The sequence below is a fragment of the Manis javanica genome, chromosome 4 (assembly GCF_040802235.1).
Source record: "Manis javanica isolate MJ-LG chromosome 4, MJ_LKY, whole genome shotgun sequence".
Classification (NCBI taxonomy): Eukaryota; Metazoa; Chordata; class Mammalia; order Pholidota; family Manidae; genus Manis; species Manis javanica.
Genome location: NC_133159.1, coordinates 55171732 through 55226930, shown reverse-complemented (window position 1 = coordinate 55226930; position 55199 = coordinate 55171732). Strand labels below are relative to the sequence as shown.

The following is a 55199-nucleotide window of genomic DNA, read 5'->3' as shown; positions in this document are numbered from 1 at the left end:
AAATGTTGGGATGTGGATATACTTTAAAGATAGGGTTGATGGGACTCACTGAGGTAGATGTGGGCTATGAAAGAAAGAGGAATCAAAGATGAATCTAAGGTTTTTGGACTAAACATCTTGAAGAATAGTGCTTCCATCAATTCAGTTGGGGAAGACTGTGAGAGAAGTTTTGGAAGGTGTTTTTCTGGCTTAGGAGTAAGTAGGGGGAAAATATTCTAAAATATTTATGTACCATTGAATTTTAATCACAGAGACTAGAATTTACAGCTTATATTCTGAGTATATTCCAATAGCAATCACCTGTGGTAAACAGCTGCCTTCACATTAGGGTTTGAACATGAATGGTAGGGGGAAGGCAATAGGCAGAGTAGGAAAAGAATATTTCAATTAGTAACCTGGGTTACCATGTCTCTTAAAGAACATATAGAAATGGGTATTAACTGAGTCGGTGGGTAGGAAAGATTTCAATAAAGGTTGTCTATTTGAGACTTGAAGAAGTTAGCCAGGGGAGTGAGGAGGGCTTTGTGGGGATAGAGGCTTAATCTGTAAGTCAGGTGATAAGCAGGTGCAAAGATCCAGCAACGAAAGGATATGTTTGAGGAATTAAAGTCAAGTTTTAGTATAGATCAGGGAGAGCCAAAAGGAGAATGTTGTGAAATAAGGCAAGTGATAGGTTTAATCCTAATAATTAGATCTGCATTTTTACAAAATCACTGCAGCTGCTGTGTAGAGAATAAATTGGAGGGGCACAGATGCTAGTTGTCTAAACTGAAGATTAGTTAGGATGCACTGCAGTAGTCTTGATAAGGGATGATGATGTTCATGGTGCGTTCAAACTTGGGAGGTATTTATGTGCAGATGAAAAGAGAGACGCCCTAAGAATGACCACTAGGTTTCTAAGATGAGCACCTTGGTCAATGGTGGTTCCCTTTACTAAAATGGGGGTGCCAGTTATTAAGTTATTATCTCTCAGCTCCAAACATTGGACTAGGTTTAGACCGCCCTCTCTATTTTGCTTTGTGAAGCTGGTGCTTATATTTCGCAAACCACATTCTTGCTTTGCCAGCAGGCTCTATGTTAGGCTCTTTCATAGGTGGTACTAGCAGAAGACTGAAAAGCTGAAGGAAGAAGAAGGAAATGTCCCTTCCTGTCTGCTTCCTGTTAGCATTACCCCAGCAATGATCCTTCACCCCAGAAACAGCAACCCCTTCTCGTAGCAGTAGCTGAATGCACTTTGCAGTTTTCCTGCATTTGCGGAACCAGTCTAATTGTGCCCCCCAAAGCCAATAGCACTAGCTAGATGATGCTTCCTTTTCAAAGATCTGGATCCTAGGCTCATGGGGAGCATCGTCTAAACTCAAAGATCCCAGTATCAGTTGAGCAGCATCTCTTCCTCAGAAGTCTGAGTTTTAGCTATTTGGGTCCCCCTCCTCTAACTTTCTAGGTTTTAATAATTTCACTCTCTTCCCTTTATTCCCTCTGCCCTTCCTCCAGTTGCTTTCTCCACGACACCTTTGAAGGCTTTTTTTAAAGCCTCTCATTTACCTTGTTAATACATCTTTATATTAAACTCCCTCTAATCAAATAACCAGTGTGGTTTCTTTCTTCTAAATGGAAACTGATACAGAAATTGTTGCTAGTAGTCGTCCCAGAAAACAGACCCTAAAAGATAGGATTTGGAGATTGGCTTGATCTTTGTCCTTGGGCTTGAATGTATTGCTGAGCTCCTTGCTAATAGGAAGTGAATGCTGATAATCAATGTCAGGTAGAAGCATCATGATTAATTAAACCATCACCTGTGGTTGATTGTGGTGAAGTGCCAACTAAAGTGCCTTGGAGCATGTGCCACCTGCATTTGCCTCTCATAACACTGTTGCAATGACTGGTGACTGTGATATGAAGTGAGTCTTCTGAGGGCTCTAAAACACAGAAAGTTCCAACCTGAGTGCTTACACTCTCTGCTCAAGTCTCATTAGAGAGGCACAGAGATGCTATGGCAGCCCTAAAAGAATCTCTCAGTTCTTGCAGCCACAGGACTGATATTGCTAAAAATGAACATTTAATTGTCCAGTTTAAAGAATCTACAACATCAGTTGCATTTAGACCTTGCCAGGTCTCTCATAAAGAAGTTAGGAAAATGACAGGGGAGGAAAGGGCCCCTAAAACCTGGAGTGGGGACACATCTGGTTGGACTTGGATCAGGTTGAGAATGCTGAATTCTCAAGCCACTTTGAGCCTCTTATGACAGTGGAAGAAGCTTATCTTCCTGTGTCTCAGGATATTAGCCTTTCCTTGCCTGAAATCTATACATTATCACAAACTAGGGTCAGATATCAGCATGGTCCAGGAGAACAAGTACAAAGCCTGCACAGGAGGAAGAAGCTTATAAATTTAAAAAAAATGCAAGATTATAATTTTACATCAATATAAACCAGGGGAATATATATAGGAATGGATTTTAAGAAAGATAGGACATAACACTGGCATGGGCCAAATGTATTGGCATGAGTACACTTACCAGAGGTTCTTGATTTAATGTGTTAGCTCATGCAGGTGGGAATATTCTGCTTAATTTGTTGGTTGCTTGAGACTTGGGCTCAATAGTGACCTCTGTTTAATAAGACTAGACAAGAACTTCTCCCACCATAATGTAGATGAAGGAATCCCAAAATAATAAATCTTAATTGAAGCTGTGGAATAAGATGAGATTATTTAGCAAGCATATACAGACTGAAAAGAGAAGACCAAGACCAAGCCTGGAAGAATGTGAAACTTTAAAGACCTAGTAGAATAGGAGGAACCAGCAAAGCAAAATGAGAGGAGCATCCAAAGAACAAGGAGGAGTTTCAGAGAGTGTAGCATTCCAGAAGTCAAGGAAAGAAAGTGTAGCTAAAGGAGAGGAGACAATTAGCAGTGGTCTACGGAGAAGACTGAGAGTATCTGCTGGATTTACTTCCACAGAGGTCACTGGTGACTCTTTAGGGTAGTGGAAGGGGTAAAACTAGTTTAGTGTGGGTTGAAGAGTGATTTGGGTTGTTAGAGGGAGGGCAGAGGTATGGTCAACAGGCGGGTAGTGAGACAGGAGGTTTAAAGCAGATGATTAGGATGGATTTGTATAAAGTTGAGTTGTAAACATATTAAGTTTGAAATGCCTTTGTCTTTTCAATGCTTAATTTGATGTCTGGTATGGTATTTATGAATGGGTCATGATTAACTATGACTTTAATAGCATATTGTTCTTTTATTCCAGTTATTCTTCTTAATAGGGTTAATAAATACTAAATGTGGTAATTAAAGAAGGAGATGCCATCACTAGAACTTCTTCTTAAAGCAAGTATGTTCCCCTATCCCAAATGAGGCAGGATTATCTAGTGGAAGAGTACAAACTAAGTGCTGAACATACTGGGTGGGGCCTTGTCTACATAGCCACTTAGAGTTGTGGGACTCAGAGCATGCCTAAGACTCCATTTAAGACATTGTTTTCCTGTTTATAAGTTGTTTTACCATACCCACTTTCTAGAGTGGTAAGGATAAAATGAGATAATGAATTATAATAGTTAACACATTGCCAGATGTATCATCAGTGGTCAATAAAGTCATTCCTTCCAGCCCAACATAGAGAAGTATGAGGCACTGCAGAGAAACTCTATGCTCCTTTCAAGCTTTATTTTCTCAGAATTTTAAAAGCAATATTCAAATAGGAAAGACTCATGACCTTTGCCCCTTGGCTATAAAATAATCAGTGGTACAGCACAGCAGGTCAGCAGGGTGATCTAGGCAGACAGTGAAATAAGAAATTAGTGAATGGAGGTGGACACCAAAAAAGGACTACATAAATTTCAATATAAGAAAATCTAGTGTGTCAGGAGAAAGGGAAAAGTATATGGAAAAGAAATTAGATGAGTCATGTTAATAAATAGTATACAGAATCAAATTTCCCTCATGGGGAAATACTGGAGATAAAGCAATATTTTGAAGAATAGACATGGTTTAATCACAAAGGTTTTTCTGCTAGTAATTCTACCTAGAAAAATATAAAACTTATTAACCTACAATGTTGACATTTCTAAATAGAGTAGACTCGTATATCAATGAGAACATTTAAACCCAGTCTTTCCAGTCTTGTGCTTTTTTAGATATGGTCAAATTTATCAAATAATGAATTCCCCATATATAACTGTGATTAATATTACTGCGGTTAGGAAACAGTTCTGAGTATCTAAAATACTTAAAAGTACCAAGGTCTAAATACCTATAATAAAAATGCTACCAGTGCGTGAACACCTATCTTATCTTTATGGGCACCTAATGAGAATGCTTGACTCCTTTATATACTGACTTCTCAGCACTTTACTGAAGGTCCAGAAATCATTCCTGGTACTGAGAAAATCCAACATAGTCCTTGGTCTGTCTATGGTAGGACATAAGAAATACTTGCTAATAAAAACATAATCATGCGGAGAAAAACAACAGTAGTTGCTTGGATCAGTACTTTCAGGAGATTGTCATTTCATTTTTTGTGATTGCGATTGATTTATTGCAGCAATGTGCACCAGACATTTTATACTTCCTCTGGACTCTTTCAGTGGTCTCCATTGTTACCATCTGACTTTATAAAAAAGAGTTTGGTTTTTATATGGTGTTAGTGGGAATATGAAATTGGTAAAATATCTTTGGAGATCAATTTATTAATTCTACTAATTTAAAAAAAGTAGCCTTTAATTAAGCAAACCCACTCCTAGAAACTTTTACCTTTGTAAAGTTGAATGGACAAGGTTAATCAAAGCTGCACAGAAAAACTTGCAAAGGCCTAAATGTCCACAGGAAAGGTTACATCAATTATGATGCATCTAGGTAAGGGAATTTTGTGCAGCCATTAAAAAGAATGAGGTAGAATTTCTATACTGCCATAGAAAGGCCTTTAATAAATATTAAGTGAAAAAAGAAAGGTTGCATAATTACAAAAATTATTATTATAAATACTTGTAATATGTGTACTATGTATGATCTTTATCTTTATTAACTCGTTTAATTCTCACCACAACCCTCTGAGATACTGCTGTTATCCACACTTTATAGATGAGGAAACTGAAGCACAGTAATGTCAACTAACTTTCCCAAGGTCATGAAATTAGTGTCAGAGGCAGTGTCTGGCTTGAGAATTGGTGTTCTTACTTGGTTCTATTCCATGTATGTTAAAAATGTATAAAAATATGTGTGTAAATATTTGTATATGTGTGTATATATGCATATGTACATATTATGTATTCATATATGCACAGAAAATGGCATTAGGCATAGCTTTCAGACTCCTAGCAGTTACTTTCTTTGAAAAGTGGGTTAGGGGTGGGAGAAGAAGAGGAGAACACACATTTTATGATACAAGTTTTTTTTTACTTGTTTGCTTACATTATGAGGGATATTATTTTTATAATAATTTTTTCATATAGTATTTTTCACTAAATTTTCACTAACTTTCTAGTGATTTTCTTCTATTGCTAGCAATTAAGGAAGAAATTTGTCCATTTTCCGCATTGTTAAAACCACTCACTGATTTATTCATCAAAAACATCTAAACTGTGCTAGGTATCCCTGCTTGTCCGTCTTTGAGAGCTCACTGTTTAGTGAACAGACTGACATGTAAACATGTAATTCCAGAGCCTCTGTAAAGGGATGTGCAAAGAATGGGGTTGGGGGTGGGGCACAAAGAAGAGATGTCAATTCTATGAAGGGCAGAGAGAGGCAGTGTGAAGGAAGGTTCCCAGAGAGGAGGTAATGTTTGCCTAAATACTAAAGGAAAAGTAGGAGTTCTTCAGGAGACAGGAGAAGGGAGGGAGAGAAGAGTATCCCAGATGGAGGGAATAATAAGGGTAAAGACGCAGAAGCAGGAGCCCACATTGCTCTTCAGGGCACTGGGCATAGTTTGGTTTTGCAGCAGCTCTGAGAAGGAAATGTGAGAAGTGCCTCTGGATATATATGGCAGGAGACACATCACTGAAGTCCTTTTGGGCCATGTTAAGAACTTCATCCTGGGTGCTAGTTTTTCCTAAGGGACAAAGAATACTGGTATTCCCAGAATAACTCAAAAGATACAGATCAAAAGATACACATGTAATGGAATATTATCCAGTCTTCAAAAGGAAGGAAATTCTGATATGCTACATATGGTTGAACCTTGAAAGCATTATGCTAAGTAAAATAAGTCAGACACAAAAGGACAAATACTGTACGAGTTCACTTATATAAGGTACCTAGAATAGTCAAATTCATAGAGACAAAATAGGGGTTATTAGAATTAGGGGCAGGGAGGAAAGGGCAGTTATTGTGTAGTGGTTGCCTAATTTCAGTTTGAGATGATGAAAAAGTTCTGGAGATAGGTAGGTGGTGATATAATGCACTTAGTGCTATTGAATTGTACACTCAAAGTGTTAAAAGGATAAATTTTATATTTTACCACAATAAAAAATATGTTAAAATGGTTTTGTTATTGTATATTTTACCACAATTTCAAAATAGAGAAAAAAGAAATTTAAAAATATAGACAAAATATTTATGGAATAATTCAGTTCTTTTTCCTGACATTAAAATCAGACATCATTTCTTTGCTAACACTGGTACTAGTGACTCGTATGTTATATAGTAATGAAGACTAGCAGGTTCAGAGTGATCAACTGGTCTGGTCCAGGAACACACAGCTGGTGAGGGGGCATTTCTAGGAATCCTAGAACTGGGACTGGGCTCCCAACTCCTTGGCTTTTTACCAGTCCCCAAGCTGCTTGATTATGCTGCAACTTCTTTTGGATATGTAAATATTTTTCTAAAAAAAAAATTCTCTGCAAAGAAAGAATTGTTGGGTGTTCTCTGGGTTCAGAAAATGTTAAGCCTGAGGCAATGAAGGGTGAAATGTAATCTGAGTGTTTACTTTTGATGCACACCTGATACTCTTGAAGGGCTCTGGCCCTCCGCGAGAGAGACCAAAGAAAGATTCAAAATGAGTCTCGACGCGCCCCCCGTTAACGGGTGGAGGAGGGTCTGTACTTGGGGCCCGCAGTTACCTGGAGGTACGGCTACCAGCCTCCTCTACCTTAAACGCCCCGCCACCCGGACACGCAGCGCAGGCTCGCGCAGGCGCAAGGCGGCGGCCTCGGCCCGGGGCAGAGCGCTGCCCGCCTGGCGTTCCGGTGTGCCCGAGTGGTTGCCTCTCGACCGCCTCTCCCTCTCGCCCCGGACTCAGGGCCACCGCTGTCCCTTCCCCAGGCCCGCTCCCAGCCCAGCCCAGGCCAAGACGGGCGCGGCCCCTGCCCTCTGACCCGGCGTTGCACAATGCCCGAGCAAATTCCCTGGGGGTGTGAACCGCGGCGTTCCTGCCCCTGGGCGGGGACGGGCAGCAGCCTCGCAGGGAGCCCGGGCGGAGAGCGCGCAGCCCGAACAGTCCGCCGACCCCGGCTCCTCCAGCGCCCCCGGGAGCTGCCGCCGCAGGCCCCCTCGCCGCCGGTCCCCGCCGCCAGGCCCGCCCGCCGCCGCAGCCATGGCGGAAGTTCATAGACGTCAGCATGCCCGGGTTAAAGGAGAAGCCCCCGCGAAATCCTCCACACACAGACATGAGGAGGAGCTGGGGATGGCGTCGGCCGAAACGCTGACCGTGTTCCTGAAGCTGCTGGCGGCCGGCTTCTACGGCGTGAGCTCCTTCCTGATCGTGGTGGTCAACAAGAGCGTGCTCACCAATTACAGGTAGGGCCGGGGCGGCGGCGCGGAGGCCGCGGAGCAGCGGGCGGCGGCGGCGGGCGCCGGTCCCTGGACTTGAGCTGCCAAAGTTCAAGCTGAACAAAGTTGGGCGGGAGCTGGGGAGGGCGGGCGGCTGGTAGGCGGCCGGGCTGCAGAGCCGGCCGGGCGCTGGCATCTGGCTCCTGGCGCGGAGCTCCGAAACTCTTGGCGCCCCATCGGGCGGCGATCGGAAAGCGCCTGCAGGGGCCGGCGTGCAGCGCCCTGGAAACCCTAACCTTCGGAGCGATGGAGCAAAGTTGCTCCATGACTTTTAGCCCCCGTGCAGGCCAGGCGGGAAGCTGAACGAGGCATGCCCTCCCTTCTCCGCAGCCTGGGCCAGGGCTTCAGGGTGCTCGGAGTTCGCTGACAGCTCTTGGGGACGTGCGCATCCTCACGCCGGTTTAAGACGATTCTGACTGGGCTTCTGAGGCAGAGGCATTTTTGTTTTAAAGGTGGGAAACCGTTGAAGGAACCTGTGTCTTCACTTCCTTGAGAAATCCGTTGCAGGCAGCCGGCTTACATTGTAGAAGCAAACAAGACGAGACAAGTGACTGCCCAAGGCTACAAAATCATAGGTGTTGCCTGACAACCAGCAGGGATCTTTCTCACCGATTCTTATTTGGATAAGAGGCAGGCGTTGGTGTGTTTTGTATCAAAATGCATTTTAAGGCGCAGATGTGCAAATTGTTTACACAGAGCTCCGTTTGGGTTTCTGACCCTTTTTTTTCCTCTACTGTTTTTGTAGATTTCCCTCCTCACTATGTGTTGGACTTGGCCAGGTTAGTTGGAATCTTCAGCATTACGTGGTTTATGTCGTTAGAACTTCTCTGTGTGTCTTTATGTGTAGAACAGTGAATCTGTGTTCTCTGTTTACAGATGGTGGCCACAGTGGCAGTTCTCTGGGTAGGAAAGGCGCTCAGAGTAGTCAAGTTTCCTGATCTTGACAGAAATGTACCTCGAAAGGTAAAAATAAATAAATAAATAAAGTAAAATATTTTCTTTTCTGAAAAGAAGTCTATATGTTTCATCAGTGTCTTGCATATTTAAAAATTGCATTGTTGCAATCGTCCAGTCATGAAGGTAAAGAATAAATGAAGTAACATACATTCCATAATCTCTTTAAAGTTAAGACCAAAAAAGCCCTGGAAATCTTGTGTTCTGTTTTAACTAATGGACACTTGTTGGGAGTACAACTGTTTTGCATTTTCTACATCCATCTAATCTGGCCAGTGTGTGCTGCATTCATTATTCTTTGGGTTTGCTTTCTTATCATTCTATCTCTGCTTGACTCCACATGAAGATGAAATGCCTTTTTTTTTTCTGACATTAGAGCCATGGGCTAATGTATCACCATATTTTAAAGCAAATGATGTTTCTGTACCATATGGTTTGATCATACTCATATTTCTGTTTCTTTTTTTCCTTCGTTCTTCCCTTTCTTTTTTTTTTCTGTTGTAGTGCTGTTTTACCAGGATTAATGTTGTTTGGGTTCTTCTTGGGGGCCAAAATTATGTATGAGAACTAATTTATGTTTTAAGTGGAAAATACTTGACCATTTAAACAAAAACTGTTTGAAAGGATCTTGTTTTAGCTGTCTTTATTATTGAGTTTTGTTATCCCTTTTTTAATTCTAGACGTTTCCACTACCTCTGCTATATTTTGGGAACCAAATCACGGGACTGTTCAGCACAAAGAAACTTAAGTATGGATAACTTTACTTTACTCGTGAGGTTAATATAATGTATTCTGAGAATTGTACTTGAATGTCAGTTAACACTCTGTTATTGATTCTGGAAAAAATGAAGGGACCAGAAAGCTTCTACTACTAAATAATGAAGATTACATCAAAGGTTTTGGTTTAAGCTCTGCAAGTTTGAAAAAAGAGAGGATTTTTTTTTTGTTAGGGCTTTTTTTCCCTCTCACTTTGATGATAAAAGTTTTCAAATGTTATGAAATGCTGTGAATAGGAGGTTCTCGTTGTTTTCCAGACCTTTAGTTGTGAAGGATATATTCTAGGCTTCTGGGATTTCAATTCTTTAATACAATTTGTAAATATATTTTAGGCAAATTCTGTTTGCAAAATCAGAGAGTGTGTGTGAGAACTTTTGTAGTTTGTCATTAGTCAAGAGGTAGTTAAAATAATATCAGATGGAGCCCTAAGACAAATGTGATCGCTATTTTACCTATGGCCATATAACTGTAGAGATAGCATATTCACCTTTAGAAAGAAGTTATAGCTGCCTACTCCATGACAATAATGTCTTATTATCCTCTTACTTCCCAATTCTTGGCTTCTCCACTTAAGGAGTATAGTATATATTGGTTGTATGTGATATTAAAATTAAACATTTTGGAAACCATTTAACAAACATCCATGGCTTCACCACTTCCACATGAGCTATGCCCCTGGCATGCTGGATGGTTGTAAACCAGAATGAGAAGATCTCTGAGAATCAAATACAAAGCATTTTTCATTTCGTCTTTCTTCAGACCAAAGAAACCTGACTGAATGACCACAGTGATATTTTGGGGGATGGTTCCAAGGAAATCAAGTTTATCATGGGTGGAGCATGCTTTTCCATTTCATTACCCACTGGGAAAGACATGCAGACCTGCTGCAAAGTGCTCTTTGTCATTCACTGTCATCCATCTATCCATTCACTCACACTCTGCCTTTGATTGCCAGCTAAGTACGCATAAGGCACTAAGGAGTAAGATAAGATGTATTCAGAAATAATTATGATACAAGAGGCTTATGTTTGATTAGTGCAAGCAAAATACTCTGGGAATTTAGAGGAAGAAAATATTACTTCCACCAAAGGATTGTCAAAGAATATTTCATGGGATAAGATAATCAGAGATGTTTGGAGGCGTGTAAGTTGGGAGGGGAGATCAGTCTAGCAACAAAAGGAGAGAAAAAGGAGGTCTTTTTCTCTTAAAGACTAACATGGTTACCGTTCAGGGTGTTTACATAATAAGCAAGGTAAAATAAAAATGGCTGTATTAGTCTTTGATGATAGGTGTATAATCTGTACCATTATTGTTAGTTTAATGTTTCTCACTTGAGGTACTTTTATAAAAACAACCCTTTCAGACTTTGAAATAAGAATTATAGCTAGAGAGAAATAAGGATTTAATTTAGTCACAGATTAATCAGCATGGCATTTCCATAATCAAAAGAAGAATTAGCCTTATTTTAAAATACTAATTTGGAGATTCTTAGTTTAAAAAAATTTTACTTGATTATCTTTTGTTTTGCAGCTTGCCAATGTTTACAGTTCTGAGAAGGTTCTCCATCCTGTTTACAATGTTTGCTGAAGGAGTTTTGCTCAAGTGAGCTAAATTTCTAATATATCTAGTCTTTAACAAACTTCAGTCACCTTGAAAAGGTGCCCAGCATACGTGAGATATTAAAGTTATTAGTCTTGCTTCTACTTTATCTTTTTTAAACAGCTTTTCCCCTTTGCCATAGGAATTGGTAGTTTATGGGAGCCATAGTTGGGAAGGTTATGAACTGGATTTGAGAAACTGTCTGAACATAGATATACTTTCAAGAATTCCCTTGCCTACTGCTGCCACTGGGTGAAACTGAGTCAGAAACATCAGTATTGGTTTTAAATAGTGGTCATGTCTTGGCTTCTTTTGCTACAGATGTGTGTGACCTTTCCTACTTAAAGAGATTCTGAGTTTCAAAAATTCAAACTCAATAGTAATAATAACATGAAAAGAATAAAAAGTAACCCCAGTATACTTATTTACATAACAAAATAAGTTTTTGCTTCATCATAGGGGAATCCAATTCCTTGAAAACACTTAAATTGTGATTATAGTTTTTCTAAAGAAAACAGGGTTTTTTTGTCTATGTTATAAAGTGAGTGTGAGTAACTAAAGCCACATATATGTATTCTTTATTTTATTTTGTAGGAAGACTTTTTCTTGGGGTATTAAGATGACTGTATTTGCAATGATTATTGGAGCCTTTGTAGCTGCCAGGTAAGATGTGGGCCTACATAAAACCTATAAGCATTTAAAAATTACCAATAATTATTGATAATAAACAATCAGTTACCAAGTAAAGCTAATTTTTTATAGGCTAAACACAAATGGTGTTTTTGAAAAGCATCCAAAAGACTTCAGAAAGTTAAATCTTTATGGCTGTCTTAAAATGAAGGCTGGCCAAATCAGATTTTTGGAATTCTTAGAAGTTAAATTAGAATAATTTAGGATTTGTTATACTGTCTTCTTACTGAGCATGTGCCATGCAATATGTTTGGCATTTTACACATATTATTAATGCATTCTTTATAATAACTTGAGAGGTATAATTTCCTATTTTGTAGTTGAGGAAGCTGAAATCTAAGTTCAAAAACTTGATCAAGGCCACACAGCTAGTAAACAGCAGAGCTGGAGTTTGACTCTGTCCCTGGCTCCAGAGCCTATGTACTTTTATAAACCATGTGGCATTCTTTTACTGTGCATAGTGCTAAAGAAAACAGGATTTCAGAAAAGGCATATGATAATGAATTATTTGCCTTGTGAAGTAATAGATATTAGAACTGTCTTGTATGCTTCACTTAAAATATATCACAAATACTGTTCACCATGTAAGAACTTATTCACTATATAAGAATTTGTTCACCATGTAAGAACTTGTTCGTTATGCTTCAGAAGATTCGAGACTGTTGAGAATTAGGCTTGGGGTTGATTAATGATTGTGCATTGAGTCCCCTATACAGAATTTTATTGTTGTTAACAACCATTTGATCAATGAATATGAGAGATGCCCTCTCAAAAAAAAAAAAAGTATATCGCAAATGCCATAACCTAGATATTTTATTAAATTGTTAAAGCCTTTTCCATTGTCCTTAAATTTTAGTTTTAAAATGAATGGAGAAAATGTACACCTAAAGACTCAGAAAATTAAAATTGTGGCTAGAAGCTTTGTATAACATTTTACTCAGCCCAGGGTATGCATGCATGGGTTTGCTAATGCCACAAATTCCACCTGCCATATTTGCTGTCTTTGAGTTCCAGGAAGCTTCTTGAATTGGCTCATTTATCTTCATCATATCCTTGATTACTTTTCCCTCTAGACAGTATTGCCTCCTTGGAGAAAAATTCTACATGAGCCTCCTGCCTTTGTTTTTAGAGGTGCCCTGCTAGTGTTGCATTTCCTTGAAGCTGGTGGGATCAAATTGGACCAAACAGCAGGGGTTCTTTGGGGCTGACTCTGGCCTGCAAAAAGTTTCTGAGGAGGATTGCTGCCTGGACCAGCCTTGTCCAGTTAAGACCAATTACCTGGGAGAGAGATGGGGAGGAAAGGAATCTGAAGTTATAGGGTTGGGTGTCAAGCTGCTTGGAAGAGAGGGTATGCGTTAGGCTAGTTCTGCCTGAAGTTGGAGTGGTATAGAGCTCCTCACAGGTCTTTTCCATTTGGTAGTTTAGCTACATAGTATACATACATATACACACACATATATATTTATAAATATATATAGTATTTTTACAAAATGACAGAATGTGGGGCTACTGTTTTAGCTGGGGTGTTAAAGTTTGCTGGGTGGCATATGTATGCTGTATGCTAAAGGATGCTGAAGGCATGCTTTTCTTAGATGTTCATTAATTCTGTTCAATTTACTAAGTTCTTGTGCCTAGTGTTCTACTAAATACTAGAAAAATTCTGTTTCCCTAATTCCACTAGTTATACCTCCTAGGCTGATGAAGCAATTATTAAGTATTTGAGTTCCTGCTTTGTGTTCAGACAGTTGTAGCTTGATCTCAGAACTAACCACAATCCACCCTGCAGAAAACCCACTGGCCCAACCCCCGATGCAAGATAGTCCTACCTTTTGTGTGAACCTTTGGAATATGACATATTTACAACTTCATCCTTTTGGTTTCCTGATCTGTGAAATTGAACTCTGATGCCTTTTTCTTGTTTCAGATGTATTGTAAAGGTAAATTTGGTTGATTGTTGTTGTTTGACTTTGAATTTAGATCAATGTGCTATTAACTGACGTGATTGATTTTTGCTAATGATTTTGTTTTAAGTGTTAGTGCTTCTCATTTCTGAAGACTCCCTTATGGAGTATGAAATTGCAAAGTGTAACCAGGAATCAAGAAATACTAGCAGCACATGCCTAGTGTTCAGTTACCTAGATAAGAGTATGTTCCTTCAGATATTGTAGTTCAGACCTATTTAAAATTAAGTGAATGTTTTTTAAACAAAGTTGTTGCATATGTTTTGCAGCTCTGACTTGGCATTTGATCTGGAAGGATATGTTTTTATTCTGATAAATGATGTCCTGACAGCAGCAAATGGTGCATACGTAAAACAAAAATTAGATTCAAAAGTGAGTAGCCATCTAAAGCTTCCTTAAGAGATGTTTGCCAGTGTTGGGAATGGTTATGTCAATTCATTGGAGCAAAAAAGTGAGGAAAAAAGAAAAATGCTTAGGAAGGATGGGAAAGACGTAGGTAATCCTTGAAGGTAAAATGCCTGTACTTTGGTGCTCACATAAGGAGCTTTTATTTTTCAATTATTAATTAGCAAATGGATTTTATTGTTGGGTTTTCTGGAAGGGATTGGGTGAATTTGGACTTTGGGTTAAAGATGTAAGTAAGTGTCACAGTGTTCATAGCTGTTTTCTAAAGGACTGTGTGAGGGACCTAGACAAGAAGGAAGTATCTGGAAGCTCTTGAGCACATTTGAAAAGATGTGTGTGTTGGAAGGGGCTATGGAACAAGGGTGGACCTTGCATATTTGTGCTACAAATAATGGAAAACTTTATGGAGCATTAAGATCTCCCTCTCTTAGGGGCAACACCGAGTTCCCTGGCCTGAATCTCATGGACGTGAGCTTTGTGTTACCAGTCCTTTTTCTTCAACTTGCAGCACACACACAAAGGCTTTAAAGATATTTTTTTTGTCTACTGTATACTTTGAATATAGACATACCAAGTTTCACCTTTAGATCAAGTCAGACCATCAGAAATCTGCGTATTTGAGCCACATTGCTTTTACTACACAATGATACAAGGTAACAGTATTGTAGGAAGCCATATGGAACTCAGCTTTCTGTATCATAGAGTTGTTACTGAAGTTATCCTTTCTGTCATAATGTGTCCTATATGAGGACCCACATGAGATATTTAACATAGTTTTTCCTGAGCAGCTGGTGTATTTTTATCTTATATTGAATCTTGTAATCGACTGTGGCTTTATCTTATTTTCCTACTCATGTTTTCTCTTCAGTCAGATAACTTTGTTTAGTTTTTAGTCTATTGTATGTACAGTATTTCTGAAACTACTTTAGGCCTTTTGTGGGGTTCAGATCATAAATTCAAATGTCCTACGTGCTCGGTAGCAGTATTAGCATCAAGTTTGTATCATCTTGGTAGGGGACTTGGCCTTCTCCCGAAGGATCCATAGAATGAAGGCATGGGCATCCCAGTAGCTTTTTTTATTCTCAGAGCGTATTTATTTTGAATATCTTTGAAGAAATAGAAACAGTGTAAATCTACTTCCAACAGACTTCTTTAAATGTACCTTTTATGTCTCATTCTCCATTTATTTGCCTTGATGACTCTGTATGAGGGTTACATTTTAATATAAACTACTACTATTAAAATTTCATTGTTTTGAAAAAACTAGAGCAAAGGGAGAAGTTATTGATTTAGTTTTACTCTTTTTTTCCTTTAGTTTAGCCCATTTGCTGTTTTGGGAAATAGATATTAATAATAATGTTTTATTTATCCAGTAGCCTCAGCTGTCTAAAACAGTGCTGTCCAATAGAATGTTCTGTGCTGATAGAAATCTTCTATATCTCTGTTGTCCATTAATGGTAGCCACTAGCCACATGTGACTGTTGAGCACTTGACAAGTGACTGGCACAGCTGAGGATGAATTAATATTTTAATGTAATTGTAGTTAAATTGAAAGAGCTGCATATGGCTAGCGGCTACTATATGAGACAGTATGTCTAGAGTATATCCTAGAACCTAGAAAAAAGCAACGAGGGTTTCTGACAATTTTATCCCCAGGAAAGCCCTTTAATTCCTCACTCAGAAATGACTAATGACTTACTTCAAGTAGAACTTTTGAGCATATTGATCTTCTTTTCATATTTCATGGATTAGGAGCAACAAACTAGAAGATGGATTTCTATTTTGAGGCAGGGAGGCTTACCAGCCGTATAAAAGGTCAGTTAACAACAAGAGAAACTATAAACAGGGAAACTAGAAGTTAAATGAAGGTACTCAAAAATGATTCAAGGGCTATTAAACAGCATTAAGGGCAACATATGAGAACATAATACAACCATACATGTTTATGATGGTGCCCTAGATTAAGTGTTAGTCAATGTATTCTGTTAAAGAAGTCAAGGAAAAAGGTATCCAAAACAGTTAGAATATGAAAAGAACAACAGAAAACTTTCGCATTTAAGTTCTTGAGATTTGTCAGTTGTCTGGATGGAGTGCATGTGTGAGTGTGTGTGTGTGTGTGTGTGTGTGTCTGTCTGTCTGTCTGTGTGTGGGGGCAGTCTGCTTCCTGGATAGCACTCATGTCTGGCTGACAGGGCACTTTAGTTAAAGGTTGTTTTGTCCTGCTATGGCTTTTTTCTTGTTGCCTTAAAAATGAGGTACACCTGTTCATTGATGCTTGCAATGGCCATAAGCAATCAGTTATTTGGTTTACCTGAGAGGTGGTACAGCCACACTGAGATGCTTGTCATAAGTCAGGAGTTTATAATTTCAGGACTGCTTATAATCATGGTCTTTTTGTGCATAAGTCATATGACATAAAGACTTAGTGTTGCATTTCAGACTGAGTGCAACTATTGAATTTAAAACACTTTGAACTTCAAAGAAATCACACAAATAATACGTATTTATAAGATAAATAGTAGAAAACATAAGAGGAAGAAAATACTAAATCTCTCTTAATTCTGCAATAAAGTGAGAAGCACTGTTGGTTGTGTGTGGGTGTGTGGGTGTGTGTGTATGTGCACATGTACATGTAAACACTTAACTATGTAAAATTTTAAACAAAACAATGATATTTAATTTTTTCTAACCTGTGTTTTTCATTTAGTACTGTTCCATGAACACCTTTCCTTGTCAACATGTATTGTTAAACATTTTTTAGTGGCTGCATAATATTTCATTGTGTGGTTGTATCATACTCTAGTCAACCAGTTTTCTGTTGTTGGATATTTGTTTCCAGTTTTCCAAAGCTGCTTTTGAGAAGGAAGTTTGACTTTCACATTATTCAGTGGTCTTTCATTCATAGCAGTTAGGCAGATACTGGGCACCTCTCCTCACTACTCCTTCATCTCCCACCTGCATTTTCAGGTGACTCTGCTTCCTGCTGAATGTCCTAGAAGTGTGTGAATCCTAAGTAGACCCAGAGTTCTCACTGGCTCTCTGTGTTTGAAGATGGGATTAGTCCTTCATTGCCCCCCAAAGTTGAGGGAACAATAGTTATACCATATTTTGGGAGCTGTAGATATAGTAATCTTAATCTTCATTGTTCTTCAGATACACATTTTCAGAAATACTTGGCTGGGAAGTTACGTCTGTCTGAGTCCGTATGTCTGGGTCTGTCCCTCCATCTCTGTTAAATGGCACTCAGTAATGGTTCAGAAAAGCCCAAGACTAACTTGATGATTTTTTACTCAATTGGGGAAAAGGAAGGGCTTCAGGGATATGTTTCTATAAAGATGTGTATATGTGTTCAAAATAACCTCTTCGTACTTGCTGTGAGGAAGCCAGTGGATATCATTTTTATTTCTCTGATTTTAAGACTTCAAGGAATTTATTTCAAATAAATTAAAAATCTTATAAGTTTACTTTTTTTTTCTCTAGAAAGCTTAGGTTATTTCTTAATGTTTGCAAAATTTCTGACTTAACTAGTTTGCTGTGTATATAGTGGGGAGGGGTGCATGTGTGTGTATGTGTGTAATGGGGGTAGTACTCTGTATAGGGTAGTATATATCTGTGTGTTAGAACCAAATGAAACACCTAATTTTTTTTTTTTCTATCCTAGGAGCTGGGAAAATATGGCCTCCTCTATTACAATGCACTGTTCATGATTCTGCCCACCCTGACCATTGCATATTTTACAGGAGATGCGCAAAAGGTAGGATTTTCTATTTATGGTTTAATGGTTTATGTTTTGAATTGTATTACTATTTATGACCAGAAAATATCCCGTGGGGTTGTTCAAAAGTAATGTGCTTATTTAGTGACTAAAAACTGAGAATTTACTTTTTAGCTTGCTAGTCATGCTAACCATTTTTTCTTGGCATCAGTATTGGGTACTATCAAAATATTAAAATTGAGTAGGCTCAAAATGGCTCTGGCTGTCAACATAAAAATAGTTTGTGCCAACTAGTGTCCTTCTCTTATATACTTGAAGGATAGATGAAGAGAATTTTTACATTTCTACTAAACTAAGAAATAGGAATAATAGTAAACTATCCTTGAGAAACAAAAAAAATCCTGAAATAGAATTCTTCAAACTGAAGAAAATGCTAGGCATCTCTAGAAGCTCTCTGTTTTTATGTACTGCTGTCATTCTGGCTTAAATCCCAGGCTGGTTTTTTTTCTTTAGGAGGTATTTAGTGCTGTGTGGTGACTTAATCATATAAATAGCAACTAGTATAATAGTTTACTTATTTTCTACAAATACTTGGTTAAATAAACCCAGAATAGAGTAGCAAAATAAATCCAGACAAGAATTTTTCTCTAAAATAAAAAGCCTATATTCATAGGAGAAAAATTGATATCATTTTGTTAGAATTCAAAAGATTTTACAAACTAAATGGAAATCTAGAATTCTGCCAAGGATTTCTGTACCAAGAATTCCTTGTAATTATTCCCCTAAGTAGTAATTTCTTCAGAATAAATGTGTTGGTTATTTACTTTAATGACAGTGACAATTCCCACATATAGTGGGAACCGAAAAAAAGAAAAGGTTTTTGAAAGTAGTTAGACTGTTAAAAAATTGTTTTTAAATCAAAGATAGGAAATGACTGCTTATAAAGCTGGGGTTTTTTTTTTTCCATCAAGAACCCCTTCTTTTTAAAAACTGGCATAGATGATCCTAAGCATGTATAAATGTTTTAGTGACCTGTGATCTGGCTGCCAGCAGGCCTAAAAACGACTCCAAAGTAGGAAACAGCTATTGCTCTGACATCAAGAGTACCAAATAAGTATTTGTAGTTTAAAAAAAAAAAGGGAAAAGAAAGTAACATTTATTGAGTCCCTATAATGTGTTAGTTACTTTATGTAATGTAATGCAGTTCCTATAACAGTTCCAGAAAGACTGAATTTTCCCTAATTTTACCAATGTGCTAATAGAGATTCAGAGAGACTAAACAATTTGCCCAGTGTCATATTGTTGGTGAGCAGTAGAGTCAGGATTTAAACCCAAGCTTGTCTCTGAAGGCCCTGGTCGTTCCATAGTGTTCAGCCTACCTCTCGCAGAGTCTAGCAGAAGCACCCCTCACTCTTTAGCTTTGAAGCAAGAATGCAATATAAAGTAATCCAGGCCCTCTTAGCAGCACAGATAGTTCCAAATCTTGAGGCCAATCTGTACATAAGAAAGTTGGAAGATAATGTGGTTAGGTATTCTATAGACTTGGCAAAGATGGAATTTTCATTAACTTGAAACTGACTAGTAGCTTGTAGCTACTTGAAAAAAAATGGCCAAAGGAGATACTTCTTCATTCCAGGGTGATGAGAATTTAACCAAAAGTTTTCTGCCAGGTTGTAGCATAATTCATGCATATTTCAAAGTTCAGAAATACTCAATTTGAAATGCTTCAAAATAGTTAAGAATACTTATTCATAGGAAAAATTAACTTTGCTTTATGAGGTTTAGATTTTCATCTTGTTTTTTACTTTCATAAGCAGAGTGGAATTTGAATAATCCTTTTCTTTTTTCCACTGAAAGTGATGAGCAAAGGTCAAGAAAGGTTTATTTTGGAAGAAGAATGTTTTTTAAGAATGACAAAGTTCATTTAAATACTTTCAAGTTGAGATGATTAATTATGGGAGCTGAATTTACAAAATGGTAATCAAACTCTATTAATGTTTTTAGGTTTCATATAATTGTTTATTCCTCATCACTAATTGCTTAATATGATTATTATGAAACATTTATTGGGGATATAGATGGATGTACTGGCTGGCTGTCTATAGTCTTAAGCTCTTTTTTTTAATAGTCTCTCCTTAAAACATTCTCCTTTAGCATTCTCAAATAATTATTAAGTGCTATTTTGTGTCTCTGGTGATAAGAAAAAAAAGCTGAATTAGGTGATATTCTTGCCTTTGATGCCTAGAGTCATCTTGAGGAGCAGACCTATCAGTACCAAAGCAATAAACTCTTATAGGTTATGTAGGAGAAGTGTTTTCAGGGTACCATGGTGTGTAAAACGAAATTGGGTCAATTCTGTCTCCTTGTTGGGGATGGAAGGCCTCATAGAACTTTGCCAGCATATAGAATTAAAATACAAGTGATATGAATAATCACTGTTGTTTTGGTAGGTTATGAATTAAATTTGCAACTTAGGAAGTAGAATTCTAAGTTTGACTATGTCCTAAATTCCTTGTGTGCATATGAGACAAGTCACTGCAATTTCATTTTAAGTTCAATTCAGATTAGTATTTCTGAGCATCTTCCCTGTGGTAAGAAAGCTCTCTGCTAAGTTCTCTTGGGAATATGTGAGAAATATGATGCAGAGCTTGCCATATAAGGAAGGCATTTGGTATGCACAGAGATGGTATAAGATCTCACACTGAGGTGCATGCCTGTCAGTCAGTATTGTAAATATTCAGATTAGGAAGAAATCGGTGTGCATTGACTATCAAGACTGGCCTTTTGGAGGAGATGGGGCTTGGATTTCTTATCCACCAAATGCAACAAATAATGCTAATCTGTTCTAGGGGCTATTATTAGAGGTATAACTTAGAGGGATGGTTGAGTGGTTTGTTTTTATTAACCCTTGCAGAAATGATGGGTGGAAGCCATAGATGACTTAATGTGTCCGAGAGACCTCATAGTATTTCTACAAGAGGTTGCAGTATATTTCTTCTACTGGATGATTAGTTTCATAGTAATCAGTGGACTGTTTGTCTGAAGTCCTGGCAAAAAGGGTTCACATTACAGAGTGGGATACGTGGCAGGATTACCTTACCCTTCAGGTAAGGGTTTTCTAGTAAGTGTGTGTCTTTTAGACTTGTGCAGTTCCTCCAAAATATGTATGTGTATGTGTAAGTGGACAAACACTCATATATGTGCATGTACTTTTTATTTTATTTATTTTTAAGGTATCATTGATATAGTCTTATGCTCAGGTTTCACGTGAGCAACATTGTGGTTACTACATTCCCTCCTATTATCAAGTCCCTACTACATACCCCATTACAGTCACTGTCCATCATCATAGTAGGATACGTGCATGTACTTTTTAAAGCATGGACACTTGTGTGTGTGACAGTTTATCTTTAAATAAAGCTTTAGTTTCTGTATTAGTTATTTGAGCCTACTTGTAGCCTTCAGTCATACTTTACCTGTAAGGTATGATGCCTTATCTCTGACAAGATGTTTCCACATAAATCATTTCCCCTGATCCTGATTGTATACCTGTGAGGCAGGTTGTTAACTTGATTTATAGAGGTTAAGGACATGCTTAATGTTGCATAGTAGCAGAGGTTGGAACTAGAACCAGTCCATCAGACCCCAGATAGATTCCTTGCTGTTCGCCTGACTACATCTATCTCCCAAAGTTATTTGCTGCCTCCCTGACTTATTTCTTCCCCCTGTTTGGGATGTCCATACAGGGCGTTCTTACACAACAAGCTATTCAATGTGAGAAATGCCTCAGAGTAATATCAGAAGTGGAGTCTGCAGCTTGGCCTTGTTGTTGTGTGATTGTTTACAATAATTTCTTTGATTCAACAAATATTTACTGAGTGCTTATTACGTTTTAGGTGCTATTCTAAGTGAAAAAATACAAAAAGCCATGTCCCTGCTCTAAAGGAACTTGCATTCCAGTGGGGTGAGGTGGACTAAACATAAACTATATAATGAGAACTATGAAAAGAAAATGAAGAGCACTTGGGGAAGTACTACTTTGGTAAGATGGTTAGGGAAAGCATCTTTATGTGTTTCATTTGAGCAGATTCTGAACTGAATGGACTAAGAAACCAGTTTGTGGGGCTCTCTTGAAGAAGTCATCTAGGTTGAGAGAAGAGCAGGTTCTAAGTGCTGAAGTAGAAGTGCTTAGCTTGTTCACAGGAGCATTTTCTGAGTAGGTAAACATTAGGAAAAGTTAAGGTGGGCACTGAAAAATGTGGAGGAAGAGAAACAAAAGGTACATACATTCCAGGTGGGACTAATTGCATGAGCATAGGCACAGCTACAAGGACCAGACGTCAGACACTATGGAGGACTTAGAGAGCGTCTGGTTCAAGCCTCTTATTTAACAGATGAGGAAACTGGGGCCCACAGAGGGCTCAGGACTAGAACCCTGATTTCCCGATTCTGTGACTAGAAGTGCTCTCACTCTTCCCACCACACCACATCATATCCTGCTTCCTTCTAAGATGGGAAGACACAGGAATTTAAAATGTATTCTGAAGATAATGACAAGTCCCAAAAAGTTTGTGACACAAGTGGTACAGTGGAGAGAATTTGGGGACAGAATGCAGAAGACAAGCAACCTCCAATTTTGTCCCTGGCCACTGTCTAACTTTGGACTAGTCCTTTCTGGTCTCCCCTGCTTTGTAATGTGTAAATTAAATAGGTTGAAACCACTGAGTCAGTTGGTTCTGTAGGTAGGGCCCTTTCTGGGGCTGAGATGGAGTTTCTGAGGAATAGAAGGCATGCCACTATGGAGACTAGGCTGCTCGTCTGACAACTGGTGTGAGTCCAGCTGCTGCCTGACTCCTGATAACCACTGCTGATAAGCTGCTCTCTTTTGTTGGGCTTCTGGCTTTCCTGGCCCACAACTATTTTACATGGAAACTATGCAAGATCTCCAGGATAAATTGTTAAATGAGAAAGCACAGTGTAAAAGAGTGCATATAGTATGCTACCCTTCGAGTAAAATAGAAAGGAAAAAAGAATAATATATATACACATATATTGTATTCACTTGTAATTTAAGTAAAGAAGCTCTGGAAGAATATATGTGAAAATAATATTCGAGTGTGTGTGTGTGAGAGACAGAGAACAGGGTGAGTATGGAACAGGAATAGGAGGGAGACTTACTACCATCTTTCTATATTTTTTGATTGTAGAACCATGTGAGGATATCTTAGATCATATTTTATAAAAGGAACAATAAAAAGGCCAAGTTTTTGTATAAATAATGACTATCATGAGGTGAATCCTAAATTTTAAAGTAACCAGGTAGGTGGGAGAAATTAATGTGTTCTCACAATTTGGAATTACAGATTCTTGACCCAAGTTGCAATTCAAACAAAATCAGATCTGAATTATTTTCCTCAATATCCCACCATTAACCTTAGTAGGTAGAGGAGGAAAACTGTCCTCTGTTGGGATGGGAATCCAGTAAGAGGGCTCTGAAAGGTCAGCTCCCCAGGGAGGCAGGGGTGACAGAAGTTGATGGTGCTAACATAGGCTTTAAGCAAGAATTAAAGGCCAAGGTAGAAAACAACTAAATTACCAAAAAATTGAAAGGTAATGTCCAATTAAACAACTCATTCCAGGGAGCAAATAATACAAGTCCTTGGCAAAGCATTCTGAGAAACTAAATGTGTGTAATTTTTTTTTAAAGTTAATTCAAGGCTCTCAAAGTCTTGGGTTTACCAGAAACCGAGGAACCGATACATTCAGCATTTAGTTTTTTAAAACATGTGTTCTAACTGCAAAACATTCTCCTTTTTATTTTAAAGTATGTATCATGCAGAAGCCAGCTTACTGTTCACAAACAATATCTAGTTAACAGCAATAAAGGTAGAACAGGCATCAATTGACTCATGATTTTCCAAAGTGTTTGGTTAGTACAGACTGTGCAAACTTGTTAGTTGCTGCCTGTCAGAGGGAATGTCTGCAGCACAAAGCCAGTGATTCACAGGCAGAGGAACTGGAGCCTGGCTTTCTGACAGCATACCCTGCTAGGTGTTCTCACGTAGGGATGGGAGAACAGAACCTTTGCTGTACATCTCACAAGGCTGGTACTGTAGGCACTGGTACATTGTATAATGTCTTCATTATATCACAGGTTAAATAACGTGGCTCAGATGAGTTTTACAGGAAAAGTTTCTACACAAATCATCCCCCTGGAAGTGTCTCATAGCATTGAATTTTTAGGCTGTTGGTTTAGCTTGTCCAGAGCTATTAATGTTTTCTGCGTACTCTGTGGATCTTACAGACAGACTGATTCTCATACCCTGAATTATTCTTTCCAGCACAGAGAGGTCCCTTCTGCTTTCTGTGCCTTGGTATTCTCATTATAAAACAAGCGGGTTGGATAGTTACTATTTACTTTCAAATGACCGCATCTTGTTTGACAGAATGTTTTTAGCCATTCTTATATTTGAGGATATGCCTTTTTCAGATAAGAGGAAGTGACCCATTCATAAGCTGGGGTGTGTAGTCTTGCCACGACTACTCAGGTTTTTACACAGGTATCAGAGGTACTGTAGGACTGTTGGTGTCATATTTATCCTACAGCCACATTTTTAAATGTCTGCTGCTTGGTCTTTTGCAGCCAAAGACCCATTCCTGTGGCAAAGAAGAGGCATGCAGCTGGCTGCTTGTGCCCTAGGCTAGCTTAAGAGACAAGCTGAGTATTTAGGGAAGGGAAAAAACCCATGAGAATTGTTTTTCTGTTTTTGAATTTTATATAAGTAGGATCATGTCCATGAGATTTATTTTAATAGTCTATAGATTTAGTTATTATTGTCCCAAAGGAGACTATGCAGTATATATTTGGGTATTTTTCTGAATACAATTTAATGTTCAGTATAAAGAATCTTGGGCCTGAAGTATATAGACTCAAGTCTACCACATATTAGCTGTGTCACCTAAAGTAAGCCATTGATTATCTTCTGGGGATAATAAGGCTTGGCCTTTCTATCACATAGGGTTGTCATGGGAATCAAATGATGTGATTAACACAGAGCACTTTGTAACCTATAAGGCACTCCACATATATGAGGCAGTACTTTTTACTCCACACTCTGTTCCCTCATCATCTGCAAATCTGACTCAAGCATCTTCAGCATAGTGCCCCGAGGCCTGTCATGGGCCCTGGCATGTGACTGGGACTTTGTAGATGTCAAATTATATATTGAAAGCAGTGAAGATACTTAGAATTATAGGAGGGAAGGAGCTAAGGCATGGAGAGGTTTATTTGAGGTCTTTGTCAAATAACTGATTACTTTCTAATTTTAGGTCATGAATAAAAAAAAGAATTAAAACTAATGTTTATATATGATAACTGACATTATTTATTGAACTGGGCTTTCTTCATGTCAGGCATTGTATCCATATTGTTTTTAATTCTGATAACAACTCTGCAAGATAGGCCTTATTATTTCCTCTTTTTATGCATGTGGGAACTAAGGTTCAGAGAGTCATCATGATCTGACATACCAGTTACTCTCTCAATGACTTTGGGGTATAAAAGAGTAGCTTATCTAGGAAAGGAGGATAATTTCAAGTTGAGGAAAGTCCTTGGGCCTGAGATTTTTCTATGTGTTTTAGCTTGGGTTTGATAAAGGCTCTGCTTACCAAGCTGATCTAACACTTATGTTGGAACTGGAGGAAGTTTTAATATGCACCAAGTTAACCTCCCTCACAGAGTTAAATCTGCATGTGGTGAGGTGGCACACGATGCTGGGCTCCTGAATCCTGGTGCACTGCTCTTTTAGGTCCCCTGGCTTTTTCTGCCAGACACCAGTCATCCTCTCAAAGGTACTTCCAAAGCCCAGTTGCTGGTTTGCTGGGTTATGCCTTTTTATATAAAAACAACTATATATATATATATATATATATATATATATATATAGGTATTTGTTGAGTTGTAATAGTATATATATAAATATATATATATATATATATATATATACACAAAACAGTATATAAAAAAAAGCTCTACTTCCATATACCAGCAATAAACACTACAGACTTAAGTAAATAAGACCATGTATAATAGCTTCAAAATTATGAAATGCTGAGGGAAAAATTTAATGAGATATGTGAATATCTGTACACCGAAAACCAGGAAACAGTACTGAGAAATTTTAAAAGACCTATATAAATGATTTTTATATTTATGAATATTTATGAATTGGAAGATGTGATATTGTTAATTTGTGAGTTTTCCCCAAATTGACCTATAGATTCAGCACAGTCCCAATTCTATAGCAGGATGTCTTTGTAGAAATTGATAAGCTGATTTTAAAATTTATGTGAAACTGCAAAGGACTTAGCATGGTGAAATAAATTCTGAAAAAAAAAATAGTGTTGGAGGATCTCTTCTATTTGATTTCAAAATTTTATAAAGCTACAATAATCAAGGCAGTTTGGTATTGGATTAAGAGCAGATGTAGATCAATTAAACAGACCAGAGAATCAAGAAAATAGACCATGTGGTGTCAAATATATCAAAATAAATCAATGAGGAAAGGATAATCTCTTCAGATGGTGCTGGATCAATTTGACATCCATGTGCAACAAAATGAATCCTGGCCTTTTACCTCTGGAAATACACAAAAATTAACTTGGAAAGTATTATGAGTTGCACTGTGTCACCCCACCCAAATTCATATTTTGAAATCCTCCCACTACCAGTACCTCAAAATATGACCTTATGTGGAAACAGGGTCATTGCTGATGTAATTTGTTAAGATGAAATCCAACTGGAGTAGGGTAGACCCCTAGTCTGTTATCACTGGTGTCTTATAAAAGAGGGGAATCTGCACACAGCCAGTCACTTAGGGAGAAAGCCACGTGAACATGAAGACAGGCTTCAGGGTGATGTTTCTGTAGAGGAATGCCAAAGATGGCTGGTGAATCAGAAGCCAGGGGAGAGGCAAGGAGCAGATCATCTCACAGCCCTCAGAAGGAGCTGGCTCTGCTGACATCCTGGACCCTCAGCATCTACAACTTTAAGACAAAAATTTCTATTGTTTGTGACTCAGTCTGTGATATGTTGTCATAAAAACATTACACCCTCTGTAAGGTAAAATATAATACCCTGTATTATATAATATAATTAATATAATGTATAACAAATAATATGTAATATATATCTCTAATATAACAAGGTTCACAGACGTAAGTGTAGAGCTAAAACTGTAGAAGAAAGCATAGGGGAAAAATCTTTCAGATTTTAGGTTAGACCCAGATTTCACAGAAAAGTCCTAAAGAGCAAGAATTAATAAAAGAATTGATAGGTTCCATCAAAAGTAAGTTTTTTCTCTTTTTTTTCAAAAGACACCAATAAGAAAATAAAAAGGTAAGCCACAGACTAGGAGAAAATTTTCACATAATCATATATATATGCTTAAGGACTTGTATACAGGAAAAATATATATATACTATTACAACTCAACAAATACCTTGAATAAAATTTGGAAAAGACTTAGATGCTTCAGCAAAGAAACAGTACTGACAGCAGATAAGCACATTAAAAGATGCTCATTTAGTGACTTCATTAGTCATTAGGGAAATGCAAAGTAAAATTACAATGAAATACCATTTATGTAATAGAATTATCTCACACTGTTCCAAGTGTTGATGAGAATGTAGAGCAGAGGGAACTTTAATATAGTGTAGGTGGGAATGAAAAGTTCTATAGCTACTTTGGAAAAGAATTTGGCACTTTCTTAAAAAGATATATTTATTGAAAGACTCAACCAAACCATTTTCTAGGTATTTACCCAAGAGAAGTAAACATGTCCACAGGAAGACTTGTACTTAAAGGTTCATTACAGCTTTATTTATAACAAGTCATGGAAACAATCCAAATATATGTCCACTGGTGACTAGGTAAATTTTGATAGAGCCATAAGATGGAATACTAAACAACAATAAAAATTAATTGCTTATGCACACAATATGAATGAATCTCAGAAGCATTATGTCAAATGAAAGAAGCCAGACATAAAATAATATATACTGTACAATCCCATTTGTGTGAAATTGTTAAGCAGGAAAACTCTAGTGACAGGAAGTAGATCAGAGGTTGCCAGGGGCTATAAATGGAGAAGGGGATTCACTGTAAGGGGTGGGAGGGAACTTTCTTGGGTAGTAAATATTTCTTTTTTTTTTCCAGCTTTACTGAACTAAAGTTGACATAAAACACTGTGTAAGTTTAAAGTGTCCAATCTGTTGATTTGATACAGTTACATATTGCAAATGATGACCACAGTAATGTTAGTTAATACTTCCTTCACCTCACATCATTGCCATTTTTTTTCTTTTCCATATTTTTGATGACACCTTTTTTTTTGGTATCATTAATCTACAATTACATGAGGAACATTATATTTACTAGACTTCCCCCCACAAACCCCATTACAGTCATTGTCCATCAGCATAGTAAGATGCTGTAGAATCACTACTTGTCTTCTCTGTGTTGTACAGCCCTCCCCGTGCCCCCACCCACCCACATTATACATGCTAATCGTAATGCCCCCTTTCTTTTTCCCCGCCCTTATCCCTCCCTTCCCACCCATCATCCCCAGACCCTTTCCCTTTGGTAACTGTTAGTCCATTCTTGGGTTCTGTGCTTCTGCTGCTGGACCTCATTTGTTCTTCTTTTTCAGTTTCAATAATTGTGACTTTAGACTATCATTTGGGATTGTTCTTCCTTCTTTAAATAGGCCTTGATTGCTATATACTTTCCTCTTAGAACTGCCTTCGCAGCATCCCACAGAAGTTGGGGCTTTGTGCTGTTGTTGTCATTTGTCTCCATATATTGCTTGATCTCTGTTTTCATTTGATCATTGATCCATTGATTATTTGGGAACATGTTGTTAAGCCTCCATGTGTTTGTGAGCCTTTTTGTTTCTTTGTTTCTAGTTTTATGCCTTTGTGGTCTGAGAAGTTGGTTGGTAGAATTTCAATCTTTTTGAATTTACTGAGGCTCTTTTTGTGGCCTAGTATGTGGTCTATTCTGGAAAATTTTCCATGTGCACTTGAGAAGAATGTGTATCCTGCTGCTTTTGGGTGTTGAGTTCTGTAGATGTCTGTTAAGTACATCTGTTCTAGTGTGTTGTTCAGTGCCTCTGTGTCCTTACTTATTTTCTGTCTGGTGGATCTGTCCTTTGGAATGAGTGGTGTGTTGAAGTCTCCTAGAATGAATGCATTGCATTCTATTTCCTCCTTTAATTCTGTTAGTATTTGTTTCACATACGTTGGTGCTCCTGTATTGGGTGCATATATATTTATAATGGTTGTATCCTCTTTTTGGACTGACCCGTTTATCATTATGTAATGTCCTTCTTTATCTCTTGTTACTTTCTTTGTTTTGAAGTCTATTTTGTCTTACACAAGTAATGCAACTCCTGCTTTTCTCTCCCTATTGTTTGTGTGAAATATCTTTTTCCATCCTTTGGCTTTTAGTCTGTGTATGTCTTTGGGTTTGGGTTTGAGTTTCTTGTAAGCAACATGTAGATGGATCTTGCTTTTTTATCCATTCTATTACTCTGTGTCTTTTGATTGGTTCATTCAGTCCATTTACATTTAGGGTGATTACTGAAAGATATGTACTTATTGCCATTGCAGGCTTTAGATTTGTGGTTACCAAAAATTCAAGGGTAGCTTCTTTACTATCTTACCATCTAACTTAACTGGCTTATTAAGCTATTATAAACAGTCTGATGATTCTTTATTTCTCTCCCTTCTTATTCCTCCTCCTCCATTCTTTATATGTTGGTTGTTTTATTCTGTGCTCTTTTGTGTTCCCTTTGACTGCTTTTGTGAAGAGATGATTTTATTTTTTGCCTCTAGTTAGTATTTGGTTGGTCTGCTTTCTTTGGTGTGATATTACTTTCTCTGGTGACATCTATTTAGCCTTAGGAGTGCTTCCATCTAGAGCAGTCCCTTTAAAATATCCTGTAGAGGTGGTTTATGGGAGGCTAATTCCCTCAACTTTTGCTTGTCTGGGAATTGTTTAATCCCTCTTGCATATTTAAATGATAATTGTGCTGGATACAGTATTCTTGGTTCAAAGCCCTTCTGTTTCAGTGCAGTAACTGTATCATGCCATTCTCTTCTGCCTTTAAGATTTCTGTTGAGAAGTCTGATGATAGCCTGATGGGTTTTCCTTTGTAGGTGATTTTATTTCTCTCTCTGGCTGCCTTTAATACTCTGTCCTTGTCTTTGATCTTTGCCATTTTAATTATTATATGTCATGGTGTTGTCTTCCTTGGGTCCCTTGTGTTGGGAGATATGTGGCCTTCCATGGTCTGAGAGACTATTTCCTTCCCCAATTTGGGGAAGTTTTCCGCAATTATTTCTTCAAAGACACTTTCTCTTTTCCTCTCTCTTCTTATGGTACCCCTATAGTGCGAATATTGTTCCGTTTGGATTGGTCACACAGTTCTCTTAATATTCTTTCATTCCTGGAAATCCTTTTATCTCTCTCTGCCTCAGCTTCTCTGTATTCCTGTTGTCTGATTTATTCCATTAATGGTCTCTTGCACCTCATCTAGTCTGCTCTTACGTCCTTCCAGAGGTTGTTTTATTTCTGTAATCTCCCTCCTGACTTCATCCCTTAGCTCTTGCATATTTCTCTGCAGGTTCATCAGCATGGTCACAATCTTTATTTTGAATTCTTTTTCAGGAAGATTGGTTATATCTGTCTCCCCAGACCCTCTCTCGGGGGTTGTCTGGGTAATTCTGGACTGGACCAAATTCTTCTGCCTTTTCATGGCGATAGAGGTAGTCATAAGCAGGTGGCGTGTGTGTCAGCTGGGAGAAAAAGTCCCTTCCTGCTTGCTGGTCGCCTTGCCCTTCTCCGTTGCCTGTGTCGGTTACCCGCACATCGAGAGCAGCCTCCAGGTTAATTTCCTGAGCTGCTGCGGGCGGGGCAGCTGTCAGGGTAGCCCAGCGCCTTGCGGGGAGTGGCACTTGTACCAGGTGTGCTCTCCTGCGAGATCAGGGCCCCTTTGCGCTCTGCTCCGGCTTCCTCCACCTGCGCCTGGCAGCTGTGTGCCAGTGGCGGCCCCTGGGTCTGGCCCGGGTGGCTGCATGCTGGGAGGAGACTCCGGGTAGCTGCTGTGGGCAGGGCCGATGTCCGGCTGCTCGGCTGCTGTGGTGGGGCCGCGACAGAGGGGGGAGTGAACGGGAGGCTGTTTATCGTTGTGAGGGGCTTCAGAGTTGTGTTGCTGCCCAGGGGGCTTGGGCACCTGAAGTTCCTTAGAATTTCCAGCCTGCTGGGCTGAGTGTGCCAGGATGATTCCATCCAGCTGTGAGGCCCCTGTCCCTTTAACACTTTCAAAAAGCACTTGCTTTTCTTTTGTCCCAGGGTAGCCGGCTGAGGGTATCCGCTCGCAGATTTTACTTTTCCATTTCCCTAATATTCAGCACACCATGCAATGTGTGTCTGCGCTCCCGGTGTGGATTTCTAGGGCTGGTTGTTTAGCAGTCCTGGGCTTCCACTCCCTCCCCAGTCGGACTCCTTTCCTCTCACCATTGAGCTGGTGTTGGGGGAGCACTCGGTTCCTGCCGGGCCACGGCTTGTATCTTACCTGCTTTGTAACATGCTGAGTTCTTGCAGGTGTGGATGTAGCCTGGCTGTTGTACTGTATCCTCTGGTCTCTCTTTTAGGAATAGTTGTATTTGTTGTATTTTCAAAGATAGGTATGGTTTTGGTAGGAGATTTCCCCTGCCCTACTCACACTGCCATCTGGCCTCCTTATTGCATTGTTACATTTTATAAAATATGAGGAACCTGGTATCGCTGGAGCCCTGGAGCTGTGAGATTGGTGAAATGGCAAGAATTGAAGCTGGACAGGTTAGCGGAGAGCTAAAAGGTGGAATGTTTCTCCAATTTGCTTATCAAACTTATATTGAAAGAGAAATTATGTTTTTGATGCAGGAACCCTCCTCCCTCTTGGATGAGAAATGAAAAGATCAATAAACCCTTTCATTTCCTTTGTTTTTGGCTTTTAAAAACAACAGAAGCCTTGCTTTTACAAATCAATTGTTTTAAAATAGTAATTCTCCCTGGATAGACCTCAGCTGAATTTGTGTAACTAAGGCTGTACTTGAGCTTCCAAATGTTACAGGGAGGATATACATTTTAACGTGTGTGAAAGCTTTTAATACTAGCTATCAGGGAGAACTGCTGAGATTGGCTGGCTGTGGCTTGTGCTTTCAAGCAAATATCTTTGTAGCAACTGGGAGAAGAACAAAATCTCCCTCACATTACATTTTAGAAAGGAGAAAACCTGAAACTGCTTATTGGTTCAGCTTCATATATATGAAATTCTTGAGCGCCCTATTCTATCCTTGGAGTGATGCAGGAAAAGGTATGTATATGTATGTGATAGGAGCCAAGCACATAGGATTTTGATGAGTGAACAAGACAGCTGATTTTGAGGGCCTGCTGTAAAGTTGAATGCTTTCTTGTATATTCCAGGCAATGGATTTTGAAGGCTGGGCTGATACCTTCTTTCTTCTGCAGTTCATCCTCTCTTGTGTGATGGGGTAAGCCTTTGTTGGGTTGTTCACAGATAGTTTTCCCAGAGAAGTTTGTTCTAGAGTCCTTTTGCTTCATTCCTTGGTATCCTGTTCTATCTCTTGAATGTGTCAGCCTAGAATAATTAAATGTCCAGACTTAGATGGTTTCACAGCCCTTGGGAATGTTCCCTCAGGGCTACTAAACTGACCCCAAAGTCATGGTAAAGGGTGGAAAAGAAGCTACCATTTACCGAATAAACTAGTATGTGATAAGCACTATTATATTTCAACATGCACTATTTTATTTTATTTCTACATTGGCCATTTGAGAGTTGTTTTTCTCTTACCTATAAGAAAGCAGGCTCAGAACTCAGTTGTCTTTTAAGTTTGCAGTTAGTAGGCAACAGTGGCAGCCTTTGGATTTGGGTCTTGTTTGTTCTGTCAGGTTGTCTTCCTCATAAAAGAGTATATGTAGAAAGCAAGAGAGTATCTTCTCTTTGTGTTCATATTTCCCTAATGCATTTTTCCCCCAAGCAGTCAGTTCAGTTGATTCTTGTGACTCGCTCTGACACTGGTGAGGTACATAGTCAGCAGGTGCTTCAAAATAAAGTTGGTACCTTAGGATTCAGTCAGGCCCAGGCGCCTCATTAGAGATCTGGGAATTCCAGCGGCTGCCTCTTAGTTGTCAGTGAGCCTCTATCCCCTCTTAAAGTCATTCTAATTTGACTTTCTTCCATCCTGAAGACCTTCTCTTGCCTTCACCCCAGTCCAGAGGTTATATTGTCCCATGGGAGGTGCACCTGTGCCAGGGTCTGTGCATTCTGAGCTTCCTGCCTGGGCTAGGTGAATTAGTAGGAATATGATCTAAAAAGAGTACTCATGATTATGAATGATGGTTTCAAGCTTTTGGTGAGAGTAGCTGGGAAAAACACCTTGTCAGTAAATGGGCATGTGTTTCTACTTAATGAAATTTAAAAAATTCTGAAGCTGCAGTACAAGCAGCAGTGAGGTGGGGAACACTCGCAGTTAGTGACTAGAATGTGCCAGCGTAGCCAACACTGATTGTTTCATTTCTACAGATTATTTTAAAGTAAGGAACTGGCTCTTAAAAGATGCCTCTTCATTCCAGGTTTATCTTGATGTACGCCACAGTACTCTGCACTCAGTATAATTCTGCTCTAACAACTACAATAGTTGGCTGTATTAAGGTAAGTTGAAAAACCAGTGTTATCTTTTGGGTACCTGCTTTACTTGAAAATTGTTCCTCTAAAATAAATCTTGTTATGGTCTTAAGCCCCATAGTCCTTCTTTCCTCATGTATTGCCTTGGTAGTTGGACAGATTGTGGTGCTGGTTTCTGGAATAATCTTTAAGAACTCAGGGAGGATATTATCTCCACTTTCAGGCAGCTTAGCTGAGAGGAGTATGGGAAAAGGAGAATGTGGTACCTCCAAGTTGAGGAAGAATTAGTCCTGTTTCTGACAGGTCCAGTGATGACCTCAGCAGTGATAGGCCTGTCCCTTTAACCCCCAGTGAGAACTGTTCTGTTCTCTGTCTCACTGAGTTCTGGCTGTTTTGTAGGGAAGGGAGGCCTGCCAGAAACTAATCAAGGGAGTTTTCGTATGTGTGAGCCAAACCTTAAATGGCCCACTTTTGAAAGCTGTGTCTGACAGTTCCAGTGATGTCATTTCCTCCTGATCCATTTTATTGAGGGAGGCTATTGGTCTTCAGCCAGGAGAACCAAATTGACTTTCAGCTGGATATGCAGCTGAAATTAATGTCTTCAAGCTTGAGGCCTCTTTCATCTGACTTTGTGATTCTAGTGCTTTAAAGACCTAAGAGGCCACAATATGCCTGAATTCCAAATGATTTAACAAGACTGGCTGGCTTTCTAAAAAACTAAGACAGAGGCAGGTCCTCGATCATTTGGGAAAAAGGACGCAGTTGCCCTTGGAACTTCCTTTCTGGTGCCCATTTATCAGTAGTGATGGAAGGAGTTGCAGAAATAAAGGTTTTACTGCTCTGCTGTGTTTCCCTTTGTACCCCCAGTGGATGGTATCCACCTGACCTCATTTTAGAAACCAGATTTGGGTTAACTTCAGAAGGTCTATGACTTCAACGTGGATTTGGAGTGTGGGGTGTGAATGGGAATTCTAAGTTAGAGGGAGGGAAGCACCTAGATAATCTGGGTTACAGTTGCTGTTGCTTCTCACTGCTCTGTGGTCCTGCTGTTGAAGAATGTACTACACCTTCAGGCGATGGGAGTACGTGGACGCCCTTGCTGGTTCAGAGGCTCCTGGGCCAAGTGGAGCTTCTCCCATTAGCCTCCCAGTTTGAGGCCTTTGAGCTCAGTCATTGCTCCCTAAGGGCCTGAGAGCTTCCTTCTCTGCTTGAGGATCCTAACTCCATAAACTCTTGGGCCATCTCTTAGGTGTGCTGGGAAGATTACTTGGATAACTAGTTAAAAATGGAAGTTCTTAGGCCCACCTCAGATATACTGACTCAGAATCTCTAAAGGTTCTTAACAAGGTTTCCAGATGATTCTCAGGTATACTAATGATTGAGAATTGTAGTCTTAGTTTTAAGCTACCAGCATAGACTCTTCTGTGCTTCCTAGTTAAATTGGGAGCATTGGTGTCGTCTCCTGATAGCAGGCCTTGGTTAGGATGCCCTAATACATCTAGTTTTTCTCACTTCTATTGATTTTGAGCAACAACAACTGAGTTCTTTGTCCTTTGCTTTCTGAAGTTTCATGGGCAATTTATGCAAATTAATCTGCCTTCTCTCTGGATCTCTGTATTCTGAGGTCCTGTTACACATTTTCCCAAGTTGCCTACTGGCCTTGTTTACTGTTACATGGGATTTAATTATATTTTTCTCCTCAAATATGAAAATCTGCTCTCAGTCAAGGAACTAATATAATTTTGAATGCTCTCTCAAAAAACACTCCATTATAAAAATAATTTTGAAACTTGTGTCTGGCCTTTTAAAACTATGGCATTTTACTTTATGCTTCATAGGCCTAATTGAGGAGAACCCAGGTTCTAAAAATGTTTGTGACATGTACCATTTATGGCAGTTGTAATAGCAGTGAAGGAGGCAGAGTTAGGAATGTGAAAGAAAGGAGGTTAGGGAAGAATTGAAGAATAGTTTAAACTTTAGAAAATTTTATTTTGCCTTTGTGATCTGAGGATAAGTACAAGGAGCCAGGTAAGCAGAAGGTATTTACACCTCAGAGTTTAAGGGGGTCAGGAGAGGTGATTTTTAGATATGTTACTTTGAAATGACTTCCTATGTGTTGTTTAAAGATACCAAGGAAGATTCTTCTAAAAACAGTCTTCATATTGGTATACTTTCCACCATCCCCTTTTTCGTTTTCAAAAGCAGATTTTCCTTCTTCATGCTCCCCTCACAGGTCAACAGTTTTCTCAATAGGAGGAAAAACATCCTTTTCTAAGCTTGCTAAGTGTGCTTCGGTGTCTTCTACCCCTAGTAACATAACAGCAGGTTTCTCTGTTTAGATTTATAGTATCAGCTCATACCCTGGGGCAGGGAAAGTCTGATAATCTTGTTAATATCCCTCAATATTGGTGAAAGCATTTAAGCTTCCCAATAAAGATAGATTGGGAAGAGGCTAATATGAAAATTATTTTCTTATTGATGGTCTTGCTTTTACTACACTCATTTTAGGATTGGTGGGTTTTTGTTATTGTGTGTTTATTTGTTTTTTATTTTAAGCATAGGTATTTGGTTCATAGCATGAATGAGTTGATATGAATATTGAAAGGGTTCAGTTAAACCTATGTAATAGTATTTTCCATTTTTCTTTTTAGAATATATTAATAACTTATATTGGAATGGTCTTTGGTGGAGATTATATTTTCACATGGACAAACTTCATTGGCTTAAATATCAGGTAAGTAAAAATATTTAAATGTAGCCACTCTGAATGGTGTTACAGTAAGGTTTTGCTATTTAATGGCAAATGTCTTTATTTATTAAACATTCATGGAGTGTGTACAATGTACTATATATTTAATGTCTTTAGATAACGCTTTTTAAGTAAGGAGGATAATAGTTGCATATTTTATGCAGTATTTAGGAAGTCTTTTATGGAAGTTCAACTCCTTTCACTTACCCTCCAGAGAACAGTCCTTTTATTTATTATGCTAGGTGGCAGAGCAGTGTTCTCAATAAAATTCAAGGCTAAAGAATATCAGCTCTGTTAGAATTGATTTTTATATATCTGACCTTGGACATATCACTGCATTTTAGACTTTATTTATCTTCATTAATGAGGGTGACTTACATGAAAGATCTTTTTCAGTTTGAGAATTTGGAAGTTTATGCTTGAAATACTATTTATGTGCTTAAAAACTGCCAAATTTGTATTTGGCCCAGACCTCTTTCCTGAACTCAGACTTGTGTATCTAACAGCCCACTTGATATCTCCAGCTGACATGTGCAAAACTGAACAATTTTTATTTCCTCTAAAGTCTGCCTCACCCACAGCCTCTACACCTGTCAGTTGATGGAGACTCCATCCTTCTAGCCTCTCATTTCAAAACCCTTGGAATAATCATTGGCTCTTCAATCTTATGCCCACTATCCAGGGTGTTAGCAAATTCTATTGGCTCTACTTTCAGAATAAATCCAAAAAGGGTCACTTCTACCATTGGAATTGCTCATCATCTAAGCCACCAACATCTCTTGCCTGGAACACTGCCTAACCTCTTACGCTTGTATCCCTGCTTTGACTCATTCCCCCATCCTGACCCCCAGTCAGTTCTAATCACAGTAGACAGTGTATTCTTTGTGAAAAGTGTAAGTCAGTACATGTCACAATTCCCCACCGCCTCATGGTTCTGACATGGCCTTGCCAGATTTATCCTCCCTTAAACTCCAGTTTCAGCTCCTGCTTCTCTTCTTCTCCCTCACTTCATTTCATCCACTCAGACGTCCTTGCTATTCCTTTGCAATACAGGACATGCTCTCTCTTTAGGGCCTTTAGATGGAGTATTTCCTCTACCTGGGACACTATACTGCCAGATACTTGCATAGCTAACTCCTTTACCCTGATAAGGTTTTGCTCAAATGTTTCCTACTCAGGAAAGTCTACTCTGACACGTAAAATTACAACCTGCTGTTCCCCTTCTGATAATCCCAAACCCTCTTATTCTGCTTTCCTATTTATCTTTTCCAGAGCACTTATCTCTTTCTAACATATAACAGAATCTGCTTATTTATATTTATTGCCTGTTTTCCATTTCAACTGTTCCATGAGGTTAGAGAGCTCTGCTTATATTGTTCACACAAGTTCCCCAAGCTTCTAGAATGAATCTTGGTAGTTACTTAATAAATATTTGCTTGATGAATTCTGTATGGATTGGTAAAAAAAGCTAATAGAATATGGTAGCATCATCTTTTTTATTTACAGCAAATTATATAACTTCTCTGAACTTTTGTTTCTTCAAATGTAAACAAATGATAGTATCTGTTCTACCTTACTTCTGGATCAATATGAGAATTTAATACTAATTGTCTTTCCAGTGGGTTTCAGCCCCAGACAAGTTCACTATGGATTCAATAAGACCAAAAAAATAACAATGGAATGTTCTTGGGGTGAAAGGGTTTATACTCAACTTTATTCCCATAGTGTCAGGTCAATCTCTAGAATCCTGTGTACTCAGAGCAAGTCTGCATGCAGCAAGCCAACCTCTGCCTCTGGGCCTCTCTGTCCCCGCAGCTGTCTCAGTCTCTGTCCTCGGCAGTGCCACCACTCCAGCCTCTGCTCTTCTGCAGCCTTGCAGCCCTGCAGCTGTGGCATCATGTCACCCAGAGCACTGGGCAGAGCTCTTTATAGAGTCAGTAACGATGTATTGCCCATATGTGTGTAGTGAGCAGGGCCAGGTGAGAATCCTGGCCATAGGAACCTTCACTTTCTCCACCCTAATATTATTAATAGGTGGCAATTGATTCTTGCCCCTTCCCTGATATTTGGAACTACTGTTGTTTACTCTCAGAGAAAAAAAATCATTTGTAGGGGTAGAAGTTGGTGGAAGGGTAGGTGTATACATATACTTGTGGATTGCATATTATAGAAGGTGAATTGTTGAATTTCACACCTTGTTTGGAGTTGTAGTTCTGATGCTTGCCATCTGTGTGACTGTCAGTGAGTGGTTTATTTTCTGTGAGCTTCAGTTTTCTTATATGTTAGGGTTGAAAATACCTATCTATTTAGTTGGTAGAATGAAGTTATCTAGTGAATGTAAAGTATCAATTCACAGCTTGGTATCTATACTTAGTAATTACTGGTTTCTCTCATTAATATTTGTGAGGAAGGGGTATAAGGAACAGCATGGTGAACCAGTTCTGACTTTGGATGTGGCCTGCATGTGCAGAAAATGGAAGTTCGTATGATCAGGATCCCCACCTGGCCCTAAACTACTTGATGATGTAATTGGCCTAGTGCTAGGCTACTGCTTCCACACCCATAGACAATGAGCTATTATTGACTGAGTCACTATATAAAGAGCTCTGCCCAGTGCTGGGCAGAGGCAGAGATGGAGGTGAATTACAGACCTACAGACTGCTGGATGCAGAAGTGATTTTAGTGCTCGACCTACTGCCGAGAGAATAAAACCAGGTATAAACCCTTTTACCCCAAGAATGTTCCATTGTCATTTCTCCGTCTCACTGAATCCACAGTGAACTTGCCTGAGGCTGAAAACCTCAGATAAGACACCTGAGTTTCACTCATTTCTGAAAATCTAGACAAAATAATCATTATGATACTATATAAGACTTGATTCAGTGATGCATTGATTTTCTTTTTGTACCCTTCAAATAAATAACCTGATAGCCAAAAATGAAGTTAGAGCTTTTTTTTTTTGCATTTTGGATCCTGCAGTTCCAATCTCTGAAAAGATAACCTAAGGAAGGTTATGTACCTTTTTTCACTTTGCAGGCTATTTAAAAAACTTTTTAAGTGCCCTAGTATGTTGGAATGTTACAGTGTATGTCAGTCTTATCATATCCAACATCTTAAAAATTCTTCCAGTGGGAATTTCTCTGTGTGTCAGGTACTGCATTATAGTTCTTGTTAGCACTGTTTTGCTAACAAGGTTAGTTGATAATGGTGTCATTGATACTGTCCCTATGTAGTATTTTTAATAATTTCTACTTGCTTTCACATTTTATTGTAATACATTTTACATGCCATATTTTTTAATCCCTTGTTTATTATAAGGCTAAAGAGAATAAGTGATACATTTAATCAGCCAGTCAGCATTCAAATTATTTGCAGAGTTGGGATTAGAATCAAGGTTTCTGTTCAAAGATTATTTCTATTACAATGTGCTTTTCAGCTTTTGTAAAGGAGAGTATATGCTATCTATATTTTTTAACTTTTCTCTTTTAAGTGAAAATCTTGGTTTCATTGTTTATTTTATTTTTATTTAATTTTACTTATTTTTCGCTAGCTGGTAAGCAGACTTACAGGTTGTGGACATTACTTTTTTAAAAATATAAAAACAAATTTAAAGTGGCTACTTACTAGATTTCACCTTGGAAATGATGTCAATCCTTAGCTGACTGCATGCACTTTGAAGGAAATTACTAGCTGAGCTGCATTCTTAAAGGATTTTATGGTTTAACTCAGATACATTTAGCTCCCCTCCACCCTGCCTAGTTTTTTGGCTGTTTTAAAAACAGTTTAAATAGCCCTCTTCCTGGTATGATTCCAGTGCAGGAAAAGCAGAAGTTTTGCATTGGTAGCTTCTCAGGCTCCATCCAAATTCAAGGAGGCATTTTTTTTCATTAGGGCTCTGTTGAGAGCCTAGCTGTCTCCAACTCGCCTAAAAGCATCCCAGGTCAGTTATTGAATGCCCACCCAAGCCCAAAAAAGAAACCACGGGTGAGGAATGAACAGTGAAGGGTGCTGACAGAGCATACTTCTGTGTGTCCATCAGAGGCTGGGCTCTGGCCCATGGCTTTGGCCTAAATAATGTAGAATTTCCAGATAATGATATCATCATTCTCCTAACCAGGCAGAAATCTTAGAATCTCTGAAACTCATCTTTCTGGGATTTTTTTCCTCCCATTAAAAAAAAATCAATATATGATGTAAATATAATAATATTCACCCCTTTTACTTTACAGTTCTTTGAGTTTTAGCAATACATACAGTCAAGTAACTACCACCACGATGTTGAAAATTTAAAACTATTGTATTAACCCTCCCAAGTCTCCCTATGACCCTTTTCATTGAACCTTTCCCTCTATCCTCAGCCCCCAACAAAAATCTTTGGCAAAGTGGTTGTTCAAATATTTTGCCTATTTTTCAAAACTTGGATTGTTTTCTTAATGAATTTTGAGAGTTCTTTACATATTGTGGATAGAGGTCCACAGGTATTATCATATATGTGATTTGCCAATGTTATTCCCTAGTCTGTGGCCTGTCTTTCCATTTGCTTAACAGTTTCTTTGAGGAGCAAAATTTTAAAATTTTGATGAAGTCTGATTTATTGGTTTTTTTCTTTTGTAGGTTGTGCTTTCAGTGTTGTATCTAAGAAATCTTTGTTTAAAACCTAAGGTCATGAAGATTTTCTCTTACATTTTCTTATAGAAGTTTTATATTTTTAGGTTTTACAATTAGGTATGTGGCCCATTTGGTTTATATATATATATGAAGTGAGGTCTAGATGAAGGGTCTTTTTATTGTATATGTGTTTTTTAAAAAATATAAATACCAGTCATTCTGGTAGCTTTTATTGAAAATACTATCTGTTGTATTGCCTAATTCTTCATAACATTCTTTTGAAGTTCTTTTATTATTACAATTTTATAAATGAAGGCTAAGGCTTAGAGAAGTTAAGTACTTGAATGCATTCTGAAGTATGCACTGAGCCTATTTGTGTATGCCAGACATTATGCTCCATGGAGACATGGTACATTCCCTCAGAGATCTGCCAATATCACACTTGTAAATCATGTTGCAAGGACTTAAACCCAGTTGAATTGGAGTTCCAGAGTCCAAGTTCTTACCCCTTAATGCATTCATTCAGTAAATGACTGAATAATTATATTGTAGCCTAGTAAACCATACACATGTATCCATTAACACTTTAGATTCTCAGCTATTTGAGGGCAGAAACCACTTGTCTTACTTATAGTTGTGTCAGTATTTATTAGTGCCTGGTCTATAATAGGCATTCAACATTAATAACAAAATAATAAACAGTATTTTTTGTGTGTACCTGTATTAGGCATTGTTCTAAATACTCCATACTTAGTCTTTGTAACAGCCCAATGAGGTAGATACTGTGACTATTCCATTTCACAGAGACTAAGAAACTGCCCCATATTATCAAGCTGGTAAGTATTCAATCCATGATTTGCCTTCCAAGTTTCCATTCTTAACCATAGTCTAGTAAATAGTGAATAGATGAGTGAATTAATTTTATTTTCATATCTCTTTATGATAGGTCATCACAATGATTACATACTCTTAAGTGAGGCGCCTTTTGTGAAATGATACCCATTTTATTGTAGCTTCTGAGCCCTACCAGGTCCACAAAGTCTCTGGCATGGGGCACGGTATTGCTGAGAGTATAGCTCCATCGCTGGTTCTTGAGGACTCTGGTATAGCTACTTCTGCTCAGCACCTGAACTACTGTTCCTTCATTTTGGTCTCCTCTGCTTGTTTCCTTAGAAGGATGAGTTGCTTCTTAGTTCCAGAGTGCTTCTCTTCCTGATTAATCTTCATCCTAGTGGATTATTCAAGCTTCTTCTGAAGTAAGAACATAGGCTTTTCCTTTGCATAGTAGTTCTCTCATTTGTGGAGAGAGAAGGGCATGCTTTGTACTATCAGTTAGTTGCTATTGATGTAATATCTACCATTTATTTGTATCTGTAGTATAAAGGCTATTTAAAAACTTATATAACTGGCAGGTCACTGGAATACTTGGGACTTTTAAGTAGGATTTAGGGAGGTCAGCTAGCCCTTGGGTATATCATAATTCTTAACAGAAGAGCTCTGAAATGGAGTATAACAGAAAATCTGTGTTCTGTCTTTGATGCCACATTAGCTGTCTGTAATTCTTCTCACAGCCTCAGTTTTCTGCTTTCACTTTTTGAGCTAGAGTTGCTGTCCCAATTTTTCCAGTAGACTTCTCTGATTCGCCCTGAGGAAGTCCTGTGGAAACTATGCCACGTGGTCAGTAGGTGTAAAGTTATTTTGCAAGAGACTTACAACTTTTGAAGGAACTTCCTCCAAGTGTGGAAAACACATAAAATATATTATCCTTTTAGTTCTGATGGGAATCCTACATGTTAAGCCTTTTTTTTCTTTTTTTAAGAGGAGGAAAAGAAAAAGAAGTACAGAGTACAGAGGTAGAGGAGAAAATGATGGAAATGCCTGAGTAGGTTGGACTCAGCCCCAAGCTGAAGAACAGTACCAAAGATGTCAAGAAAGCAAAAAAAGAGCCATTTCTAAATATGTAAGAAACTCCCACCCCTTTCCAAAAAGCTAAAACTGAATAGTAAAAATAGATAGGAGAGAAGATTTTAGGCTTACAGTCTTTTTTCCCCCTAACTTTTCTCTGGTGCAGTCTTTAAATAAACCTATATATGTCCTTGGGGCCTTACCAGAATTCTGATCTTCAAGAAAGCCTTTGCCTGACTCATCATTTAGTAAAGCCAAATAATGTCATTGTCAAGGTCTGTAAGTTCCAAACATATCACAGCAGAATTTGGAAGCTTTTTAATTTTTTCTAAATTTACTCCTAGCTAAATTCCTAAAACTAGTCTGATGGAATGGTTCACATCCTGGCCAGACTTCTGTTACTAAGGTACTTCTATTTTTAAAGTAGGTACACAGACCAATGCTTAGTTTAGAAAGGACATAAATAGATAATCTGGGAAGGCTAACATGTAGGGAGTTAGTATTTGTTGAGTTCCTAATATGTGATGGTCACCTTTACAGTGTCATCTCATTTAATCATCCCCCAGTTTATGTGATTGAAACTCAGAGATATCAAATAGCCTGCCCAAGGCCACACAGCTTCTATAGTGAGAGGCAGAGCTGAGATTCTAACCCTGATCTGAAAATCTGCCCCATGATTTAGCCATGCAGGGGCACATGGGATAAGAGATTTAAATGGGCCCTCAGTGTTTTGAACATTCCCAGAGTCTCCCTGCTTACCTCCTACCTTACCCGCTGACCGGTCTTTATTCTCCTATTCCTTGGCAGCATGGTTAAGAGTCAGAAATGTCAAACCCATTCTGTACATATATTAAAGGAAATGACCTCTTAGTGCAAGCAAAGCTATAGACTGTTATCTTCAGGGAATTTGTAATCAAGCTGGGAAGATTCATTTATTCATAAATAAATGTGTGGTATATATCTGTCATGTGTCAAACATTGTTTTAGGCAGTGGGGCTAGAGCTGCTATCAAAACTAAACAAAACCCTTGCCCTTCATGGAGTTTTTTTCCTAGTAGCAGAGATAGAAAAGGAATGAAAATGAGTGAAATATTTGCGGGTGATAAATGTTAACTGTGATAAATAGTAATGGACAAAGTAAAGCAGGGAAGGGGGATAAGGGAGTTTTGCAGGCACTTACTGAGGTCACATTTGGTGTAAGGACCTAAAAAGCGGAGAGAACAAGCCACATTTCTGGAGGGAAGATCAAGGGAAAGGGCCCTAAGTGGGGGTGTTCCTGGTATGTTCCAGGAACAAGGAGGCCAGTGCCACAGGGGTGGAGGGCATGAAATGAGGTGGGGCCCTAGAGGAAATTGGGTGGAGAGGCAGATTAGGGACAACTTTTAAGTGGGAGAAAGACATTGGAGAGTTTTGAATAGAAGAGTGACAGGATCTGATTTAATTTTAATAGGTTTACTATGGCCAGTGTGTTGAGATTAGGCTGAAGGAGGAAAGGAAGTGTGAAATGATTATGTTAACAGTAATGGCTTTCATTTATATAGGAATCTCATAGCTTTTACAATAACATTAGGCATTTATGTGGCATTAATGGTAGCAGTGACAAGGTACTTTTTATATATTTTCTCAAAAGAGCTTTCAACAGCTGTCATCACACAAATTTAAGTATTTTTATTTTATGTACTCCTTAACTAATTATAGCATTTTAAATTAATTTTACTATTTGTTGTTTAATCTTTGTAATTGCTTTATAAGTGGTTGATTCATTGCCTTTATTATTTATCTTTTCTGGTGAGATTTTTCCTTTTCTATGCTTTCTTATTAACTAGTACCTTTTTTTGGCTTACAAAAGTCTCTTTAGTAGTTCTTGTAAGGCCAGCTTAGTAATGAACTCTTAGTTTTTGCTTATCTGGAAAACTCTTAATCTCTCCTTCAATTCTGAATGATAACCTTGCTGGTAGGAAATTCTTCATTGGCAGTTTTTCCAATACGTTAACTATATCATGCCACTTCTTTCTAGCATATAAAGTTTCTGCTGAAAAATCAGCTGATAGCCTTAAGGGGCTTCCCTTATATGCTGCTTTTCTCTTGTGGCTCTTAAGATTTTCTCTTTATCCTTAATTTTGATTATTTTAATATTAAAATGTCTCAGTGTGTTTCTCTTTGGGTCATCTTTTTGGAACTCTCTGGCCTTCCTGGACCTGGGTGTCTGTTTCCTTCCCCAGTAAGGTATGTTTTCACCCATTATTTTATCAAATAATTTTTCTGGCCTTTTCTCTCTACTCTTTCTGGGATGCCTATAATGCATATTTGATTCCACTTGATGTTGTCCTGGTGATCTCTTAAAGTATCCTCACTTCTTTTAGTTCTTTTTCCAGGTTGCTGCTCTGTCTGGATGTTTTCCATTACTTTGTCTTCTAGTTCACTGATTCATGCTTCTTTTTCATCCATTCTGCTGTTGAACCCCTCTGGGATTTTTTCAATTCAATTATAACTTCTTTTTAGTATTTTCTTATATTTTCTATTTCTCTGTTGAAGTTTTCTCTGTGTTCATTCTTCTCTTGAGATCAGTAAGAATCTTTGAGACCATTATTTTTGAGCTCTTTATCAGATAGGTTGCTTATCTTCATTTCATTAAGGTTGTTTTGGGAGAATTACCTTGTTTATTGGTTCAAAACTTATTCCTCTGTCTCCTCATTTTGCCTGTCTTTCTGTTTGTCCATATATATTTGGCAAAATGACTACCTCTGTCAGTCTTTAAGAAGTGGTCTTACATAGGAGCTTTTACATATGGCCCAGATGTACACTCTTCCCTGGCCACCAGACCCAGGCATGCTGTGGGTGTCTCCTGTGTGTGCTGTGTGCCTACAGGCTGTGATAGGGCTGCAGGTGCTGCACAGGGAAGGTGGAGCTCAGGGCATTCACCTGGCCTTGTGTGGCTCAGTCTCTGCATTGGGTGGGTGGGGCTTGGGGTGCTTGCCTAGTCCTGTTGAAGTTCAGGTGCTACATGAGATGGGCAGGTCACAGGACACTTGAGAAGCCTGGTTACCATGCAGGGTAGATAGAACACAACCTCCAGTGTTAGCAGGTTAGGGGCAGGACACCAAAAATAGTGCCTGTCGGCTCTCTCACCAGCAAGTTAGGATGAGATTGCAAAAATGGCTTCACCAGTGCTTCCATTCCAAGGAAAAAGTGCCTGCAGTTTCCTGCCTCTCTGGCAGCTGGTCCAAAACTAGTAAATGAGTCTCCCTCACTTAGGGTCTAGGTGCCCCTCAGTCTGCTGCTTTTGTCCTGGATCTCAGGGTGAGTGGGTCTGTGGGCAGCCTTCCAAGAATGGGATCTGTTTCCGATAGTTCTATGATTCTCCTAGCTTAATGCCCATTGATTTTCAAGAGCAGACATTTTGGGGATTTGTCTTTCTGGTGCCAGCTGGGGTTGGGGTTCCTGATGTAGGGCACAATCCTCCAGTTCTTGAGGGAGAAGTCCACATTTTGTTGTGGGGTTGCTGTGTCTGGGGTGGGTTCCCAGGCAGGGCTGTGTCTCTGACTCCTACCCTTCTTGATGTGCCTCTTTTATCTTCTCTTGTGGAGATGCTGCTTCTCTAGCTCTAAGGTCCTTTTCAGAGGAAAATTACTCCATATGTAGCTGTAAGTTCATTGTGTCTGTGGGAGGAGGTAAGTCCAGGGTCCTCCTATGCCACTGTCTTGAACCTGAAAAGCCATGTTCATTTAAATAAAATAGGATTAGACAATACTTAATGTTTTATGAGATTGTTTTTTCATTTAAGGTGTCATTGCCTGTTTCCATTTTATGTCATTTTAATGGATACATAATATCCTATTGTACAAATTTATATAATTCTCCATTGTGGGACATTCACCTTTTATCTAATTTTCTGCGATTATAAATTTTGTGATAAACACTTTGTGCTGTAGCTGTGAAGACTTACACCATTCATCTGTGCAGTCGATTGCTAAGTCAAAGGAGAAGCAGAATTTTAAGGTTTTTGATTTCAACAAACTGTCTTCCAGAGAGGCTGTATAACAGTGACACTCCTGCTGGCAACTATGTGTAAACATTGCTTTTCCTAGAACATCAACAGTGTGTAATATCATGATGAAGGACTGTCTCTAGTTTGTTTTGATTTTATTATAATAATTAAGGTGCTATGTCTGTTTTAATTTCATGTGCTACTGATTTGTAAATGTGGCTCCAACCCTCACACCAGTTTCATTTGCCATTCCTTCCTTCGTCCCTGACGGTGGTTTTTCCTTTTTTTTTTTTTTTCAGTATTGCTGGGAGCCTGGTGTATTCCTACATAACTTTCTCTGAAGAGCAGCTGAGCAAACAGTCAGAGGCCAGTAACAAGCTGGACATTAAGGGAAAAGGAGCAGTATGACCAGAGGATTGCATCAAATACATAGGCCCAAGTTTCTTATCAATTCAGAACACTGGCAGTTCCTACACAGATACTGAGGTTGAGGTGTCTTGATTATGGAGAAAATACCATTCTTTTGCACTTGTACAACCTGAGGATTGATTGCTGCCTTTTAAAATTTTATGAGAAAAAACTTATAATTGACTCTATTTTAAATATGCCATTTGAATTAATTTATATCAGACTATAAAATGCACCAGGCTTTTTAATTTATTTTTCTTCTATGCTGACAGTGAAACATCAGAGTTTTGAAAATATTCTATTCCATAGTTTGATATCCAGGTGTCCCTGAGAGCTGCATATATAAAGTGCTCCAAATGGAGCCTCATCATTCAAATCATTGCTCTGTCTGGAAGCAGTATAGCCTCCCTTCTGCTGGAAATGCAGCCAAGTATCTGAAATTTCTCTTCTTTGAATTTTATTTCTGAACAATTGCATTTTCTTCATAAGGCCGCCATCATTGCATTCACCAAAGATGATACCTTTTGCACTGAAAAAAAAAAAAGTGGGGCTTTGAAATGTATTGGTTTCCATGTTGGCTTCCCTGAGAACTCATGGGATAAGCAGAGTGCATTCTTTGAAAATACAGTGTTTCCTCTTTGTTGTGAATGATATGAATAATGAGGGGAGGGAGGAAGTAGGCCTTTTACCCTGTCTTTATTCATCTGTCTGATTCATTCATTCAACTAAAATGTACTGAATATGTCATATGGGCCAGGCATTGTGCTAAGTGTAGGGGTACAGGTATGGTTTTGGAGGTAGTTGAATCTCAGTTGTACAGTGATGACTGAGGCTAAGACAGAAGACGATCCATTCAGAATATGGTACGAGTATGAACAAGTCACAGAGCTTTTCTGCTCGTAGAAACTGCAAATCTATAAATGGGGTTAGAAGCACTCCCCCACCAACCCCACCGCTGTGTAAAACCAAATGCTCCAGTGTGAGGTCAGTGTGTGCGGAGCTCAGCCGTTGTTCTCTGAGTGAGAATGGCATGCAGGTGAGGTGGTCACCATCTGCTCCCCCGGGCTGCCCTCCTCCGGGTTAGGTGGTTACTCTTTTTTTGCTCCTCTTCAAGTCAGTATGACCAGGTCTCTCATTCCTGGAGTACAGGCTTGAGGGCGAAGGCTGCTTGGAGGTTCCCTACCATCAAGCCTTGGTCTGCCTTGTCAGTGTCAGAGCCGTTGTCTTCCTTTCTCCTCAGATGGGAGGAGCCTCCCTTCTTCGGACACCCCACCTATGTCCCGTGCCCCTTGGCTCACTTCCTGAGCATGCCTGCTTCTCTCAAGACCAGTGCTGCACCCTGGGAGCCTGAGTTGCCTCATTGGGTCGGGCAGGGTATTAACACAGACACAGTCCAGTGACTTGGCCCGTGACCTCCACTGACTGTGGGCACGAGTGTTTGCTCAGGCCAGTGTGCTGTCCATGTACACAAGGCTGGGTACCTTTGCACTGGTGCACACACCAGCTTCAATCTCCCTGGTTTTGGAAGCCACTGGGCTCTGGTGACTAAACAGTATTTCGGTGCCTCAGCAGGTGACTGGGAAGGTTTCAATTTCTTTTTAATCTTTGGAAAATTATATTGAGGTCATTTTCATAATTTCAATGTCTTTCTCTTATTTCTGTGTAACTTTTCTTAAAGCCTGGCCTGTTGTACTGGGTCCTTAGAATTAGGCTCATGACCAGTTTCCAATTTAGAAGTTCCAAGTAACAGATCCTAAGGCTAACTTTTTTCCAGTATCATCTGATATGAGAAAATATCAGTGGGAGAATAGGATATGACATTGTGTAAGATGGTTTTTATTGTCCCTGTTTTACCAATGAGAAAACAAAACTCTAGAGAAAGTCAGTGACTTGCTAATAAGTCAAAATTAATGGTTTTTACATTGAACCATGCTTCCATGATTAACTGCCCTTATTTTCTGAGAAAGTGAGGAAACAGGCATGCTAGCTGAGTTAATTTGGAGCCAGAGACAAACAGGCTTTGCAAATCAGGGAGCATGATGGGTAATGTATGCCAGAGCTCACTCTATTCCAGGCTGGGCTCCACTGATAGGCACTTCTGACTGTGAATGTTGTGCACACTGCCTGGTTTTGCCTGAGCAAAGGGTGAAGGCACTGCGAGAGCTAATTTTAGGGGTTTCATTTCTTTTTCTGTCAGCCATGTGAAGAAAGGTACTTTGACATTAGAAGTCATTTGTGTTGAGGAATTTCTCATCATGAAAGGCCTTTGGATGTTGTTTAGAGGAGGTTGGGTAGAACCCCACCAGGTGTTCAACTGTTTCTTGGGGGTCAGGTTACCTTGAAGATCTGTCATCTCTCCAGATTTATTTGAGAAAATCACATACAGTTATAGCTTCACTAAATGCACATGACCTCAGGGCCCCTGGCCTATACCTAATGAACTTTCTGACTGATCAGAAGCAGTAGAGCAACTTACAGCTTCTTCCCTTTCCATATTCTGGTTCCTGGAAGCCCCCTTCATCTGGCACCACCATGGCAAGATAAGAGAAGGCGGCCTGGGAAGTTGGAGATCGACTGGACTGGGCAGCCATCTTTGGAGTTTGTTTTCAGTTATGTGTAGGCTTTGTTATTGTACACTAGAGATTTACCTGATACTCTAGCATCACCCAAATGTCTGGATTTTGCCCCAAGGTTAATTCTTTACAAGACAAAATTTTTTGACCTATTAACTACCTCTTGGGAGAAAAAGAGTCAATGTAGAGTGAATTCCTTAATTTGCCTTTTGAGACAGATGAGCTGTGATGAGAATTCTGAAAGCCAAACTTTATGGCTAGTGGCTCCTTTTCTTGAGTTGGTAACAGTGAAGTCCTCTTTGGCCAGTCTGCGGTTAGTCAGTGCCAGATCGATCTGAATAACCCTGACTGCACATTGCCAACATGTCAGGTGTTTTTTTAATCACCACATGGCTGTTGACTTTATGAGTCAATCATTTGTAGGATCCAACTTGCATGTAGACTTTCTTTAAGTGCATTTGCACATTTTCTGTAGTCCTGTTGTATCAGGAATCCATGGAAAGTCCAGGTCAGTAAAGTTGATGCAGGATCTTCATGGAAAGATTAGTAGTTTCACATTTGACTGGTTTGGAATAGTACCTAGGATCTTGGGTCTGCCTTTGCTTTGTTATTAGGGCCTCATTCAGTGAGCAAAGATTTACTGAGCATCTATTTTTCACAAGGCGTTATGCTAAGCTCTGGGGAAACTGAGATGAATAGCACATGGTTCTTACTTTCCAGGAATCTACCATCATTTAGCCAGAATGTAATTGGGAAAAAGAAGCAGATGAAAGGAGTTGGTAATTTGTAAGCTTCCTGCACTATTACCAGTATCACTAATTAGGGATGCCCCACCCATAGGGGCATTTTTATCATCTAAGAGGACTTTTGTAACTCTTAACTACCCTTGAAACTCTGAGATAAGTGTCAAGCTATTAGAATTCAGTGAATAGCTGGGTCTCTCCTCCCTCACTGCACATATTCTTTCTTTCCCATGGCTGTGTAATATTAGTTCCTCCTTATGAACACTGTTGTAGTTGAACACAGTTGTAATTTTCCTCAGGGAGGGGAAAGCAGTAATAATAAGAATAAATGAGGTAATAGTTGTGAGACTAGTTAGCACAATGCCTAGTACATATTAGGCACTCAGCAAATGTTACTGCCATTATTTCCTGGTGTGACTATAGACAAATCAAGATGTTCAATTTCGCTCCTTAATGCTAGAGGCTGGGCAATGTGTGTTTTTCTGGAAAAATGTGACCCTGTACTTCGTTGCCACTAAAATGATTAAGTTTCTATTCATAGTCTTTTTTAAAATACTAACTAGATACAGTTGTGGCCACTCTGTGATGCAGGTGATTCCACCTGTTTTTAAAAAAGAATCAAATTACTCTCATATTTTTATGGTAAATTTCAAAGAAGAGAAATAATTTTCCATGTTAGAGGAAGATAATCACACTTCAGAATCGTTGTTAAAACTTGCAGCATGTCACCTCCAGGAAGCTCCTGTGCGGGCCGGACTTTCCTTCTTCCCTTCTCTGAATTAAATGCCTTGGTTTGCGCTGCCTCGTCTCCAGGCTCATCTCAGTTATTGGTGTTTGTGAACCTCTGGCAACATCACTGTTTTCTAAACCTATCTTCTAGATTTTCCTGTTAGATGCCACTTTATCAGAGTAACAAGAGATACCCTATGGTGGCTTTTCTTTAAGGTTTCTCTTTTGAAAATACTTTTTAAAAAAGAAATCTACTGGTTAGATTTATTGTCTCTCAAAAAATGTTTTTAGAGTTTATTTTGTTCATAAATATTTCTTTTTCATGCTGACAATCAACTGATTTTTGTCTACAAATGTTGGCCTATTGCAGTATTTTTTCAATATAGATTCTATTTGCCAAATGACCATTTTTGTGTTTTTAAAAGGTACTGGGAATTGAGATATGTAAATCAGGTGACATAAACATGAAAATTATGTGCCTAAATATTTTTGTAAAGGTGTCAAATAAATAATTTTCCTGAACATATGTATTAAGATTTCTTTCTAACTACATACAAAGAATCGAGCCACAGGTCTGCCTAAATTTAAGAGGATGGCATCTGTTAGTTGACTGAGACCTAACAATAGAGAAAATACTGTTTGTCATTGTGTTATAGTGGTTTATAATTAGAATGTGTGTGTGTGGTCTTTGTCCCTGTGTGTGGCACTGACCTCCTAAAACCCTTGTAATTCCTACAAGAGGTAAAGGAACATCGTTTGTTATATTTAGTTTTGTTCCCAGTTCCTGAAATAGCTAGACCTATAAAGGTGAAATGGGTATCTTTTGTTAATCATAATAAGCCTCTTTAATCACACCTGAGTTTATGTTAATATGGTGACTGAGCTGGTAGTCAGAATCAACCTTGTGATTTGACTTTCAAACACCCATTCCTATCCCTAACCTAGGTGGAGCGGAGAGGGGCTGGGAGTTAAATCACTAGTGGCCAGTGATTTGATCCATTGTGTAATCCTAATGAGGCCTCCATAAAAATCTCTGGGCTAGAAAGTTCAGACAGCTTCCAGGTTGCTGAGCACATGGAGGTGTTGGGAGGATGCGGGCATGGAAACTTCACGCATGCCCCTTCCACATACCTTGTTGTATGCATCTCTTCCATCTGGCTGTTTCTGACTTACATTCTTGTGTAATAAACCAGTAATTTAGTAAGTAAACTGATTTCCTGAGTTCTGTGAGCCTAACAAATTAACCAACCTGATGAGGGGGTCAGGGAGACCTCAGATTTACAGCTGGTTGGTCAGAAGCACAGGTAACAACCTGAACTTGTGGTTTGCAGTGGAAAGATGGTGGTCGGGACTGTCCTGTGGGTCTTAGCCCTTCACCTGTGGGATCTAACGCTAACTCCAGTTAGACAGTGTCAGAACTGAACTGCAATACACCCAGCTTGTGTCACAGGTTTGCTTGGTAGGGAAAGAACCCACAGGTTTGGTGACCAGGCGTATTATGAGTAGAGCAGTGAGAGAAGACAGGAGTTTTTCCTTTACGGCTATACAAGTGATTTGCATGAACAGCGTATGTGACTAAATATCCAGTGTCTTTGACATACTTGTAAATTCAAAGGAAAGAAATGCTAACCTTTCTGCTTTGAGATTTCATCTGCTTAATCAAGTGTGTAAGCCTCATAGCTTTACTAGGAAATGAACTAAAAATAGCACATGCTCATTAAGGGAGGCACTTTGCTATACCGGCAGACTCAACAGAGGTAGAAGTACATTAAGGCAATTTTTAAAAATTGTGGTAAAATACACATAAAATTTACCACCGTAACCATTTTTAAGTTAACATTCAGTGGTAATACATATATTCACACTGTTGTGCAACCAGTCTCCAGACCTTTTTCATCTTGCAAAACTGAAATCCATACCAGTTAAACAGCTTCCCACTTCCCTTTCCCTGCAGCCCCTGGCAACCACCATCCTCCTTTCTGTCTCTCTGAGTCTGATTCCTCGAGGAACCTTGCGTAAGTGAAATCATACAGTATTTGTCTTTTTGTGACTGGCTTATTTCGGTTAATGTAATGTATTTGAGGTTCATCCACATTGGAGCATGTGTCAATTTCTTTTCCAGGCTGAATAATATTCCATTGTATTTATATACTACATTTTGTTTATCCATTCATCCTCTGAAAGATACTTGGGGTGCTTTCACCTTTTGGCTACTGTGAATAATACTGCTAAACATGGGTGTCTTAGTTAGTTTGGGCTACTATAACAAATTGCCATAATGTTGTGGCTTAAAGAACAAACATTTAGTTCTCAGAGCTCTAGAGGCTGGGATGTCCCAGGGTACCAACAGATCCGGCATCTGGTAAGAACATGCTTCCTGGTTTGCATATGTCTGTTTCCTCATATCTTCACATGGTGGAGAGCAGAGAGAGGAATCAGGTCCTGTTTTTCCTCTTCTTATAAAGTCACTAATTCTATCATAAGTACTGCCCCTTATGACCTAATTACATCTCCAAAGCTCCACCTCCAAATACCTTACTTTGGAGTTTAGGGTTTTAACATGAATTTGAGGGGAGGACAAAGAATCCATAGTAATGGGTGTGCAAACAGGCTTTCAATTATTTTGGAATTGCTGGGTCATATGGTAGTTTATAATTTTTTGAGGAGCTGCCATACTGTTTTCCACCATGGCTCACCATTTACATTCCTACCAGCAGCACACAAAGTTTCCATTATTGCCAACACTCATTTTGTTTTATTGATAGTAGCCATCCTAGTTAATGTGAGGTGGTATCTCATTGTGGTTTTGATTTGTATTTTCATAATAAATAATGAGGTTGAGCATCATTTCATATACTTGTTGGCCATTTATATACTTTGAAGAAATGTCAGTTCAAGTCCATTTTTTAAAAATTGGATTTTGTTAAGTTCTTCATATATTCTGAATTTTAACCCCTTATCAAATGTTACTTGCAAATATTTTCTCTCATTCTGTAAATTGCCTTTTCATTCTTGTTGACTGTGCCTTTTGATGTAGTTTTAAATTTTGATGTAGTATAGTTAACCTATTTTTACTTTTATTGACCATGCTTTTGATGTAATAGCCAAGAGAATTGCCAAATTCACTGTCATGAAGCTTTTCCCCTGTTTTCTTCTAAGAGTTTATAATTTTAGGTCCTACATTTAGGATCCCCTTTTAGTTAGTTCTGTAGATGGTGTAAAGTCCAACTCCATTCTGTGTGTGAACCATTGTTTTCCTGACACTTTGTTGAAGAGACTGTCCTTAAGGCATGTGTTTTAATCAGCTTAAAAAAATTCTTTGACTTTTTCCTTAATGTGTGAGATACATGTTCTTTCCAATCAGCCCCTTGCTGGTTTCTCACCTTGCTTGGTTTCTGGGCACATGCTTGTCAGTATTGGGAAGCACCGCAGGAGAGGTACTGCCCAGAGTCGGAGCAGAGCTGGTGCCTTTATGTTATCCACAGGAGGTGAACAGCTACCAGGTACCCCCAGGACTTCTTCCCTGCAGCTGTCATCACGTTTCTTTATCCATCCATCAAACCAGACTGAGCTCACTGGGGCGAGTATCCAGCCTCCAGCAGAGGCCTGGTCCAACCATAATGCTCCATGAGGTACCATTTGTCCAGTGTGTTGTGGAACCCACATCCAAACCCTAATCAGTCCAACTCAAAAGACTTTTGCTCTTCACCACCATTCTAGGTTCTTGTTTCTCCTCGTCTGCTTTTCACAGACTTGGTGGCTCCAAGCTCATCAACACTATATGCCTGTTTAATACCATTCTTCATTCAAAGTTCACACACCTAGGATTTAAAGACTAGGCACGAGCTGGTTGCTGATTGCATCTGAGAAAGCCAACAGC

The 55199-nt window shown here is 38.9% G+C and overlaps 1 protein-coding gene across 3 annotated transcripts; it reads left to right on the top strand.

The window, feature by feature from the left end:
- The first annotated feature begins 7298 nt into the window (after nt 1-7298).
- SLC35D1 (solute carrier family 35 member D1) lies at nt 7299-51841 on the top strand. Of its 3 annotated transcripts, XR_012130202.1 has the most exons (13): nt 7299-7731; nt 8510-8543; nt 8641-8727; nt 9399-9466; nt 11026-11097; nt 11689-11757; nt 14015-14117; nt 17812-17904; nt 32396-32463; nt 33566-33644; nt 36269-36351; nt 42794-42934; nt 47166-51841. XR_012130202.1 is itself a non-coding variant. In XM_017664959.3 (12 exons), exons 1-12 carry the CDS (start codon nt 7529-7531, stop codon nt 47272-47274), a joined length of 1068 nt encoding a protein of 355 aa, XP_017520448.1. In that variant the 5' UTR covers nt 7299-7528; the 3' UTR covers nt 47275-51841. The 3 variants fall into 3 exon arrangements, 2 of the variants coding, with proteins under 2 accessions (XP_017520448.1, XP_036880257.1); XM_017664959.3 differs by lacking the exon at nt 42794-42934; XM_037024362.2 differs by lacking the exons at nt 42794-42934; nt 47166-51841 and adding an exon at nt 42148-42787.
- The last annotated feature ends 3358 nt before the right edge of the window (nt 51842-55199 follow it).

Bases quoted from the DNA above. Each gene is read 5' to 3' on its own strand.
- SLC35D1 (XM_017664959.3), top strand. From the start codon at position 7,529: ATGGCGGAAGTTCATAGACGTCAGCATGCCCGGGTTAAAGGAGAAGCC. The intron at 8,544-8,640 runs GTTAGTTGGAAT...CTCTGTTTACAG, and splicing joins TATGTGTTGGACTTGGCCAG to ATGGTGGCCACAGTGGCAGT. The intron at 14,118-17,811 runs GTGAGTAGCCAT...TTTCTATCCTAG, and splicing joins AACAAAAATTAGATTCAAAA to GAGCTGGGAAAATATGGCCT.